The 68,736-nt window shown below is 46.0% G+C and overlaps 1 protein-coding gene across 4 annotated transcripts; it reads right to left on the minus strand.

Moving 5' to 3' along the window:
* Positions 1-14,731: 14,731 nt before the first annotated feature.
* Positions 14,732-60,417, minus strand: LOC140208497 (NACHT, LRR and PYD domains-containing protein 3-like). Of its 4 annotated transcripts, none has more exons than XM_072277195.1 (11): positions 60,265-60,417; positions 35,603-35,694; positions 33,720-33,886; positions 27,307-27,478; positions 27,144-27,209; positions 21,076-22,831; positions 20,377-20,463; positions 20,051-20,221; positions 19,725-19,895; positions 19,403-19,570; positions 14,732-18,254 (listed from the first exon to the last, which is right to left on the minus strand). In XM_072277195.1, coding segments are annotated over exons 2-11 (2,769 nt in total). In that variant the 5' UTR covers positions 35,613-35,694; positions 60,265-60,417; the 3' UTR covers positions 14,732-18,253. The 4 variants fall into 4 exon arrangements, with proteins under 4 accessions (XP_072133296.1, XP_072133294.1, XP_072133297.1 ...); XM_072277193.1 differs by having other exon boundaries at positions 14,732-19,239; positions 60,265-60,410; XM_072277194.1 differs by lacking the exon at positions 14,732-18,254 and adding an exon at positions 19,138-19,255.
* Between the last annotated feature and the right edge of the window lie 8,319 nt (positions 60,418-68,736).

Below are 68,736 nucleotides of genomic sequence, written 5' to 3' on the forward strand. Positions count from 1 at the left end.
TGTGAAAGAACCCAGCTGACTGTGCCCATGACAGTTAAATACCAATTTCAAGAGAACTTCTATTTAGCAAAAAGTATTTCCAATCAGCAAGTTCACCTGCTTTCTTGTTGTGAAGAAAACTGTCCTCTCTATTGAAAATAGTATTTATTACGTACAGCCTGCTGTGAACTCACTGCTAAACATTATGTAATTAATAAGTTGTGAATTGAATTGTTTTATCAAGAAAATGACAAGAATATTAACGGAATACTAAGTCTACTTGTATTTAGGCCACAAAGTGCATTTTGACAAGTACTTTATCGGGAGAAGGCTGGAGAATGAGGTTGAGTAGGAAATGGATCAACCATGATGAAATGCGCAATGGGCTGAAAGGCCTAATTCTCCTATGTCTTTAAAGTAGAAATATTCAAACGTTAATGCATGATGTTTGATCTTTAAAACATTATTTGTCTGGCAGAATACTATTTTAACAGTGGAGTTAATGTGATCTCAGACTCGTTTGTGACTACTAGGTGAATGCGCCACTTATTGAAGCTAAATTCCACAGTTTAGCAATCTGTCTCAAATGTTTGGGAATGGCCTTTTGTTCTCATTTAGAGACAAATGTTGTCCATTATTGGCGACCATTTGATGTAAGGCTGTTTCGTCTAAGAATAAGTTAGAGCTGGTTAGGTCTTAATTCTTTGGAGCGTAGAAGGTTGAGGGGGGACTTGATAGAGGTGCTTAAAATTATGAGTGGTATAGATAGAGTTGACGTGGATAGGCTTTTTCCATTGAGAGTGGGGGAGATTCAAACAAGAGGACATGAGTTGAGAGTTAAAGGGCAAAAGTTTAGGGGTAACACGAGGGGGAACTTCTTTACTCAGAGAGTGGTAGCTGTGTGGAACGAGCTTCCAGCAGAAGTGGTTGAGGCAGATTCGATGTTGTCGTTTAAATTTAAATTGGATTGATATATGGACGGGAAAGGAATGGAGGGTTATGGGCTGAGTGCAGGTCGCCGGGAGTGGGTGAGAGTAAGAATTCGGCACGGACTAGAAGGGCCGAGATGGCCTGTTTCCGTGCTGTAATTGTTATGTGGTTATACGGTGTGTGTGTGTGTGTGTGAGAGAGAGAGAGAGAGAGAGCTGCCTTTGGGAGACTTCCGCGTAGAGTCTTTCAGCACAGGAGCCATCGTCCCTCCACAAAGGTCGCCGTATACCAAGCGGTCTGTGTCACCCTCCTTTATAGCCAAACTGGAGCTGCTGAGTAAAAATGAAATAAAAGTCTGCAGGAGGAGACTGGGAGGGGTTTTCATGTGTCCCAGATCCAGATCACACTGAGGGGAAACCGGATCTATTTACAGATGAAACAGCAGGCGTGACAGTGCCAAGTGCAGAAAATGCTGGAAACATCGATTCCGGAATACTTGTGGAAAGAGAACCACAGTGAAAGTTTCAGGTGGGAAGATGGGAACAGTCGTGACCGCTTCCAGTACAACTGCGGGATGTTATAAATAGAGATCCTCATTGCTCACTTATTGTTCCCATTGCACATTTTGGTCGAATTACACAGGGGGATCTGAATGTGGTAATGCCAATGATATTGACGTGTTCCTGTTACATCCCCGCAGAATTTACACCTGAGACACTGCCGGTGATGTAAAGAGGTGGGACCTTGTCACTGGAGATTGATCCCCTGTATAAATCAGAGCCTGTTGCAGTACGTCAGCCCAGAGTGTCTTGCCGATCTGTGAAATTCAGAGCAATAGCGCTCACTGCCTCACTCAAATGGGATATCTAGTAATCTTACGGATAGAAGACATTTACTACCCCGTTATTTCAGCCGTTGGAATTCCCGGTAAGCCGCTGTCACACCTGCAAACTGGCAGGAACTGAGAGTTAATTCGGATGTTCTGAAGTGTTTCTCTCGCTACTTGTTTCCACAGACACCTGTCCAGACCCCGCATTTCAGTCATGGGCGGAAGGCGCTGACAGTATTAATCCCATTGCTTTCGTAGCTGGCAGCGTTCCATATTAGAGCCGAGATGCTTCCTGTGACTGAAAACCTCTCCGCTGTCTCGATGTCATGGAATAATTGTAAATTGCACAGGAGGACACCGGTCTGCACTGCATCCGCGGGAGCCAGCCGACCTGCTCTGTCCGTCAGTGAATTGCGTGACTGGGTGATGGAACAACCCGAATGGTTTATTTATTGTAGAAATGTGATCAGAGGGAACTGCCGGTATGGATTTCATTTCATTCCTGTGCTGCTCAGAGCCAGTGATGCTGGTATTTAATGCCCATCCCTTACTGCGGCCAAGGGGGCAGTTAGACAGCTGTCATCTCGGCGGTGTGGGACTTCACCCAGATGTAACCCATTTACAAAACTCGCAACAAGTTCTCTGCCGCTCCGATATTGCACATGTCAGTGGCTTCATATGTTCTTGGTCCGGTTTCCACCATTTGAAGCAGAAAAAAAAACACAAAGTCTAGTCTAATACTATTATAGTTTTGCTCTATTTCGCTGAGTCAGTAATTTCTCTGCTTCTTTCCCTCTCTCTGGTAGTTAACCTGGTGGCGATTGTTATCCTGTCCCGAGGAAAGTGCGGTATCTCCAAATGTATCACTCGCTACCTGCTGGGAATGGCAACGGCCGATCTCCTGGTCGTTATCTCTGACCCTCTGCTGAGGTGGACTGTCTTGATATACTTTAGGTCTTCCTTCCTCTATTGGACTCCCGTTTGTAGGGTTGTTCGTTGTCTGCTTTTAGCAAGCACCGGGGTCTCTGTCTGGCTGACAGTCGCGTTCACCTTTGACAGATTTGTGGCCATTTGTTGTGAAAAGCTGAAAACAAAATATTGCACCGAACGAACGGCGGCTGTGGTTATCGGGACAGTAAGTGTTCTGGGCTGTTCAGAAAGTATCCCTTTCTACTTTACATTAGAGCCTTCGATGATAATTAAGGGAGTTTTCTATGGGTGTGTGACCAAAGAGAGCTTCTATATGTCCCCCTCGTGGTCCGCACTTCAGATGATTCATCGCATTTTAATACCTTGTCTGCCGTTTATTCTGATTTTATTGCTCAATGCTCTGACAGTTAGACGGATTGTTTCCGCCAATAAAATCCGGAAGGGGCTCCGGGGCCGCAGCAACGGAAAGAAAGACAAGGACCCGGAGATGGAGAACCGAAGGAAATCGGTCGTTTTGCTATTCAGTATAACCAGTAGTTTTATATTTCTGTGGTTAACGCGGCTGGTTTTTGATATCTACGTACAGATTGCAAACATCCCTCGCTACTCTGACACTGATCCGATTTATATCGCAGACTCCGCGGCGACGATGCCGCAGATCCTCAGCTCCAGCACCAACACGTGTATTTACGCCGTGACTCAGAGCAAGTTCAGAGAGGAGCTGAAGAACGCGGTGAAATACCCACTGAAACTGTTAACTAAATTCCTTAAATCATAGAGCGACTTGCTGGTTTCTGCAGGGGATTTGAGTCAAACACCATGTTTCCACCATAAGCTGTCCACTTGCCGATATGTAGGACCATGGGTAACAACTGAGCGCTCTGAAATACTCGTGCATTTTGTGGTGATATATGTCACTCGCTGTTTACCCTGTACACGTGAAATGTGTCCTTCATCAGATATGTAATAAGTAAGGATCACCGCAGCTGTAATTCACCCCGATGGAAGGTCTATCGTCAGGTCCCGCCAGTTTTATTTTAATCATCTCCATTACATCTGACAGCGTTTTACTCTGGGCTGGGCCATTTAGGAAGAATCCGCTCCCTTTTGTCCATTCTGTCCGTCGTTTCTGATTCATCCTGTTTAGTGATGCTGGCGGTGTTTTGCTCCCAATATCTCTCACGTTGTCATCGCTTACTCCTTCTACGCCGGTGAGGGAAACGTTATCAGACTGTAACATAGCGGAGTCATGTGTGCGCGCGCGTGCGTGCGTGTGTGTGCGTGTGTGTGTGTGTGTGTGTGTGTGTGTGCGTGTGTGTGCGTGTGCGTGCGTGTGTGCGCGTGTGTGTGTTTCTTTCCTTTTCCGACTCCGTTTCCATCTCCGGACTGGTCCGCTTTGTCCTTTCATTTCTGCCTCTTTACCTCCGTTCACATCCTAAAGTCCCGTGAAAATCTGTTTCCTCTGTTCTCTGCTCCCGTCTGTCCACACGTCCGGTCACGCTCTGAACAAAATTTAATCTTATTGGAAACTAGTGAGTTTCACGTGAGGGAAACATGATCGCGTTGAAAGGTAGCGTGTGTTTTTTTCTCTTCTTTTTTTCAACTGCATCTCCATCCCGACCTGCTCCCACGTTGTCCCTGCATATCTCCGGCTTCATCTCTGTTCACATCCCAAGGCCTCGTCACAGTCTGCTTCTTTCCTTCCCCGGCCGTTCTCTGTTTCTCTCTGACTACACCTTCTGTCCGCTACTGAACAAAATAAATCTCATTGCAGGAACATATATTTATATTGATAATAAACGTACACTGAAATTTAATGAACTTCCAGAGCAAGAGGAAGAAGTTATTTGTGCTTTTTTTTCTCTTTCTCTCTCGAACTAACAGGAAGGCTTATCAATGTTTGAAAAATAAAAGAGTGACACTGGAAATCCGAATTAAAATTACTTTAAAAGATGTTGTACCACTTTCTGACGGAACGTTACCCACTCTGTTGTATTTCCAGTTCCGTGATGCTGATGTCTTCCCTGCCACCGATCAGCGTTATACAACACCGGTGATCCTCCTCGCCCGGGGCTGACGGAAGTAAGAGTTGTCACGGCCAATATCTTTTCGAGCGCACGATAGATCAATGCACTTCGCGTCAGTTATTACCGACTCAAAGCTTATCATAAATAATATTTCCAATGATATGTAAGGATTATGTCCCAACTCCGGCTTCATTCTAGTCTCGGCCAATTTAACTCCCAATCAGATTGAGTGGCTTAAAGACTACAACATAATTGCCTGGCAAGATTAAATGTTAAGACCAGAGCATTCCGGAGCTGGTAATGAACTGGGGTCAGTTTTGTCTCTTGTCTGCAGCGCAGGTTCTTATGTTGTTGACTGTTGTCCGAGTCTAATCGCAAATATGAGAACATGTGCACAAGCTGGAAAGCAAAATAATACCCACACAATCCTAAGGAACTCAGCAAGCCAGGTAGAATTTATGCGAAAGAGTAAACAGTCAATGTTTCGGGCCTACACACTTCATCAGGAAGGTCCAATTTAATAGGATTGGACGTTTCTACCATGGTTATATGTATAAGATGATGAGGGGAGTTGATCGTGTGGAGAACCAGAGGCTTTTTTCCCGGGGATGAAATGGTTAACACGTGAGGTGTACTTTTAATGGGCTTGGAAATAGGTACGGACGGAATGTCAGAGTTAAGTTTGCACAGAGAGAGTGTTGGGTGCGTGGAATGCACTGCCGGCGGCGGTGATGGAAGCGAATACAATAGCCTCTTAGATAGGTACATGGTACTCGAAAAACTAAAGGTCTATGCGCCAGGGAAATACAAGGCAGTTTCTGGAGTAGGTCATATGGTGAGCACAACATTTTGGGCCGAAGGGCCTGTAATGCGCTGTAGTTTTCTATGTTGTATGTTATCTAATTGTCGTGTCGGTGACCGGTGTTAGACAGCCAATCATGTCTCTTACAGCTGCTGGTAATTGTGCAGAACACCATGCAGTGTGTTGTCTGCGGCCCCGAGTCGTTCTGTTAAATTGCCATTAGTAAACCCTTGACGTGCTATCTTGATAATCGCCCTTAAGTATTGCAAAAAACAGTCATTCATTATCATGACCTGGTGATATAAGAGAATTACAGGGACTACAGGTTGGTAGTAACATTTCATGACAGGTTTCATACTTTCCATTGCCTCCAGTCACAAATCATACTGAAGTATAGAGGGTAGAATAGCATAAATCTTTGAGTGGTGGGGCGGAATGTACAAGTTCCTCGTGATTTTTGGGAATCGCCCACAAGGAGGGAGGTACCTGCGAAAGCAACACGTGTACGACATATTCAGGCAAAGTAGGGGGAACAAACGGGTCAAACTTTGTTTTAACGATGAAGAGGGAAATACTATACATCCAACCTGAGCGGAATGGAATGAAGTTGTAGAGAAGCATTAGTACTGAACAGATTTATGCACTGTGTTCGGTTTAGCTCCTGAAAAGTCTGCAGCACGGGTTCGAGCGGTTCAGAAGTTGCAGGGATTTTGATGGCTCTAGTGTCATGAGGGATTGAGTTCGGCAATTTAAATCGCTCATTCTGTTCTGCATTCAAAAATACTTCTGCCACGACGCCCTCTGGGCCGTAATAGATGCGTCCGGTTAAGGAAAGAGTTTCTGCTCTGTTACACACGGAAAGGGGCTTTTGGTGATTGCTCGGCTGAGATGTTTCAGTGTATCGGGCGGTGCAGTGTAAATGTATCAGGGGTTGGCATGTCAGAATAAGCTGCCGTTGATAATAAGCATCGTCAGGCAGTTTAAGAGTGTGCGCACCATTTGTATGGTAGCGCGGAGCTGTCCTGCAAGACTATTCCAGCAGAAGATTGCCATCTGTCAGGGAAACGGAAAATACATAGACACATCGAAAACCTACAGCACGATACAGGCCCTTCGGCCCATAAATCGGTGCCGAACATCTCCTTACTTTAGAAATTACCTAGCGTTACCCTTAGCCCTCTATTTGTCTGAGCTCGTGTACCTTTCCAGGAGTCTCTTAAGATACCCTATTGTATCTGCCTCCACCACCAAGGTTTGGGCCCATTCCACGCACTCACCACTCTCTGCATAAAAAATAACTTACCCCTGACAACTACTCTGTACCTACTTCCAAGCACCTTAAAACTGTGCCCTTTCGTGCTGGCAATGTTAGCCCTGGGAAAAAGCCTCTGACTATCCACACGATCAAGGCCTCTTATCATCTTATATACCTCTGTCAGGTCATCTCTCATCCTCCGTCGCTTCAAGGAGAAAAGGCCGGGTTCACTCAACCTATTCTCATAAGGCATGCTCCCTGATCCAGGCAATCCTAGCAAACTCCTCTGCACCCTTTCTATGGTTTCCACATCCTTCCTGTAGTGAGGCAACCAGAACTGAGCACAGTTCTCCAAGTGGGGTCTAACCAGGGTTCTCTCTAGCTGCAATATTAACACCCGGCTTTTAAACTCAGTCCCACGATTGATGAAGGCCAATGTACTGTATGCTTTCTTAACCACAGAGTCAACCTACACAGCAGCTTTGAGTGTCCCATGGACTCGGACCCCAAGATCCCTCTGATCCTCCACACTGCCAAGAGTCTTATCATTAATACAGTCAGAAACGGGAAATACAGTCAGTTATGTTTCCTCTTAGTTTTTGCCTGCACCTGGTAACCTCGCGGAAATAACTATGCTGCCGTGATGCCGCACAATTGCAGCCTTACAGGGTCCCCTTTCACCCCGATCCATTGATAACGTTATCTCCGTCGTTATCGTTTTTCCCTTTACATATCCCTAAGAAGGTTTGGAGTGAGGGAGATCGTGGATGCGGGTTGGAAGGAGTGGGCTCAGTGGGAGGAGTCACCGAGACGGAAAGGTTTGGGTGATTTGGCAACACATTACAATGGAGGATCTGCAACCTGCGTGTTTGAAAGCCTCTAGCCCCTCACGGTACATTTTTTTTTCTGGATTTTGACTCTACTTCCCCACACAAAATCATCACAGAATTTTTCCCGCGCCCACAGTTTCTCTCTTCCGTCTCTCTGCCAAACCCCGGTCTCTTTCTCATCGCAGTCTCTCTTTACACCCCCATCTCGCTCTCCCCAGACTCGTTCTCCCCCTTCCCGCCGTACACAGTGCCCTGTCTCTCCTCACTCTGACTCTTTCCACTCTCGCTCTCTCCCTGTCTCTACTCCGTTCCAGTCTGTCTTCCCCACCCACCCGTCTCTCCCCAGTACTCTCTTAGCCCTCCCCCAACTCCGGCCTCTCTACCCATCCGAAATCTCTCATCACCCCGTCCTCTCTCTCTCCACCCAAGATCCTTCTATCCCGATCACTCTGTCCCCGTTGCTCTCTCCTACCTCACTGGCCTCTCTCCCGTCTCGCTTCTCCACTCTCCCCTCTAGTCTCTATCTCTGAGATTCTTCCTCTACCCATTCTTTCTATCCCCAAATCTGCCTCTCGCTTTTACCCAGTCTCTCTCTTCCTCCCCCAGCCTCCCTTCCCGACCACTCTCTCACCTGTCTCTCGCTCTCTCCCTGGTTTCTTTCTCCCCCAGTACGGCTCCATGGCATGCCTTTCCTCCTATCTTTCTCTCCCCTCCGTCTCTCTCTCTGTCTTCTCTCGCCCTCTCCCTTTCCCGTCATCTTCTCGCCTGTCTCGCTCCCTTCCCATCTCCTTTCCTGTCTCTTTCGTCCCTTGTCATTATCCCTAGCCCAGTCTCTCTTAACACTGTCACGGACCCCGTGACGGGGATAAAGAACCAGCAGAGATGGAAACCACTTTGAAATCTCGTATTGCTAAAAACTACTAATATTTATTAGTAACTACGCAATACAGTAATATCAATGTAGATAAATCACACAGGTTAGCAAAGATTACATATAAAAGTAAGTGTGGAATATTTGTGTATGAAAACCAAGCTTCTTTAAGTCTAGGGGTAAAAAGATACAGTCTTACGACGTTCGGTAAAGTTCAGTACAGTTCGTGGTATTTAGTTGAGTAGTGATGGAGAGAGAGACAGAGAGAGAGAAAGAGTCAGAGAGAGAGTGACAGAGAGAGAGAGAGAGACAGAGAGAGAGAGAGAAAGAGAGAGAGACAGAGAGAAAGAGAGAGACAGAGAGAGAGAGACAGAGAGATAGACAGAGAGAGAGAGAGACAGGGGGAGAGAGAGAGCGTGAGTTGAGTCTTCAGGTGAGCTGATGCCGTCGATCTTCTCGTCGTCCTCCGAAATCCTTCACAAGTCACCGACTGTGACTTTAACAGGGGCACTGGTTTTCTGTGGTGGGGCTATCACCCAGGCGAGGGTGGCCACATAGACAACTCCCCACCAGTCAACCCCTTCTTCACCGATGGAATAGCAATTTGGATCGATCCGCTTGATCGATCCTCCAAAACCCACTTTCTCTGCGGCCAACAATGCTCATTCAGTGTCCAGATCATGTGTCCAGAGGTCTGTATTATCTGACCTCTCATTTATTTCACCAGGCTGAGCATCACCTGTCATTGAAAGAGTCCCTCCCGCCTTTGTAAAGGAGTGCAAGCAGGCAGCATGTCCTTGAAAGTAACATCAACAACCAGCCTTCGGTCACCATAGCAACCTTCGAGCTGCTCGGTGCTGTCTCCAACTCCAAACTCAGTAAAAATCCAAAGTTACTTCCAATGCCTTAAAGTGACAGTCCAACCATTAATCTTCGTCTCTCTCTCTTTTCAAAAGCAACATATTGGTGGTGAATAACTCTGTCTCTCGCTCCTTTCCAAACAAACCATCAATGATAAATGTCTCTCTCCAAACAGTTAATAGGGCAGTCCTGGATCCCCTCCCGCTCCCCTTCCTCAAGGGAAAAAAATGTCGAAGACGATTTTTTTGTTTAAATGTCCATCACAGGGTTTTAAACAATACAGGGAAAAAAAAACAGCAGATGACAAAGCAAAAATGTGTACAGTTTTCAACTTAACATCGGGATAAGCAATCAGCTATGATGTTATCAGTACCTTTTACATGTTTTATTACCAAATCAAATTCCTGCAATACTAGATTCCAATTTAACAACCTCCTATTTTATCTTTCATTTTATTTAAAAATATCAGCGGATTGTGATCTGTGTAAATCAAAAGAGGTCTTTTGGCAGGGCAAGTATAAACTTCAAAATGTTGTAAGGCCAGAATAAGTGCCAATAACTCCTTTTCAACAGTTGAATAATTTTTCTGGTGTACATTAAATTTCTTTGAGAAATAAGCTATTGGGTGTTCAATATCATCCGCACCCTTCTGTAACAGTACTGCCCCAGCAGCTTCATCACTAACATCTGTGGCGATTGAGAATGGCTTCGAGAAATCCGGCGCTTTGAGCACAGGTTGATAACACAGGATGGTTTGCAAATGTTCAAACGCCTCCTGGCAAAGATCACTCCATGAAAACCTTTCACTCTTCCCTAAGAGCTTTGTTACGGGGAGAGCAATGCCAGCAAAGTTCTTACAGAATTTTCGATAACACCCAACCATCCCTAAAAACCTTCTCAAAGCTTTCCTGCTAGTTGGAACAGAAACTTCAGCAATGGGTTGAAGCTTGGCCTGTACGGGAGCCAGCTGGCCTTGGCCCACCGGATACCCCAGATATGTGACCATGGCATGGCCAAACTCACTTTTAGCCAGGCTCACCGTAAGATTGGCCTTGGAAAGTCTATCAAACAGTTGCTCTACTGCTGCATTATGTTCTTCCCATGTGTCACTCCAGACCACCAGGTCATCAATATCGGCCTCTGTGTTTTCTAACCCTTTAATCACCGAATTGGTCATTCTCCGAAATGTCCCTGGTGCATTTTTCATCTCGAAGGGCAAAACATTGTATTCATACAGCCCTGAGGGTGTAACAAACGCTGAGATCTCTCTGGCCCTGTCGGTCAATGGAACACACCAGTATCCCTTCAACAGATCAATCTTCGTGAGGTACTTAGCCTTTCCCACTTTATCAACACAGTCATCCACTCTGGGGATAGGATAAGCATCCGTCTTGGTTATGGCATTAATTTTCTGGTAGTCAGTACAGAATCTCATGGTACCGTCCGGCTTAGGTACAAGGACGCATGGTGACACCCAGTCTGAGGTAGATGGCCTAATAATACCGGTTGCTAGCATGTACCCGATCTCTTTTTCAACTTCTCTATTTTTTCCTGAAGTTCATTCTGTAAGGATGCTGTTTAATGGGCTGAGCTGAATTCAGAATGACATCATGCACTGCCCCGATGGATCGTCTTGCTTTGTCAGGAAATAAATCTTTATGTTTCTTAATGAGCTCCTGCAATTGCTCTCTTTGTGCAGGCCCCAAATGGCCAACGAAGGGTCTCAGCCTGAAATATCGACTGTACCTCTTCCTAGAGATGCTGCCTGGCCTGCTGCGTTCTCCAGCAACTTTGATATGCGTTGCTTGAATTTCCAGCATCTGCAGAATTCCTGTAGGTTGTGTGTGACCAACCTTATCAGTAAGGTTCTTTAAGATAAGGGAATTTGTAAGTCTCGTGGACACGATACTCAGTTTAGTGAAATGATTTTTCTCCTCTTTATCAAATTCCTCAGCCCCCCCCTTGTTTTCGTGGTCATACCTACTGGTACCACCTCAGACTCATGATACGGTTTCAACATATTAACATGAACAAACTGCGTGGCCTTCCTCCTGTCAGGAATTTCAATATCGTAATTCAAAGAATCAATTTTCTTCACTATGCAGTATGGCCCATGGAATTTTGCTTGGAGGGGGTTGGACACAAGAAGCAGTAGTACTTTGTTACTGACTCTTACTCACTCTTCCTTCAGTTAGTCCTGACGAAGGGTCTCGGCCTGAAACGTCGACTGCACCTCTGCCTAGAGATGCTGCCTGGCCCGCTGCATTCACCAGCAACTTTGATGTGTGTTGCCAGTACTTTGTTTCCCACTTCAAACACTTGCTCCCTCGCTCTCTTATCAAACCACTGATTCATTTTAATTTGGGAGTGCTGCAGATTCTTCCTGGCAAGGTCGCAGGCCTTGTTAAGCCTTTTTTCGGAATTTTAAAACATAGTCTAACACGCCGACACACACGTCTGGGTTAGACCATTGCTCTCTGAGCAGGGGCAAAGGTCCTTTGGGCCTATGGCCGAAAATGAGTTCAAACGGGCTGAACCCCAGGGACTCTTGAATAGTGTCCCTCACAGCAAAAAGTTGTAAGTGTATCCCCTCATCCCAGCCCTTCTCATTCTCATGGCAGTAGGTCTTAATCATAGTTTTTAAAGTGGAATGAAACCTCTCCAGAGCCCCTTGAGACTCCGGGTGATAGGCAGATGACAATCTGTTGAGCTCCCAGCTCAGGCACTACTTGCTGGAACATTTTTGAATTGAAGTTGCTGCCCTGGTCGGATTGAATTTCTTTGGGTAAACCTACCAGTGCAAAAAACTTGCTGAGTGCTTTTACCACAGTCTTGACCAGGATGTTTCTGAGAGGCACAGCTTTCGGAAACCTAGATGCAGCACACATTATTGTTAACAAATACTGGTGACCAGCTGCAGTCTTTGGCAAAGGGCCTGCACAATCCACTATGACCCGGGAAAAGGTTCACCAAAAGCAGGGATTGGCCGAAGTGGGGCTTTTGGAATGGCCTGGTTAGGTTTTCCCACCACCTGACACGTATGACACCCTCTACAGTAATTGACAATATCCTTCCTCACGTTAGGCCAATAAAACTCCCTCATGATCCTGTGCACCGTCTTTTTTACTCCAAAATGTTCCCCTAAAGACATCTTACGGGCCAGGTTTAAAAATTCAACCCTGCAAACCTTTGGAACCACCACCTGGTGCACAATAGCCCAATCCTCAATGGCAGGCACAGTGGCTGGTCTCCACGTCCTCATCAACACCCCATCCTTAAGATAATACCCCATTGTTTCTTTCTGAATTTCCTCCTCAGGGAGAGCTGTCTCTTTTAAATCCACAATTTCTAGATCTCTATTTTGCTCCTCTATGAACTCCTTCCTTGACAAGGACAGGTCTTTCCTCTCCTCCTTGCTTTCCTCAGCCTTACTACCCCTAAATCCTGTTGGTATAAGGACGGTAGGAAAGTCTCGGATAAATCAATATTAGCAGCAGCAGCCTTTCTGTGCCACTGCGCATGCGGGATACACATCAGCGTCTCTGGGCGGGTCCTCAGCAGCAGCAGGCTTACTTGTGAGCTGAACTGCTGGATAAATATCCCCACCTGCAAAGTCATTACCGAGTAAGATATCAACATGGTCTATCCGTAGTTCAGATTGGACCCCTTTTCTGACTGGTTTCGTTACCAAGTCACATTTCAAGATTATCTTATGCAAAGGCACGACCTCTGTTCCTTTTCCAAGGCCCTTAAAGATGTTTACTTTCCCAGTGTCTGTCTCAGCACCGAATTCCAAAACATTATTTTATATCAGTGACTGGAAAGCTCCAGTACCTCTCCATATTCTAACTGGGACTGGGTTTGACCCCTCCTTCACAGACACAAACCCTTCTTAAATAAATCTCTCGAGTCCCTCTTATATTTTAACCGTCTGAACGCCGGCAGTTGGGGTTTTCTCTTTCTCCTTTCCTTTTCCCCTTTTCGCAGCAAAACAATTTGACGCCACATGGCCAGGTTTTCCACAAGAGTAACACTTAAAACTGGGAAATTTTCTCCCCGACTGCTTCCCTTCCTCCTTAGTTTTATCACTAATCCCCGGTTTACTCTCTGGTTTAGCCTGTGGATTATCTCTACTCCCTTGTGGGTTAATCTCAGTGGGGAAAAACTTAACTTTATGAGTTAGAGCATATTCGGCTGCTAACTTAGCATTTTCTGACAGTGTCGCTGCCCCTTTTCCATCTAAGTGCGTTCTTATCTCCGCCGAGACGCAGTTTTTAAACTCTTCAATCAATATTAAATTCTTCAAGTTACCAGTATTCTCATTTTCCTCTTTTGAAGCACACCACCGATGAAAGTATACGCGTTTCTCATGGGCAAACTCCAGATACGTTTGGTTCCAGGATTTTCTCAAACCTCGAATCCTTTGGCTGTAGGCCTCCGGGGCTAACTCATAAGCCTTAAACACAGCATCCTTCACTTTATCATAATCTTTTGCGTCTTCAAGAGACAGGGCTGCATATGCTTGCTGGGCCTTTCCCTTTACCACACTGTGTAGTAACACCGCCCACTGCTCCCGCGGCCACTCCCGATTACGGGTCACCTTCTCGAAATGTAGGAAATACCTATCAATTTCTGCTTCATCAAATGGAGGCACTAACCTAACTTCCCGACTGACACTAAACTTCTCCTCACGGTTCACCACCTGAGCGTTCTGTTGCCATCCCTCCCTTTCAAACGCTCTCTGTTTCTCTGCCTCTCTCATCTACAATTTCAACCTCTCTAACTTTAACTGTTCCAGGTGTACCTCCACCTCCTCATTCACTACAGGAAACCTCCTTAACTTCCCCTCTTCAAGTGTCTGTATAGAGACATAATATTCAGCTATTTTCCTTTGAATTTCTGCTTTCATCATACCTCTCTTTACATTCACTTCTTTAGCAAGGTCCCGCAACTCATATTTTCTAGCCTTCTTCACGGAAACGGGGTCTGGCGGTTCCAGAAATCCCGAAACTTCCATTTCTGCTGTTTTTCCACACAACCAAATCAAAATTCCAAATCAAAAGGGATTTTTCCCAATCAATTCAAACCAGCCTCCCGACCGATTTGTTCATATCGCGGACATAGGCCCCAATTTTGTCACGTACCCCATGACAGGAATAAAGTACCAGCAGAAATAGAAACCACTTTGGAGTCTAGTATTGCTAGAAACTAATAATATTTATTAATAACTACACAATACAGAAAACTAAGTGAACATAAATCAAACAGGGTAGCAATAAGTAGATGTAAGTAAGTGTGGAATATATATACGTGTGAAAAACCAAGCTTCTTTAGGTCTAGGGGTAAAAAGATACAGTCTTACGATATTGAGTAAAGTTCAGTTCAGTTCGTGGAATTTAGTTGAATGGCGATGGAGATGGCGATGGAGAGAGAGAGAGAGAGAGAGAGAGAGAGAGAGAGAGAGAGAGTTGAGTCTTGAGGTGAGCTGTTGCCGTCGATTTTCTTGCTGTCCTCCGAAATCCTTCACAAGTCACTGACTGTGAACTAACAACAAAGAGGACCGTACTTCGGTGTGGTTGAGCTGTCTACCCAGGCCAGGGTCGGATACATAGACAACTCCCCACCGGTCTTGCCTTTGAATCTTCACTGGCAGAGCACTTGGATCGATCTGCCTGATCGGTCCTCCAAAAACCCACTTTCTCTGTGGGCACCACAAAGCTCATTTAGTGTCCCGATCATGTGTCTGAGGTTTGTATTATCTGACCTCCTATTTATTTCCCTGTGCTAAGCATCACCTGTCATTCAAAGAGTCCCTCCTACCTTTGTCTGTGAGGACATGTAAGCAAGCAACAAGTCCTTGGAATTAACATCAATAATGTCCTGTCGAGCACCTTCGAGCTGTTCAGTATTATCTCCAAAGTTAGCTCCCGTGACAGTCCAACCATCACTCTTTGTCTCTCTCTCTCTCTCTCTCTTCAAAACAAACCATCAATGATAAATGACTCTCCTGTAACTCTTCAAACAGTTAATGTGGACACTCCTGGATCCCTTCACACCATAAACCTCCCTCACCTCCTACCATCTTCAGGAAGGTGTGCAGAAGTTCCTGAAGTCCGATAATATCCACCTCCTCCGCCAGGAGAAGGAACATAGTCCGTTTTGCAAAGTCGTCAACATCCACACGACCCTCGACTTTCCTTGTAACTAATAAACCCATCGGCGTCCATGTCAAATTCCGTAAACGCCGCCCTGAGTTCTGTCAAACACGGAATTCGGGCGTCCCCGCCAGTTTCCAGGTTCACAGACCCGTTGAAAATGAACTGGAAGGAGCCCCATTGGGAGGCAGATAGTGGGCGTGAATAGGAAGGGGTGGGTCCCATTGGGTGTGAACGGGAAGGGGTGGGTCCCATTGGGAGTGAACGGCAAGGACTGGGTCCATTGGGTGTGCGGAAGATGGGAAGGAATGAGAAGGGGTGGGGTCCATTTGGAGTTCAGGCGATGGGGATGAATAGGCAAGGGTGGAGTTTGATTGGGAGCGTGCCCCGTGTGAGCGGACTGGAAGGGACCGCGTCCTCCTAGGAGTGCGGATGGTGGGAGAGGACGGGAAGGGGTGGGGTCCCGGTTTTGCAAAATTTTCCTCATCTTCGATTTCATCCTCAGCTACTTCTGGACCCTAGAAATCAAATGTGATTGTTAACTGCAGGGGTTCTAATATCGACCTGTACTCCCCTGCCCGTGTGTGCCCCCTCACACCTTTGCCCACTCCGTGCACCCCTTCGTTACACTACTTCTCTTCCTGCCCCTCTGACCTTCTCTACAGAGATTCCTCTGGTGTGTGTGTGGGGGGGGGAGGGGGCCGTGGTCCCTGTGCTACGAGCTGAGAGTGTCCTCACTAATCCGTTTCAACTTGAGAATTTAGCTGATATATTTCACTCTACAGAGACCTTTTCTCCATGTCTGGGCAGGAGATGGCAAGATTGGACAGTGCAGAGGAAGCTTCACTCTGTGCCAGACCCCGGGAGTGTGTGATGGGACGTGAAGAGGGAGATTCACTCTGTGTCTGACCCCGGGAGTGTGTGATGGGACGGTGTGGAGGGAGATTCACTCTGTGTCTGACCCCGGGAGTGTGTGATGGGACGGTGTGGGGGGAGATTCACTCTGTGTCTGACCCCGGGAGTGTGTGATGGGACAGTGTGGGGGGAGATTCACTCTGTGTCTGACCCCGGGAGTGTGTGATGGGACGGTGGGGAGGGAGATTCACTCTGTGTCTGACCCCGGGAGTGTGTGATGGGACGGTGCGGAGGGAGATTCACTCTGTGTCTGACCCCGGGAGTGTGTGATGGGACGGTGGGGAGGGAGATTCACTCTGTGTCTGACCCCGGGAGTGTGTGACGGGACGGTGCGGGGGGAGATTCACTCTGTGTCTGACCCCGGGAGTGTGTGATGGGACGGTGGGGAGGGAGATTCACTCTGTGTCTGACCCCGGGAGTGTGTGATGGGACGGTGGGCAGGGAGATTCACTCTGTGTCTGACCCCGGGAGTGTGTGACGGGACGGTGTGGAGGGAGCTTCACTCCCTGTCTGACCCCGAGAGTGTGTGATGGGACGGTGCGGAGGGAGATTCACTCTGTGTCTGACCCCGAGAGGGCGAGACTGGACGGTGTGGAGGAAGATTCACTCTGTGTCTGACCCCGGGGGTGTGTGATGGGACGGTGTGGAGGGAGCTTCACTCTGTGTCTGACCCCGGGAGTCTGTGATGGGACGGTGTGGAGGCAGATTCACTCTGTGTTTGACCCCGGGAGTGTGTGATGGGACGGTGCGGAGGGAGATTCACTCTGTGTCTGACCCCGGGGGTGTGTGATGGGACGGTGTGGAGGGAGCTTCACTCTGTGTCTGACCCCGGGAGTCTGTGATGGGACGGTGTGGAGGCAGATTCACTCTGTGTTTGACCCCGGGAGTGTGTGATGGGACGGTGCGGAGGGAGATTCACTCTGTGTCTGACCCCGGGAGTTTGTGATGGGATGGAGTGGAGGGAGATTCATTTTGTGTCCGACCCCGGGAGTGTGTGATGGGACAGTCAGGGCCACAGACAGTCCTTGCAGGTGAGGCGACATTTCACCTGTGAGTCGACTGGGGTGATATACTGCGTCCGGTGCTCCCGATGCGGCCTTCTATATATCGGCGAGACCCGACGCAGCCTGGGAAACCGTTTCGCTGAACACCCACACTCTGTCGCCAGAGAAAGCAGGATCTCCCAGTGGCCACACATTTTAATTCCACGTCCCCTTCCCATTCTTGTATGTCTGTCCACGGCCTCCTCTCCTGTCAAGATGAAGCCATACTCAGGTTGGAAGAACATCTTATGTTCTGAGTGGGTAGCCTCCAAACTGATGGCATGAACATTGACTTCTCAAACCCGTTAATGCCCCACCACCCCTTTCTACACCATCCCTTGTTTATTTATTTATTTATAATCTTTTATGTTTTTTTCTTTTGTTTCCCCTCTCTTTTTTCTCCCTCTGTCCCTCTCACTATAACTCCTTGCCTCTCCTCTCCCCCTTTCTTTCTCGCTTGGCCTCCCATCCCACGATCCTCTCCCTTCTCCAGCCTTGTATCCATTTTGACAAACATCTTTCCGGCTCTCAGCTCCATCCCTCCCCCTCCTGTCTTCTCCAATCATTTTGAATCTCCCCCTCCCCCTCTCAAATCTCTTCATTCAGTTAGTCCTGACGAAGGGTCTCGGCCCGAAACGTCAACCGTACCTTTTCCTATAGGTGCTGCCGGACCTGCTGAGTTCCACCAGCATTTTGTGTGTGTGGCTTGAATTTCCAGCATCTGCAGATTTCCCCGTGTTTGCATTTTCTGATCTCCTTTGTCGTTTTTTTTTCTGCGAGAGCAAGGAGAGTGCGCAGGGAGGTGGAGGTCAGGGTAGTGTAAGTATCTGGGGAATGAGGAAGCAGTGGTCAGCCTGGATGGGGATGGGGAGTGAAGAGATCCTGGGGACCAGACACTATTTTACTGACATCCCTGAGCTTGGAGCTGAGAGGCTGCTGTACCAGTGTGAGGAGCTCAGACCCATTCTTGCAGTACACCGGGTGCGGGGGGCAGCAGGAACCCCAGGTCACTGTTTCTCCTCTAGTGAGACTCGAGTCCAACACCAAGACAGGCAGTTACAGCGGTTTATTGATTTCATCAGGACAAATGTAAATTAAACAATGTGTGAGCTGCTGACGTGCGAAAATAAATAAGCTGCTCCCGATTCACTCACAGTCACACACAGTTAACTGTCCGGTGACAATGAGAGACTGGTTGAATAATCAGTCCCGTTTCTCACCGTCACTCTGCATCGGGGAACCGATGATTACAAAATCACACTTTAGGGTCGTGTCCGAGATCGCTGCAGATCCAGGGTCACTGCCGAGGTATTTGTCAATTTAACATCATTATATCAGCCAGACAGCCGAATGCACCGTCCTCAGCAAAGGGAGCAAAAGGATTCTCTCCCGGGATAATCCCACCCCGGGACACCGGTGTCCCAGACTGAGCCCCGGCCACCGGTCTCTTCCTGTCTGTGTAATTCCCCGGGGTCTCACGTGGGGGAGTCTCGAACACGCACATCCGGCGGAAGCTGTGCCGTTGGACAACAGGCGGAAATACGTCACTGAGGGACCGCTTCCGAAGTCACAGAGCGCTGAACGGGAGTCAGCTCCGTCAGAAACGTTGGGAATTAAAGCCGGCGCGCGGCCATTAAAGGTAAGGGCAGGAGTTAAAGGGGAGGGCGGGGAATCGGCCAAAATGACCCCATCCCGCGGGCGGGGATGTTCACACATTCAGATGTTCCAACAGTCACTGTCAGTCCGGGTCTGGGTTCCTGCAGAGATCTCAGTTCCTTCTCCCCAGTCTCACTGAACTCATTGTTCCCCAGCCTGAAACAGCAGGGAAATAAAGACGAAATAAACAGATTATATAACAGTATCGGTAACAGGGGACTGGGGTTAATGTTTCAACAGCACTCGCAGACAAATATCACCAGAAAACCCGCGGATTCGCTGATATTTTATCACATTGAACATTAACACAAATACTCACCAGATCCACTCCAGACTCGGGAGGGTCAGTATGAGGCGGCGGAGAGCGGGGACAGATCGGTCTGTCAGCGAATTTAATCCCAGCTCCAGCTCCGTCAGTGATGAGTTTGTACTGAGAGCGGAGACGAGATCCTCGGCACCAGAATCTGTGAGACCGACACTGTCCAGCCTGGAGATGAGAGAGAGTGAGGGTGAAGTACACAGAGAGACAGGAGACGGTACAAATCCCCAGTGTTTATCAGTAACTCAATTACTGATCACATTATGTTCAGTGTCAGACACCCAGTGACTGTAAACACAATCTCCCACAGTCTGGTACTTACCACAGTTTCTGTATTTTACACTCCGGGTTCCTCAGAGCCGCAGACACCAGTTTCACTCCTGAATCTCCCAGTTTATTAAAACCCAGGTCCAGTTCCGTCAGTGATGGGTTTATACTGAGAGCGGAGACGAGATCCTCGGCACCAGAGTCTTTAAGGCAAACACCGCCCAGCCTGGAGATGAGAGAGAGTGAGGGTGAAGGACACAGAGAGACAGGAGACGGTACAAATCCCCAGTGTTTATCAGTAACACAATTACTGATCACATTAATGTTCAGTGTCAGACATCCAGTGACTGTAAACACAATCTCCCACAGTCTGGTACTTACCACAGTTTCTGTATTTTACACTCCGGGTTCCTTAGAGCCGCAGACACCAGTTTCACTCCTGAATCTCCAAGTTTATTAAAACCCAGGTTCAGCTCCGTCAGTGATGGGTTTGTACTGAGAGCGCAGGCGAGATCCTCGGCACCAGAATCTGTGAGACCGACTTTGTCCAGACTGTAGGTGAGAGAGAGTGAGGGTGAGGGACACAGAGAGACAGGAGATGGTACAAATCCCCAGTATTTATAAGTAACACATTTAATGATCACAATAATGTTCAGTGTCAGACACCCAGTGACTGTAAACACAATCTCCCACAGTCTGGTACTTACCCCAGTGTCTGTATTTTACAGTCCAGGTTCCTCAGAGCCGCAGACACCATTTTCACTCCTGAATCTCCCAGTTTATTCTCCCCAAGTCTAAGCACAAACAGACAAATTGATGAACAAAGTGATTCAAACGGCGGATATTTCCACAGATTGTACGGGAGGGGTGTGTCTGAACTGAGGCCCACAATCGGGAGTGGAGATGCGCCCATGGGTTCTGGGTATCTGGTAGTCAGCACAGTCACACAGGTGGACTGATGGTGATAGTCACACACGGGGAAGGGCAGGGGAGGACAATCTCACAATGGTATTTATTTCCTTCTCACTGGGACAGTCTGCTGACGGTCTCTTGTCCCTCACTGGGAAGGGGGTGTGAATCTCTGACCCACCTGCTGCAGTCAGTGTTGGTAACAGTGAGAAGGAACATTGTCAATGGACGTGTCACAGGCAGCGAGAAACACGGCCATTCCTGTGATTTACTACCATTAAACCAATGGCCGTTGTTCACTGATCTGATGAAGTCTCCAACATCCCTTCACAAGGAACCACAGAACCCTCCTGTCCTTGGGGAATTACTGACTGATCCCCGGGCATTTGTCACAATTCATCACAATCTGATTTTGCTAGTTTTAACCAAATCCCTTAACATTGAAGCAACACAATGGAACATTTTCACAGCTCACAGTGAAAGATAAATCAAGTTACCTCAACTCCTGGCACTTGTGCAGCCCGGGTCCCAGCCGCTGGATTCCTTCACACTGAATGTGGCAGTTCTCCAGGTCGAGCTGTTTTATTGTATCACAGAGTCCGATGGCATGAGACAGGACCGCGCAGTCAATCGGGGTCAGTGTCATTCCACTGAATGAAAGTGTTTCCACAGATCCCAGTGCGGCCTGAGCCAGTCCACGATTCTGAGACTCAAACAGGTAGTGCAATGTGTTCAGGAGGCTCCTTTTACCAGCTTCACTCCTTGTGTTTCCACTCTGGCGTTTAACCTCCTCCTTCACCCAGTCAATCACCCGGCAGGTTGTTTGATGAGGAAATGGACCCAGAAACTCCTCCAGGCCACGAGTTGTAATTGGAGAGGAGAGACCAGCAACAAAACGGAGAAATACCCCAAATCGCCCATCTGTCGTGTTGTGGGCTTCAGTGAGGAATTTCAGGATATCCCCGGGATGTGGATTCAGGAATTGTGCGACTGCAGCTACAAACTCTTGGATGGTGAGGTGTGGGAATGTGTACACCACGCTCTGGGCAGAATCCTCTCTCTCCAAAAGCTCCATCAGGAACCCGGACAGGAACTGGGAAGGCTGCAGATTGTAGTTGATTAAATCTCCATCTGTAAACACAATCTTCTTCGCGGACACTCCTCTGAAGGCCATCTGACCAACCCTGAGTAACACATCACGGGGGTTCCCAATCTCACGGCCGTGGTTTTTCAGGATGTTGTAAATATAGTAGGAGTACAGTTGGGTGATGGTCTTGGGAACTCGCTGTGGGTCCCTGACTCTTTGTGTGAAGAAGGGGCCCAGTGCCAGAGCGAGGATCCAGCAGTAGGAGGGGTTGTAGCTCATGGTGTATAGGATCTCGTTCTCCTTCACGTGTTTGAAAACAGCTTCTGCCACCGTCTGATCTTCAAAATGCCTGAAGAAATATTCCTTCCGTTCCTCACCAACAAATCCCAGGATTTCAGCCCGGACACCGATGTCTGCCTTTTCCAATAAATGTAACGCAGTGGGGCGAGTGGTCACCAGCACTGAACACCCTGGGAGCAGCTTGCCCTGGATTAAACTGTACACAATGTCAGACACCTCACACCACCACTCGGGATCTGGGCACTGGTGCTTGGGTTCTGTATCTCTCTGACCGTCAGCAAAGTCGACGTTGTGTTTGAATTCATCCAATCCATCGAATATAAACAGTAATCCCTCCCGGTTCTTCCAGACCTCTCTCAGGGAATTCCCAAAGTAAGGATACTGATCCAGAATCAGTTCCTTCAGGTTTATTCTGCAGTTAATGGAGTTTAAATCTCGGAATTTGAAACTGAAGACAAACTGGAATTGTTGGTATATTTTCCCCGTGGCCCAGTCATAAACAATCTTTTGTACCATTGTTGTTTTCCCGATCCCCGGGACTCCGGCCACTGCTGCGGACATGCCTGTTTTGTTTCCAAAGACAGATCTTTTAAATTTTTGCAGAAAACTCCTCGTAAATAATTGATCAGTGCGGATTTTTTCCAGCTGTCCGCGGAGATGTTTTTCTCTCCACTCCTCGTGGTCTCTGCCTCTTGCCAGCAGCTCATGTTCCACCAGTCTCCGATCTCGAACAGTAGAAATGACCGTGAGCTCAGCGTATCGATCAACCAGCTGGAAAACCTTCACCTTCTCCCTCATCAGGATCGTGTTCACTCTCAGTGTTTCAGTTTGTGCCCGCAGGGTCTCCTTGTGTTTCTGCTGAACATCTTTGGATGGACAGAAATAGGTTGTCAATGCCCAATCTGATGAACATGGAGCACACAACAGTTTTTCTTCAATAAAAATAAAAAAACTTGTTAAAGGCATTGTTTGGGTAAAATTGGGAGGTCAGAGCTAAGAGTGTCTGAGAATGAACGATGGCCCAGAAACATTTCTGATCTGATTCAGTTTCACTGTGAAAGGCTCCCCTCTCCCCTCTGTTCGTAGTTTGCAGATTCCCCGGTGTTCCAGCGAGCACCAAGTGCACACATGATTCTGGAGAGGAGAGTGTTGTGTGGAGCGGCTGGTTTCACCGCTTTCACTGCTCAGCTTCTGCTGAACTGGGCAACACTGCAGACGGTAACAGTGGGGGGAGGGGGGCATCTACTTGCTCTACTGACTTTTACCTTTCTCACAATGGACCCCATGTTCTTGACAGTCCTTTAGGATTACGCTGTCAGTACTGAGCCACAGAAAAGGAACACTATTTCTGTTTCCTTCTCCAGGCTGTACCAGTCTCAATGTAACACACCCCGCACTAGTCTACTGTCTCTTATTCTCTGAGGAGCTGGTACATGACCTCAGGCAATTCCCCGATGATGTGCGGAAGAGCAGGAAGCTGAAGAGGATGGCAGCGATAATAGGGAACTCTATAGTCAGGGGGACAGGGAGGCGATTCTGTGGACAGAAAATGGAAACACCGATGGTCTTCGCCTCTCAGGTGCCTTTGTCCGAAATGTTTCTGGACGCGTCCACAGTATCCTGAGAAAGGATGTTGAGCAGCCAGAGGTCGGGGCAAACGTTCGTACCGACGACATAGGAAGAGAAAAGGGAGGAGGTCTGGAAAACAGAACATAGGGAGTTAGGTAAAAAGCTGAGAAGCAGGACCTCAAATGTAGTCATCTCAGGATTGCTGCCTGTGCCACCTGACAGTGGAAATAAGAGTAGAATGAGGTGGCAGAGAAATTGTGGTTGAAGATTTGGAGCAGGGGGCAGTGATTCAGATTTCTGGATAATTGGGACCACTTCTGGGGCAGGTAAGACCTGTAGAAAAGGGATGGGCTGCACGTGAATCCGATGAGGACCAATATTCTTACGGGCAGATTTACTGGAGCTGTTGGGAGTGTTTTAAGCTAAAATGTCAGGGGGATTGGAACTCGGACGATAGAGTTGTGGATGAACCAGCAGGTTTACAAGTAGACGATGGGTGTAACATGAATGTAAGGAAGGACAAGCCAATGACTGGGTTCAAATCTGGACAGAGCAAAGTGTTCAATTGGACCACATAGACTAAATTCAAAAGGACGCAGATGCAGGACTGAACGCATTGTATTTAAATGCGCACAGCGTTCGGAATAGGCTGGACGAACGCTTGGCGCAATCAGAGATTGGTCGGTATGATGTTGCGGGCATCACTGAGTCGTGGCTGAAAGAAGACCACAGTTGGGAGCTTAACGGTACAGGATGTACATCTTGTCGAAAGGACAGGCAGGAAGGCATAGGCGGTGGTATTGTAGCTGTGTTGGTTCGAGATAGAATCACATCTTTAGAAAAGTGATGGCATAGGGTCAGAGAATGTTGAATCTTTGTGGGTGGACATAAGAATCCGCAACGGTTAAAAAAAAAAGATTTATGGGAATCCTTTATTGCCCTGCAAATAGTAGCGAAGGTGTGGGGTTGAGATTGCAAAGGGAGCTGGAAAAGGCATGTAATAAATGTGATGACGCAATTGTAATGGGGGACTTCAATATGCTCGCGGAATAAGAAAATCAAACAAACTTCAGGAGTTGGATCGCAAGAGAGGGACTTTACTGAATTCCGATGAGTTAGCGTTTTAGAGCAGTTTGTGCTTAGCAATACTCAGGGAAGGGCTATCTTTGATTGGGTGTTGTGCAATAACCCTGATCCTGTGAGGGAGCTTAATGTAAAAGAACCCTTAAGAGGTAGTGATCATCATTTGAATGAATGAATGAATTGATTCTGCAGTTTGAGAGGGAGAAGCATAACTTACAGTATCAGTATCGCAATGGAATAAAGGGAATTACAGAGGCACGAGAGAGAAGCTTACCCAGGTAGATTGGAGAAGGATACCAGTGGAGATGACGGCAGAGCTGAGATGGCTGAAGCTTCCGGGAACAGGTCACAAGTTGCAGGATAGATATGGGCTACGGAGGCAGAAGTTCTCAAGTGGCACGTATAGGCCACCATAGTTGACAAAGGAATTTAAAGACTACATAAGAGCCAAGGAAAGGGCATACAAGACAACAAACGTGAGGGAAAGTTGGATGAATAGAAAACTTTTAAAATCCAACAAAAGGCAACTAAAAAAGCTATAAGAAGGGGAAAGATGAAATATGAGGGCAGAAAAGCCAATAATATAAAGCAGGATAATAAACACTAAACACTTTTTTCAGTTATATAAACAGTAAGAAGGAAGTGAGAGTTGATACTGGAACACTGGAAAATGATGTTGGTGACATAGTAATGGTGGACAAACAAATGGCAGAATAACTTAATGTGTACTTTACATATATCTTCACTGTGCAAGACGCTAGCAGCGTGAAGTGGTCTGCGAGTGACAGGCAGTAGGAGTGAGTGCCATTCTATTACAAATTAAAAAGTTCTCGGCATACTGAAAGCTCTTAAGGTGCAAAGTCACCTGTGCCAGATGGACTACATCCCACAGTCATGAGAGAGGATGCTGAAGAGTTGACGGATGCATTGGTCATGAACTTTGAAGAATCACTTGATTCGGGCATGGTCCTGGAGGACTGGAAGATTGCAATTGTACCTCTACTCTTTAAGAAGGGAAGAGGGCAAAAGAAAGAAAATTATAGGCCAGTTAGCCAAACCTCGGTGATTGGGAAAGAGTTGGAGTCTCCTATTAAGGTTGAGATTTCAAGGTACTTGGAGACTAATGACAAAGTAAGTTAGCGTGGGTTTTGTTAGAATTCATCGAGGAAGTCAGAAGTAGGGTGGACAAAGGAGTCAGTGGATGGCATTTACTTGGATTTTCAGAAGGCATTTGATAGGGTGCTGCACATGAGTCTGCTTAACCAGATAAAAATCTGTGGTGTCACAGGAAAGATACTGGCATGTGTCGCGGAATTACTGACAGGCAGCGAGTGGGAATAAAAGGGGCCTTTTCTGGTCGGCTGCCAGTGACTGGTGCTGTTCCGCAGGGATCAGTATTGGGACCACTGGCTTTCAGATTGTTTGTCAATGATGTAGACGACGGAATGAAAGTTTGAGGATGATACAGAGATAGGTGCAGGGGTAGGTAGTGCGATTGCAACAGGACTGAGACAAATTGGAAGAATGGGCAAAAAGTGGCAGATGGAATAGAGTGTTGTAAATGTTCGATGCTGCATCTAATATAAATGCTGAGCCTTTACAAGACGGTATTCAGGCCGCAGTTGGAGTATTGTCAACAGTTTTGTGCCTCATACCTCTGAAAAGATGTGTTGTCATTAGAGAGGGTCCAGAGGAGATTCAAGAGGATGATTCTGGGAATGAAGGGGTTAACATATGAGGTGTGTTTTGGCAACTTTGGGCCTATACTCACTGGAATTTTGAGGAATACGAGGGAATGTGTTTGAAACCTACCAAATGTTGAAAGGACCAGACAGGGTGGATATCCAGAACCAGAGGGCACAGCCTCAAAATTGAGGGGCGATGCTTTAAAACAGGTAAGGAGGATTTCGTTTTAGCTAGAGAGTACTGAATCTGTGGAATGCTCTGTCACAGACTGCAGTGGAGGCCGAGTCCATGGGTATATTTAAGGCAGAAGTTCCTGATCGGTCAGGGCATCAAAGGATATGGCGAGAGGGCAGGTGTATGGGGCTGACTGGGATCTGGGATTAGCCATGATGGAATGGCGGAGCAGACTGATGGGCTGAATGGCCTAATTCTGCTGCTACGTCTTGTGGGCTTTGGAGGAATAACAACAACTCTCGGCTTCGCTTTGGATCGGAGGTATGGGATTTCCCTTGCTGAAGTTGGATGTTCCAATGGGAATGGTTTGCCTTCAGTTTTGTCAGATCCCAGGATATTCGGCCCTACAGAAAGGGGAACGCCGTGGTTTCATCTCTGACTGACTGGAATGTCTGTTTATCAAACTCGTAGAGGCCTCTGGGTGCACAGCCTGAGACCCGGAAGGTGTCGGGTGTTGTGACAAATGAAAATCGCTTTCTGTCCTTCAGCCACAGCAACAAAAACCTGTCTACCCGACTCTGGCAGTCTCTAAACCGGCCTCTAAATACAGGTATTCAGACGGTCAGAGTGAAATAAAGACTTTGAGATTTCCGTTCCATCTCTTACCCTTCAGATGCGCCGGCATTTCAGATAAACCCCGCTCAGTGTCCATGTAGGCGAACTGGCCGTCACCTGTTCAACAGATTAACCTGCATGAAGTCTGTTCTGTGTAATACTGTAAATTCATCAGCATTTACATCTGTAACACACAGTGTATTGTTCACCGTACCACGTTCCCGTATTTCATTCAATATTCTGCTCAGCTTCGGTAAATGGTGGTGTAGTTTCACAAAGGATTCCCACATCACCCTCCGGGCACCGGAGCCCTTCTCCATCACCAGATCCAGGAGGAGTTTGGAAGCGCCCGCTCGGTTTCCCTTCTCCGCCAGCTCAGTCACGCTCTGTAATGAACAATGGGGAATATATTGAGGAGCGGAGGGATGGGTGCAAATCTACCCTGAACATGGACTGACCCAGTGCATTCTGCTCGCCGCAAATCACTAACAGCCATTGAAGTGTTCATAGTGGGGGAAAGAATTTAAAAGGAGTGAGCGGGGTCAGTCATGTCCTTCTCAACGCCACAGATTGTCGGGAAACATCCGCTTGGCAAGTTTTAAGTGGAGTAGACACAGTGTGAGTGAGCCAGGGATAGAGTGGGGAGTTGAGGCTTTGTGTCAGAGAAGGTTCAGTGAGGCGAGGTGGAGGCTTTAGGTAGATTTTGGATAGTATTTTCCCTTCCTTTTCACGGTTAGAACAGTGAGAATACCAGGCAGGATAGTGGAATGCTCTTCATACTGCGTGTAGCAAGGCAGGGAGACCGCCAGTGTCCCAGATAACTACACCTTCAGGAATTGCATCCAGCTGCAGCTTCTTACAGACTGTGATCAGGAATTGGAACTGGAGCTGGTTGAACCCAGGATCATTCAAGAGGATGAGAGGTTGACTGACAGGCTATACAGGGATGGAGCTATACCTAAGGCGCAGGACACAGGTAACTGAGAGGCAGCCACTGCAGGAAACTCCTCTGTAACAGGTATACAGATTTCTGTTTCGGGGTATGACCTAGCAGAGGAAAGCCACGGTCATTAAGCCTCTGATACCGAGTTTGGTTTTGTGACTCAGAACGAGTGAGAAGCGTGAGCTGAACTAACAGGGGGAATTCCGCGGTTAGGAAAACAGACTGGAGATTCTGTTGACGAGAACAATATTTCTGGATGGTGTGTCAGGGATATCTCGGTTCGAGTCTGAAACTTTCTTAAGGGCAGTGTGAGCAGCCAGAGGTCATGGTCCACGTTGGTACCAATGACAAGAGTAGTAAGTGTGATGAGGTCCTGCAAAGTGAGTTCATGGAGTTAGATGCTAAACTGAAGTGCAGGAACTCCAGGGTTGTGTTCTTAAGATTGCTACCCGTGCCCCATGCTGGGGAGGACTGAAATAGGACGATAATACAGTTTAACGTCTGGCTGATGAGATGGTGCATGACCGAGGGCTTCAGATGTTTGGATGTTTGGGCTCTCTTCCAAGGAAGTTGTGGCCTGGACACCCGTGATCGTTTTACACCCGAACTGGAGGCAGACTGATACCCCTGTGGGAAGGGTTGTTAGCGCTGCATGGAGAGAGGGGAGGTGTCAAACTTGAGTTGCAGGGGGTGAGGAACTAGCATGGATGGTGGAGTGGTTGTGTGGGAAAGATGTTGTTAAGCCAACATACAAAGTCAGGAAACTAAAGGATGAGAATCGTTTTTCCCAAAATACGTATTATTTCAATGCAAGGAGTACTGTATGAAAGACAGATCGGCCTAGCATGTGGATCAGCACATTGAATTACAGCATTGTAACCATTGTTGTGATTTGGTTGGAGGAGGTGCAGGATTAACAGCTCAGCATTCCAGTGTTCCGTTGCATTAGACACGATTCGATAGAGTGGGAGGGATTACAGAGGGACGGGTGGCATAACTAGTCAGAGAAAATGTCACTGCATTGCTCAGACAGGACAAACTGGATAGCTGGTCCAATGAGACTACATAGGTGAAACTACGGATTAAGAAAGGGATGACCATGTTAGTTGGATTATATTATAGAGCACCCAATAATCAATGGGATTTAGAAGAACAAACGTGCAGGGAGTTCACAGAAACAAGAAACATAAGATTCTGATGGTAGACAATTGACTTTCCATTTATTGACTGACTCACTGGGTTAAAGGGCTGGATGGGATAGTGCAGGTCAAACGTGTCCAGGGAAGTTTCTGTAATCAATATACTCAGGTCACAACTGGAGAGAGCGCATTCTGGAATTACTATTAGGGAACAAGACAGGGCAAGCGGCAGAGGTGTGTGCAGGAGAACACTTTGGATCTGGTGATCATAATGCCATTAGTTTAAATATCATTATGGAAAAGGATAGGTCTGGTCCTCGGGTTAAGATTCTAATTTGGAGAAAGGCCAATTTTAATGGTACCAGAAAGGATCTGATGAAAGTGGATTGGGACTGGTTGTCTTCTGGTACAGATGTGCTTGGTAAGTGTGAACCCTCCAAAACTGATATTTTGAGAGTACAGAGTTCAAATGCATAAATGACCACAAGTACAGAGTTTGAAAGTTCCTGACAGAATAAAAGGCAGGGGTACCTTCGTTTAGAGAACATTGTTTTTTTAGAGATATCAAGGCCCTGAGCACATCACAAGTATAGGCTCGAAGGATCAAATGAGGTACTTGATGAGTACAAGAAATGCAAGAGTTACTAAAGTAGGAAATCAAGAGGGTGAAAGTACGGCATGAGTTTGCTCTAGCAGACAAGGGAAAACAGATCCCCAAATCCTTCATGAAATATATTTGGAACAAAAATATACCAACGGACTAAATTGGTCCTCTTGAAGTTCAGAGTGGGCATTTGTGCATGAAGCCGAAGTAGGTGGGGGAGATTTAAAATTGATTTTTTGCAATTATATTTACTCAGGAGACATACCAGCGTCTTTAGAGTGAGGCAAAACAGCAGTGAGATCATGGACTCTATACAGATTACAGAGGAGGAGGTGGTTTCTGTCTTGAGTCAGATTAGGGGGGGTAAATCCCCAAGGTTTTCCTTCGTAATTGTCTGAGGTGAGTGCAGAGATTGCAGGTGCTCCAGTAAAGATATTTAGAACGTCAGATGTGGAAGTATTGGAGGGTAGATAATGTTGTTCTGGTGTTTGAAAAGGCTGTAAGAAAAAGCCAGGGAATTACAGGTTGATGAGCCTAACACCAGTGATGGTAAAGTTATTGGCAGGTATTCTGAGGGACTGGATATGAGTATTTGGATGGGTAAGGATTCATTAGGGATAGTCAACACTGATTTGTACCTGGTATATCCTGTCTAACCAGTCTTATGGTTTCTCGATGACGTTACCAAACGAGTAATGAAGGCAAGTGAGTGTATGTTGTATACATGGACTTCAGCGAGGCCTTTGACAAGGTCCTTCATGGCAGCCTGGTCAATAAGATTAAATTGCTTGGCATTCATGACATGGTAGTAAGTTAGTTTAGATATTGGATTCGTGTAGAAATTTGCTTGACTTACTGGCGGTCTTAGACCAGTGGTGTGCTTCAGGGATCTGTACTGGACCTGGTGTTGTATGTCATATACTGTATATAAATGCTCTGGATGACAATGTGGTACACAGAGTCAGCAAATCTGTGGATGACATCAACGTATTAATGGCGAGGAAGTTTATCAGAGCTTGCAGCGGGACCTGGAACAGCTGGAAAGAAGTGGAATGGAGTTCGGCAGATAGAATTTAATGAAGACAAGTGTGAAGTGTGCACTATTTGAGGCCAAGCCACGATAACATTAAGACATTGACTGGTTGGGCATTGAGCGGTGCGGTAAAAACAAGGTATCAGGGAATACCGATCCAAAATTTCTTAAAAGTTTTGTCAAAGGTAGATGTCCTGCTAAAAACTTTAGAATATGGGATTTCATAAATCAAAGTATTGAAGACAGAAGTTGGAATACTATGTCAAATTTGATCTTGCAGGGACTAATTGGGAGCAATGGGAGCACCTACCTCTCGGAACGATATCAATGTGATTGAACGAGTGCAGAAAAACAATACAAGGTTTTGTCAGGACTTGAGGGCCTGAGATATAGGGAAAGTTTGAATAGGTTAGGACTGTCATAGAGTGTAGGAGGACCAGAAGAGATGTGATAGAGGGAAAAAAGTTTATAAATTGTACAGATAAAGTAGATGCAAACAGGCATCTGTTACTGAGGTTGGGTGAGACCGGAATTAGAGGTCATGGATCAAGGAGGAAAGATGAAAGAAAATTTGAGGGAGAACTTCTTCCTCTGAAGCTGGTGAGAGTCCGGAACGAGCTGCCGTCGGAAGTGGTATATTTGCATTCGATTTGAACATTTAAAAACAAGTTGGATAAGTACATGAATGAGAGGGGTATGGATGCATCTAATCGGTGTGCAGATCAATGCGACTTGACATATAATAGGTCAGTGTGGACTTGATGGGCCGAAGAGCCTGTTGTTGTACTGTAGAGTTCGATGACTATGGCTAAGTCAAACTATGACAAGCTGTCTCATGTGGAATGTTAGGGATAGGAATAACGTGTGGCTCTTCACTAAAATTCAGTCTGGTAAGCATATAACTATATAACAATTACAGCAAGGAAACAGGTCATCTCGTACCTTCTAGTCCGTGCCGAACTCTTACTCTCACCTAGTCCCACCGACCTGCACTCAGTCCATTATCCTCCATTCTTTTCCTCTCCGAATAGCTATCCAATTTAACTTTAAATGACAACCACTTCTGCTGGAAGCTCGTTCCACACAGCTACCACTCTCTGAGTAAAGAAGTTCCCCCTCCTGTTACTCCTAAACTTTTGCCCTTTAACTCTCAACTCATGTCCTCTTGTTTGACTCTCCTCCACTCTCAATGGAAAAAAAGCCTATCCACGTCAACTCTATCTATCGCCCTCATAATTTTAAATACCTCTATCACGTCCCCCCTCAACCTTCTACGCTCCAAAGAATAAAGACCCAACTTGTTCAACCTTTCTCTGTAACCTAGGAGATGAAATCCAGGCAACATTCTAGTACTCTTTCAATTTTGTTGAGATAATTCGGTGACCAGAACTGTACACAATACTCCAAATTTGGCCTTACCAATGCCTTGTACAATTTCAACATTACATCCCGACTCCTATACTCAATGCTCTGATTTACAAAGGCCAGCATACCAAAAGTTTTCTTCACCACCCTATCAACATGAGATTCCAACTTCAGGAAACTATGCACCATTATTCATAGATCCCTCTGTTCTACTGCATTCTTCAATGCCCTATCATTTACCATGTATGTCCTATTTTGATTAGTCCTACCAAAATGTAGCATCTCACATTTATCAGCATTAAACTCCATCTGCCAGCTTTCAGCCCACTCTTCTAACTGGCCCAAATCTCTCTGCAAGCTTTGAAAACCTACTTCATTATCTACTGCTCCACCAATCTTAGTATCATCTGCATACTTACTGATCCAATTTACCACCCCATCATCCAGATCATTAATATATATGACAAACAACATTGGGCCTAGTACAGGTCCCTGAGGCACACCGCTGGACACCGGCCTCCAATCTGACAAATAGCTATCCACCACTGCTCTCTGGCATCTCCCATCTAGCCACTGCTGAATCTATTTTACTACTTAGATATTAATACCTGCCGATTGAACCTTCCTAACTAACCTTCCGTGTGGAACTTTGTCAAAGGCCTAACTGAAGTCCATATAGACAATATCCACCGCTTTACCCCATCAACTTTCCTAGCAACCTCTTCAAAAAATTCAGTAAGATTTGTCAAACATGACCTTCCACGCACAAATCCATGTTGACTGTCCCTAATCATACCCTGTCTATCCAGATAATTATATATACGAAGCTATAGGTGAATGCGCCCCAGTAACATGAGGACCATTAGAAAGGAGTTTCTTGGTAATTCTGTGTTAGCTGCAGTTCTTGGACTATTTTCAATCGTATTATTTTGCAGTTCCCAGTGTTAACAGTATATGCTGTAGCAATTAGAGACTCCAAATGGAACAGTGACAAGAAACAGAAGGTAACTGAACCATAAGGCATGTTGGGATATTGATCGAAAGCAAGAGCGTCAGTTGTTGAAAAGAGAGACGATATTCAGCACTGCCTGTTCAATTGACGATGGGGTTGAAGGTTGACTCGAGAATGATCTGAGAAATAAATCAGTATATATTAGATTTGTGGGAAGCCCGCGGGTAATGAAAAGATTCTGGTGAATGGCCATTAAGGTCGAGCATTGGGAACATGATGTGATGTCAGACTGAATGGTGTAAAGTGGTTCTCTGTCTACTTGCAATGTCCGTCAAGTATCACAGCACTAAAATCAGCTCTCAATCATTGTCTGTATCCTAACCTGTCTAAAAGTGAATGTGTTCAGAAAATTGGACAGAGGCTTATATTGGTAAATGAAGGTTCAGTGTTTCTGAAAACCAAAATTCTTTTCCTGATGCTCACCACAAGCATTGCAGGATTTTAATATCCCAGAGGTGCCGTTGCGCCCGTTCTGTCGGTCCGTGATTGATTCAGTAGAATCTACAGTTAGTCTATATCCCTCCCACTTACGTGATAGTCTCGCCCGGTGAAGTGATCCTCGGCCATTAACATGAAGCCGACTCCCTCCACACCCTCCTCAATCGCCTGCTCCAGTCGCTCCATGTAGAATCTCGTCAACAGGAACAGTTGGTGATCCTCACAATTTGACAGGAAGGTGGAGATTGCGGAGTTCAGATCTGTAGTCAGTCACAGAGCATAAAATAGTAGAGTGTACCATGTGTATGCGGACACGATGCCAATTTAAACCAATCCCATCTTCAGGAACATGGTCAATATCCCTCCGTTCCCGGCCTACTCATGAGTTCAAACGCCTCTCAGATGCTGCTGAGTATCTGTTTCCAGTCCCTCCCTCGGCTGCTCATTCCAGACACCGATCACTCTCTGTGGAAAACATGCGTCCTAAATCTCCTTTAAACTTTACCCCCTCACCTTAAACCTATTCACTCCAGTGCTTGATATTTGCACTGAGTCACAGACTATCGAAGTGTGCTGTGCCTCTCGTAAATTTATGAAATTCTCTGAGATAAGGCCTCAGACTCCGACACTCCAAAAAAGCAATCCAGGTTTGTTCGACCTCTCCTGGCAGCCAATATCCTGTAATCTGGGTAACTGATTATATTCTGTAATCGTGATGAAACTCGTCTGCACCCTCGCCAGACCCTCCACATTATTCTCATGATATGGCTACCATATTTGTGCACATTACCGAGACTGTCTCTTAACCAAAGTTTATCCAGTTACAGAACAACTTTAAAAAATACATACTCACACCTCAACCCGTCCTTAGCACGCTGCCAGTTATGTTGTCACTTTCAGGAAGCTATGCACATCCATCACAAGACCGGTCCATACATCAGCCTTCCTAATCGCCCCAGCATTCACTGCACACTTCGTTCGGGAACTTGACCTCCCAAGGTTCAAATCCTCGCATTTGCCCGAACTATCTGTACTTGGTGTCTCTCCGTTCATATTTCTAATTGGATGCTGAACATTTTGACAACAGTCCCAATTTACACAACTCCGCCGAGTCTGTAAATCAACGAATCAGTCCGCCTATGTGTTTCTATATATAGAATTATTTTGAGTAATAAGTTACTTACATCACATATGACGCATAGCGAGCCAGTGATCCTTGCGGAGACTACTGGTCACAGACCTTCGCCCAGAAGAATGCTCCTCCAGTCCTTCTCTATTTTATGTGTCCAAGACAACACTGAACTCAATGTACAAAGTCTCCGCTGAAGATTCCTCAACCCAGAACGTCTATTGTTCATTTCCCTCTATAGGTGCTGCCTGACCTGTGAGCTCCTCCATCATTGCGTGCGTTGCCCTCTCTACTTACCCTCTTGATTTACTTTAACCTTATTCACCAAGGACATTCATTGCCTCGGTAGCCTCTCCCAGATTCCCTGTTTAAAATTTCTCCTGTTCATTGCCCCCCGCACCCAGCCTGTTCTCCCACAATATAACATTCTTTAACTCGACAACAGAAAACAGACACCGGGAAACTTCCCTCATCTCCTTTGAGCAACAACCTGAAAATCCGGGAAGAATTCAGCATTGCCCTTCCTAAAGAAACATCTGTTTCTCTCACCGGCTGTCTGCTGCCTGGACTGTTACATTGCCCGCTGTTGTATTCCTCTCTGAGTTTCACCCACACCGACTGTATTTTCAGGAGCTCCTTCCCCTTCACTCAGGTGAAGATTTGCACAGAGTGATTCCCCACGCTGGGCCTGGTGAATTGTTCCAGTGCTCAAGGTCGCTTTACCAGTAGGATCAATGATGACAGTTTTTCTGCGCCCATTTAGCGCCTACGTTTATTCCTCTGAACATTTGACTACGCGTGTACCATGATGACAGAGTTTTAATGACAAAGAGTCCAGTGAACATACCTGTGTACATTCTGACTCTGACTGACGTTGGTTGATTGTCGGCTGCTTGTCTGCCGTCCGGGTGGAAGAAAGCACCACCTGCTGGCGATGATCTGAATTACACAAATAAAACAGAGTGAGTCAGTTACTCTGCCCTTCAAATTTAAAACACTTTGTGAGGTCGCTGCTCAGTCTCCTACATTCCAGGGAGTAAAGTCATAGAGTGGCCATCCTCCCTCCAGCACTGAGGACTGGGACAGCACACTCGCAAGTCTTCTCTGTACTCTTTCCACTTTAACCAAGTCTTTTCAAACATATAGCGGCTAGAACTATACTTCATACTGCAAACACAGTCTCACCAATGAATTATACAACGGCCCCATAGTGGTAACACAAGTCGTTACAGTTCGAACGACCCAGTTGCAATTCCCGCCGCTGCCAATCAGAGTTTGCAGGTTCTCGCCGTGATCGCATGGGTTTCCTCCAGGTGATCGGGCTACCCCAACCCCCAACCGTCTTAATGGTTAGTTGGTCATTGTAAATTGCCCTGTAAGAAGACTAGGATCAAATTGGGGGACTAAATGAGCAGCGTGTCTCACTGTATCTCAATAAACAAAATAAATTAAATAATGTCCTAACTCCTGCACTCAGCACCCTAACTGTTGAAGGACGGCGTGGTAAACATCTCTTCACCACCCCGTGTCACCGCCTTGAGCGAACTGTGCACTTAGACTCCTCGGTCCCTCTGTCCTACGACAATCTCAGACCATTAGCTGCAATATTGCAATATTCAGAATGAAACTGAAGAGTGCCAGGAAAACCAACGTACCAGCAAAGTTTGATGGTGATAGCATCCCTCAAAAATAAGCAGTGGAGGTGAAGAACAGATTCATGGATTAAAGCCGGTAGAGGGAAAACCAGAAGAGCTATGGAGAGAAGCAAGGAGCATTTCACAAGAGGTGCCAACAAAAAGTATTGCAAACAAAAAAAAGATCAGGAAAGCAAAATAGATTCCTGTGGAAGCTGAGCAGCGAAAAGAAGAGAAGTGAAGGACAATGGAGATTGAAACAAACACCTCCAAATAAACACAACGTTCAATAAGATAGAAAGGAGAAGTAAGGAAACATACTTAAAGGAGCAATGCAAAGAAGCTGAAGAATCCAACAGAATTGGAAAAAGAAAAACAAGAGATCTATTCAAGACGATTAGAGAAATCAAAGGAACATTTCATGCAAAAATAACTATAGTAAAAGACAAAGAAGCCCTTACAGCAGAAGACATCAAAAAGAGATGGCAGAAATATACTGAAGAATTGTACAGGAAATATCCCAACAGGAAGACACCTGCCGTGACTCCCTCGACGATATAGGGCCGGACATTCTGGAAAGTGAAGTCGAATGGGCGATAGAAAACGTTGCTAATAATAAGGCTACAGGATGTGACAGGAGTCCAGTTGAATTGTTTAAAACTTTCAAAGGTGATGATGTAAAAGTGTTGCATGCAATTTGCCAGCAGATCTGGAAAACCTAGCAGTGGCCTTTAGACTGTAAAAAAGAAAACGGTTTATATCCCAATTCCCAAGGACCAGCAGGCTCCGGGACAGCTTCTTCTACCAGGCCATCAGACTAATTAATTCACGCTGATTTGAGTATACTCTATATTGTATGGACTGTTCAATTTACTACAAATTATTATAAATTAATTTGATTGCACGTTGCACATTTCGACCGAGACATAATGTAAAGATTTTTAATCCTCAAGTATGTGAAGGATGTAAGAAATCAATTCTATCTAGTTCAATTCAATTCAAACTTGCTAATCGTGCCATACATACAAATCAATGGCATGAATAATGAATTTTAGAGGTCTCGACACTGACACACACATCCCACTCGTCACAGGCCTCCATTCGCTAAAACCAGCTTCAATCATCTCCCTCTGCTTCCTGTTCTCGAGCCCAGTGTGAATCCACCTCGCCAGCTCCCCGTGAATCCAACGTGACCGAACCTTCCAGATCAGCTGCCATGTGGGATCTTGCTACGGACTTTACCAAAGTTCAGAAGAACAACATCACTGGCCTAATTCACCAAACTCCCTAGTTAACTCTTAAATAATCTCCAAAAATACTTGATAGATATGTTGTCCTGTTGGGCAGTGGAGACGGTGATTTCCCCATAACCCATGTCCAACCGCCCGAGACTTCAGGTTCACTGCGGACTGAGAAAATTCCGATCCCGGCTGTCGAATTACCAACCTGGACTGAAGCCCGTATACTGCCAGTTCCATATCATCAGAGTCACCAGCCCAATATTATCACCCATACAAAGACGCTTTGATGCCGGCGATTTGCTGTGGGTGTTCCTGCCATTTCCGATTCACAAACTAAGGTGGAACTGGAACCTCATGACCCTCTGCCGGGGCCGGGGCTCCGGCTGGTTCCCCGGTCTGTATGGAGGATGCGGATACACTTCAACCTGTCCCCAGCAGCTAAACCAAACACATTTGATTACAATCTTCTTGCTGTGTGGGATCTCGCCCGGCATAGCTGGCTGCCATGTTTCCTGCAGTGTAGCAGGAATAAAATGTAAAATTATAAAGTAGAAAATGCTGGGAACTCAGTAGATCAGACTACATCTCTGAAAGGACAAATGGTGGGAGACCCAGTTTCAGAAATGAGACTGTGCAAGGTGCTGCCGATCTGCTGAGCGTTTCCAGTATTTTCTCCTCCTTACTTTAAATTTCCTGCAACTGTAGTATTCTCTCCCTCTTCATTTTAATGCACAGATAGTAACTGATTGTAAAATATCAGCAACACCCTAAACTTTAAATGCCACCCCATCCCAACCCATTTGTTAGTTCCTCAGTTCATCCTGACCCTGGTGTAATACATCCCATACAGTCAATGCTCACAGCATCCTTTCCTCCCACTGTCACTCTGTTACATTTGCTCCTGAGGCCACTGTCTCTACGCTGAGAGCCGGTGACCACAGAGCGATAAAAAGTACAACACTTGCTGCAGCTCTGACGGGCTGTTACCCTGGAAACGGATGACGTGGCTCACTGCAAAAAAAAAAACAGAAAAAGAAAATAATAAACCCAACATCAGATTCTATGAGTTCCATTCTGTCAAAGATTAACACGGCATCCAGTTTGTAACAGTGAATCTAAAATTGAAATGGCTGCTTTTACCCTGCCATGTGCTGTGTTGAATTAAACCTCTGGTAGTCCTAACTATCAAAAAAAAAATCCTGGAAAAGATGCCAAAAAAAACTTCACAATGATGGCAAAGTTTGAAAGAGAGATTCCTGAAATGTATCATTGCGGCAATGGGATACAGGCTGGACAGATGTTGAACAAGATGGTAGATATTTATCATTGATGTGGTAGGGTACAGGCTGGACAGAGATTGAACAAGAAGGTTGATATTTTTTCACTCAGGTTGTAGGACACAGGCTGGACAGAGGTGGAACAAAATGGTTGATATATATCACTGAGGTGGTGGGATACAGGCTGGAGAGAGGTTGAACAAGATTGTTGATAAATGTCACTGAGGTGATGGGATGCAGGCTGGGCAGAGATTGAACAAGACGGTCGATATATATCATTGAGGTTGTAGGATACAGGCTGGACAGCGGTTGAACAAGATGTTTGATATATGCCACTGAGGTGATGGGATGCAGGCTGGACAGAAGTTGAACCAGTTGGGCAGGGGGTGAGTAGATAGAGCCGGATGGGAGAAGGGTATCATGGCCGATCTCTGATGGTCCTCCAGCAATACGCAGATCCTGAAATAATAGTACGCACTAGTAGATAACAGATTCCAATATAACAAAGCCAGAACAAACAATAAGAACTTTGGTGTATGCCCTTTTCTACTTCACACACTTTATCAATTCACCGCAGAAAGTATCCCATCCCGGTACTTCACATCTTCACACGGCTACTGCTCTTCCTTTAACGGAATGAAATAGCGGAGAACTGTGGACACAGCTGAGCACATCACAGAAACCAACCTCCCCTCCATGGACTCAGTCTACACTTCCCACCGCCTCAGTAAAGCAGCCAACATAATGAAAGATCACCACAACCTCGAACATTCTCACTTCTCACCCTCCCACTGGGGCGAAGATAAAATAAAACAGAAACATACCACCCAGGCTCAGGGATGGTGTCCATTCGGCTGTGATAAGCGAACTGAATGTTCCCCAGCGGGATGAGATGGAGCTCACAGTCTAAATCGATCTGACCTTGCACCACATATCTACCGGCACTGCACTTTCTCTGTAACCAGAATGAGTTGTCACACTCTGGTATCGTTTTACCTCAATGTACTGCTGTAATGTATTGATCTGTGTGGTTAATACCGAAGAAACGATTTTCACTGTACCTCTGTACATGTAAAACAAAATAAAGATTCCCCATTTTATTCATGTGGGAATATTAGACAGCCCGGGTTGCTCCTTCGGAAATTCTGGAGGGAATGTACACAATTCCGAGAAACCCGGATAAATGAACAAGACATAATTCTCTCATTACTAGGGACACTTATCGGAAAACACTGTCAGCATTTTGGCAAGATGTAGTCATGGAAACAAGATGGAAATAAACTTCCCAGTCCCCCGAGAGGACGTGAGAGATCTGGATCTCACTGTCCTGTCTGAACGGGGAAAGATGAAACTACTCATACACGTGATTCAGTGTCCCGAGGGTGCGATTTCTCTGTTTAACCCTCGTGTCTGCAAGAACACAACAGACCGAACGGCCGCTTCCGGTGGGCTGGAGTTATGTAAAACTACTATCGACACCAGGCATCGATCATGGTGAAGTTTGGATCCGATTCCGGGCCGGGTGACGGAGGTAAAATCTGAACAAAGCCTACATAATTGTTACGGTAATTACCATATTTAAACGCGAGAAAGCTTGCAAACGCTGGAAATCCAAACAATACACACAAAATGCTGGAGGAACTCAGCATAACAGGCAGTATCTATGGAAAAGAGTAAACAGTCAACATTTTGGGCCACGAGCCTTTTTTCATTCCTGAGGAGGAGGGGAAGTGATCTGAATAAAAAGGTCGGGGAGGGGAACGAGGCGAGCTGGAAGGTGATCGGTGAGGTCAAGTGATGGACAGGTCAAGGGCTGGAGAATAAAGAATAGGAGATTTGGCAATGGGAGAAAGGGAAAGAGGGGACCCAGGGGGAAGTAATAGGCTGGTGAGCAGAAATGAAAGTTCAGAGTGGGGAATAGAGAAGTGGGTGGGGGGTATTTGTTTACTGGAAGGATAATTCAGTCGGGTTGGAGGGAACCCAGACTGAATATAAGGTGCTGCTCCTCCACCCCGAGGACGGTCTCATCTCGGCACAAGAGGAGGCCATCGATCGAGACGTCGGAATGGGAATCAGAATTAAAATGTTTGGCCACTGCGAAGTCCCCCTTGTGGCAGATGATACAGAGATGCTCAACAAAACGGTCTCCCAATTTGTGGCGGGTCTCACCAATGTAAATGAGTCCGCATCGGGAGCACGGGACACAATAGGTGACCCCAGCAGATTCGCAGGTGAAGTGTTGCCTCACCTGGAAGGACTGTTTTGTGTCTGAATGGAGGTGAGGGAGGGGGTGTCCAGGTAGGTGTAGCACTCAGGCCGCTTGCAGGAATCAGTGACTGGAGAGAGATTAGAGAGGAGGGATGAATGAACAAGGGAATTGTTGAGAGAGTGGTCCCTGTTGAAAGAAGGAGGCGGGGTGCGAGCGAGGAAGGTAAAGATATGTTTAGTTGTAATATCTCTGTGGAGAACAGTACCAGTTCCGTAATCCTGGAGTCGCATTCTAGGATTATAGCCCAAGCAACAACACTCCCAGGACTCTTTCCTGCTGGTAGTATTCAGCAGTGTCTCGTCTAATCCCAGTTCTGAAACTCACACTCCCCTCCATCCCATAACAGAACTGGAATCTGATGATGCTTTAACCGGGCGGGGAACCCGGGCCGTGGGTCAGCAGCGCCTGGCAATATATCTTAACTTGTCTCCAGCAGGTACGTTGAGCACATATGTTTATTATCTTATTGCGGAGCGCGACCTGGATCAGTGCAATTCGCCGCCACATCTCCCATGGTGAAACAATAAGAAAATTCCTTTAATATAAAAATGAAAATAAATCACTGGAAACTCAGTACAGGTTGTTGTGTTTTTGATGCACAAACATTACTGACTGCAAGTTGTTTGTGGCATCCTGAAGAGATTTGCATAAATGCAATCCCTACATTCATTTGTTATCTCTTTATTGCAATATAAACTCCAGACAGTGAATGCTCAAGGCATCCTTGCATCCACTCGGACTCCTGAGGTCACTGTCTCTCCGCTGAGGGGCGGTGACCAGAGAGTGATAAAAATGTTCAACACCCCTTGCAGTTCTGGTGGGTGTTGCCCTGGTGATGGGGGAAGTGGTTCAGCAGAACTAACTGAAAATAGGAAATAAGGAACAACTCACATGCTCCAAGTTTCATTATGACAAAGATGAATACTGAGCTCTCAGTCATTTTGTAATGGGGAAGCTGAAATTCCAGTGGCTGTTTTAACCCTATCTCGAGGTGCATCCAGTAAATCTGTTGGTATTTCCACCTCTACAAAACTTCCAGCAGTACAGAAGCTAGTTCCAAAATCAAAACACATTGTAGGATGCGGCCTATCTGCTCCACATGGCAACTATGGGATATTTACAAAAGATATCACAGAATACATTGTGGTGATAACCATAAAGTTTACTTCTTTGTTCCATCAAGTGGTTAAAATTCCATCACATTCTTGTGTCTGCAAATAGCTTATATCTATGATCAACCCCAGACATTGATACAGGTTCAATTCAGATGCTGCTATTGGACAGAATGATGGAAAGGAAGGTACCCAGATACAATTGAATAGATTGAGATTGTGACATCAGTTACAAGACTCCCTTACTGTTGAATACATCTTGTCCCTATCCACTCTATCTAGACCTCAGGATTTCATTGAGGTTCCTGTTCCGAGAGTCACCACCCCTCCATTGAGAACAGGCCCAGAAACACCAAGTGCTCCTCATACATAAAACTTTTCATTCCAGAATCACTCTTGTGAACTTTGTAAACAACAACTGTAATGGGCACTTTTCCACGGATACAGACAATTTGGTGGCGGAATAATTTATTGAGCCAAATATTTCTCACTGCCGAATTAACTGTTAGAAAAGATCAGCGTGGTATCTAGACAAGGAACCGAAGGGGATGGAGTGGATATTCAATGACTTTTGTATGTCTGTATTTACTTGGGAGAGAGATACAGAGAATATAGAAATCCAGAAAAGTTAGTCTTTTTGTAGATTATATACGGATTACAGAACAGATTACAGAGGTGAACGCTGTGCCAGTTCCCATCCCAGGCTTATAGCCCAAGCACCAACACTCCCAAGACGTCTAATCCCAGTTCTAAACTTAACACTCCTCTCCATCCCATAATAGACCTAGAAGCTGATGATGCTTTAACTGGGCGGGGAACCCGGACCATGGGTCACCAGTGGGTGGGAACATATTTTAACTTGTCTTCAGCAGGTGAGTTGAGCACATATGTTTATTGTCCTATTGCGGAGCGGGACTTGGATCAATGCAATTCGCCGCCACATCTCCCATAGTGAAACAATAAGAAAATGCTTTTAATATAAAATTGAAAATAAATCACTGGAAACTCAGTACAGGTTTTTGTCATTGTGAATCACAAATATTGCTGACTGCAAGATGTTTGTGACATTCTGAAGATATTTGCATAAATGCAATCCCTGCATTAATTCTTTATCTCTTTATTGCAATAGAAACATCATATATTCCGTACAGTGAATGCTCAAGGCATCCAGACATCCACCCCGGTTTCTGAGGTCACTGAGGGGCGGTGACCAGAGAGTGATAAAAATGCTCAACACTCCTTGCAGCTCTGGCGGGTGTTACCCTGGTGATGGGGGAAGTGGATCAGCAGAACTAACTGAAAATAGGAAATAAGGAACAACTCACATGCTCTGAGTTTCATGATGACAAAGATGAATACTGAACCCTCAGCCATTTTGTAATGGGGAAGCTAAAATTTCAGTGGCTGTTTTAACCCTATCTCGAGGCGTATCCAGTAAATCTGTTGGTATTTCCATCCCTACAGAACTTCCTGCAGTGCAGAAGCTGTTCCAAAATCAAAACATGTTATTTGATGCGACCTATCCGGTCCAAATGGCAACTATGGGATATTTAAAAAAAAATATCACAGAATAGATTGTGGTGATAACCATAAAGTTTACTTCTTTGTTTGATTAAGTGGTTAAAGTTCCATCATATTCTTGTGTCTGCAAATAGCTTATATCTATGATCAACCCCAGGCATTGATACAGGTTCAATTCAGATACTGCTACTGGACAGAATGATGGAAGGGAAGGTACACAGATACAATTGAATAGATTGAAATTGTGACCTTAGTTACTAGACTCCCCTACTGTTGAATACTGTTGACCCTATTCACTCTATCTAGACCTCAGGATTTCATTGAGGTTCCTGTTCCGAGAGTCACCACCCCTCCATTGAGAACAGGCCCAGAGACACCAATTGCTCCTCATACATAAAGGTTTTCATTCCAGAATCACTTTTCTCAACTTTGTAAATAACAACTGTAATGGGCACATTTCCATGGATACAGACAATTTGGTGGCGGAATAGTTTATTGAGCCAAATGTATTGTTTCTTACTGCCCAATTAACTGTCAAAAAAGATTAGCGTGCTATCTAGCCAAGGAACCGAATGGGATAGGGTAGATCTTCAATGTTTTTGTTTGCCTGTATTTACTTCGGAGACAGATACAGAGACTATAGAAATCTGGAAATGTTAGCCTTGTTATGGATTGTATACAGATTACAGAACAAGTGCTTGCTGAATTAGAATGGATAAATCCCCAGGGCCTGACAAGGTGTTCCCTCAGACCCTGTGGGAGGTCAGTGCAGAAACTGCTCGAAATCTGGCAGAGACATGTAAAATGCACAGAGCTGTGGGTGATATGCCAGAAGATGGGAGGAGAGCTGGTTTTCCACAATTGTGTTAGAAAGGCTCGAAGGGATACAATATGCACGCGATCCTGACATCAGTCTTGGGTATGTCCTTGGAAGGTATTTTACGAAATGGAATTGATAGTATTTCGAAAGACTGGGCTTATTGATCAGACTGGCAGGTCATGTCTAATCAAATTATTCTGCATGGAAGGCTGGTCCAAAAGGGAAAGGTGCGTAGGGTCAAGTAGAAGACAGAGATTGCAGATGGTTGTCTCTCTGAATATAGGCTGAGACTCGCCAGGTGCTGCAGGGAAAGCGACTGGGTGCTTGGCACTGATAGTAATGATAGAGAATACCGATGAAAATATGGCAAACGAGAGCAGCAAATAAGTGGATTATACCGAGATGGGATGTAATAGACAGTGAAGAAATTGTCTGTAAAATAATAATACATTTCCCAGTTTAGTTGTGTGGAGATAATGGACAAGCTGGGCCAAAAATAATTTTAAAAAGGTGCAAGGAGACTTGGGAGAGTTTGTGTAGTTTCCTACATATTAATATACAGGCTGAGCCGGTGGTGAAGAAAGCAAATGCGATCTCTGCATTCATTTCAAGAGGACTGTAATATAAAAGGAATGATGAACTCTTGAGAATTTATGAAGTCCTGATTATGCAACATATAGAATCATAGAAAACATACAGCACAGTACAGGCCCTTTGGCCCACCAAGCTCTGCCGAACATATACCTTGGAACTACCTCGGCTTTGCCCAAAGCCCTCTATTTTTCTAAGCTCCATGTAGCCATCCAGGAATCTCTTAAAAGACCCTATCGTTTCTGCGACCACCACCGCTGCCGGCAGCCCATTCCACGTACTCACCACTCTCTACGTAAAAACCTTACCCGTGACATCTCCTCTGTATGTGCTTCCAAGCACCTTGAAATAAGCCCTCTCGTGCGAGCCCTTTCAGCCCTGGGGAAAAGCCTCTGACTATCCACACGATCAATGCCTCTCATTATCTTATACACCTCTATCAGGTCACCGCTCAACCGCTGTCGCTCCAAGGAGAAAAGGCCGAGTTCACTCCACCTATTCTCACAAAGTGTGCTCCCAAATCCAGGCAACATCCCTGTAATTCTCTTCTGCATCCTTTCTATGATATCCACGTCCTTCCCATAGTAAGGCGACTAAAATTGAACACAGTACTTCAAGTGGGGTCTGACAAGGGTCCAGTATATCTGCAACATTACCTCTCGGCTCTTAAACTCAATCCCGTGATTGATGTAGACCAATGCATGGTATGCCTTCTTAACCACAGAGTCAACCTGCGTCGGAGTTTTGAGTGACCTATGGACTCCAGACCCCAAGATCACTCTGATCCTCCACACTGCCGGAGTCTTAACATTAATGCAATATTCTTCCATTATATTTGACGTACCAAAATGAACCACCTCACACTTATTGGGTTGAACTATATCTGCCACTTCTCAGCCCAGTTTTGCATCCTATCACTGTCCCGCTCTAACCTCTGACAGTCCTCCACACTATCCACAACACCACCAACCTTTGTGTCATCAGCAAATTTATCATCCCTCCACTTCCTCATGCAGGTCATTCATTAAAATCGCACAGAGTAGGTGTCCCAGAACAGATCCCTGAGGCACATCACAGGTCACCGGCCTTCATGTAGAATATGACCGTCTACAATCACCCTTTGCCTTCTGTGGACAAACCAGTTCTGGATCCACAAAGCAATGTCCCCGTGGTTCTCATGTCTCGTTACTTTCTCAATAAGCCTTGCATGGGGTACCTCATCAAATGCCTTGCTAAAATCCATGTACAATACATCTGCTGCTCTACCTTAATCAATGTGTTTAGTCACACCCTCAGGAAATTCAATCAGGCTCCGAAGGCACGATCTGCCTTTGACAAAGCCATGCTGACTATTCTTAAACATATTATGCCTCTCCAAATGTTCATAAATCCTGCCTCTCAGGATCTTCTCCATCAACTTACCAACCACTGAGGTAAGACTCACTGTTGTATAATTTCCTGGTCTATCTCTACTCCCTTTCTTGAATAAAGGAACAACATCCGCAACCCTCCAACCTCCGGAACCTCTCCCGTCTTCGTTGATGATGCAAAGACCATTTCAAGAGGCTGAGCAATCCATTCCCTCGCTTCAAACAGTAGCCTGGGATACATCCCGTCCGGACCCGGTGACTTATCCAAGTTGATGCTTTCTAAAAGCTCCAGCACATCCCCTTTCTTAATATCTATATTCTCAGGCTTTTCAGTCCACTGCAAGTCATACGTATAATCTCCAAGATCTTTTTCCACAGTGAATACTGAAGCAAAGTATTCATTAATTACCTCTGCTATTTCCTCCGGTTCCATACACACATTTCTATTGTCACAATTGATTGGTCCTATTCTCTCACATCTTATCCTCTTGCTCTTCACATACTTGTAGAATGCCTTGGGGTTTTTCTTAATCCTGTCTGCCAAGGCCTTCTCATAGCCCTTCTAGCTCTTCGAATTTCATTCTTCAGCTCATACCTGCTAGCCTTATAATCTTCCATATTCATATCATGACCAAGTTTATGGAACCTTTCGTAAGCTCTTCTTTTCTTCTTGACTCGATTTACAACAGCCTTTGTACACTACGCACCTTGTCCCCTACCATTCTTTCCATGTCTCATTGGAATGTACCTACTCAGAACCCCACGCAAATATCCCCTGAACATTTGCCACATTTCTTCCGTACATTTCACTGAGAACATCTGTTTCCAATTTATGCTTCCAAGTTTTGCCTGATAGCCTCGTTTTTCCCCTTACTCCAATTAAACTTTTCTCTAACATTATCTGTTCCCAACCCTCTCCAATGCTGTGGTAAAGGAGATAGAACTGTGATCACTATCTCCAAAATGCTCTCCCACTGAGACACCCGACACCAGACCATTTCCCAATTCCAGATCAAGTACAGCCCCTCCTCGTGTAGGCTTATCTACATACTGTGTCAAGAAACCCTCCTGGACACACAGATCAAACTCTACCCCATCTAAACCCCTCACTCTAGGGAGATGCCAATCAATATTTGGGAAATTAAAATCTCCCACAACAACCCTGTTATTATTTTTGCTTTCCAGAATCTGCCTCCCTATCTGCTCCTCCATTTCCCTGTTATTATTGGGTGGTCTATAAAAACACCCAGTAGAGTTATTGTCCCCTTCCTGTTCCTAAGTTCCTCCCACAGAGACTCCGTAGACAACCCTTCATGACTTCGTCCTTTTCTGCAGCCGTGACCCTCTCTCTGATCTGCAGTTCCACGCCCCCACCTCTTTTGTCTCCCTCCCTATCCTTTCTGAAACATGTAAATTCACGCCCTTGAGGTAGCCATCCCTGCCCCTGCACCATCCACGTCTCTGTAATAGCCATAACATCATAGCTCCAAATGTTAATCCATGTACTAAGCTCATCCGCTTTATTCATGATACTCCTCGCATTAAAATAGACACAACTCAAACCATCGGACTGAGCGTGTCCCTTGTCTATCACCTGCCTATCCTCCCTATCTCACTGTCTCCAAGCTTTTTCTATTGTGCGCCAACCTCCCTTTCCTCCGTCACTTAGAGTATTGTGCGCAGGTTTGGGCCCCTAACATGAGAAAGGATGCGTTAGAAATAGAGAGGGTTAAAAGGAGGTTCAGGAAAATGTTTCAACATTTGATTCCAAAGAGCAAGATCCCGTGATGTTATGTTCTATCTCCCTTCGTCCATACGATGTCGGAGGAGAATTAGGCCATTTGGCCTTTCGAGTCTGCTCCGCACTTTCTTCATTGCTGATCCAATTTTCCTGACATTCCCAATCTCCTGCCTTCTCAGCACATAGTTTCATACCCTGACCAATAAAGAACCTAATAACCTCCGTCTTAAATATACACAAAGATTTGGCCTCCACAGCTACCTGTGGCAAAGAAAGAAACTTCCACAGATTCAATGTTCCCTCGCAAAATACATTCCTGCTCACCCCGTTCTGAAAGGACGCCCCTCTATTCTGAGGGAGTGTTATCTGCTCGTAGACTATCCCAGCAGAGGAACCATCATTTCCACATCGACTCTACCAAGTCTTTTCACCATTCGATCGGTTTCAGTCAGGTCACTCTTCATTCTTCTGAATTCCAGTGAATACTGGCCCAGAGGTATCAAACGCTGTTCATATGACAAGCCTTTCAGTCGTGGAGTCAGTTCCGTGAACAATCTTTGAACCCTATACAGCTTCTGCACAATCCTTTCGAAGTTAAGAGGCCTAAACCTGTTCACAATGCTCCAAGTGCGGCCTCACCAGTGCTTTATCAAGTTTCAACAATCGATCCTTGGTTTTATATTCTGTTCTTTTTCAGATGGATGCTAATATCGCGTTTGCCTTTCTCACGATAGGCTCAACCTGCAAATTAATCTTTAGGGATTCTTGCACTAGGACCCCCATGTCTGTTTGCACTTCAGTTTTCTTTTGTATTTTGAAAGTAACTAACCTTTTCATTTCGTCTACCAAAGTGCATGAACATACACTTCTCAACACTGTATTCCATTTCTCTGCCCAGTTTCCTAATCTGTGGCCATTCTAATTCCTCAAAACCACATCCCCCTCCACCTATCCTCATTCCGTCTGCAAACTTTGCAACAAAGCCATCAATTCCATCGTCCAAATCATTGACAAACGACGGAAAAGAATCTGTTCCAACACAGACCCCTGTGGAATATCACTGGTACCCGGGAGCAATCTGGAAAAGGTTCCTTTTATTCCCACGCTTTGTCCCTTTACAATCAACCACGGCTTTATACAGGTCAGAATTTTTCTTGTAATACCATGAATCGTAGCTTGTTAAGCAACCTTATGTGTGGCAGCGTTACAAAGACCTTCTGAAAATCCAAATACACAGCATCAACCGGTTCTCCTTTGTCTATCATGCTTGTTATTTCCTCACGGAACTCCGTCAGATTTGTCCGGCAAGATCATGACCTATTTTATGACGGGTCTCCCAGTCCTTTGAGACCACATCCTTAATAATCGACTGCAATATCTTCCCAAATACTGAGCTCAGACAAGTTGGCATATTGGCACCCTTCTGCCCCATTCCTTTCTTGAAGAGTGAAGTGACATCTGCAATTTTCCACTCTTCCGGAACCATTTCAAAAGCTAGTGATTCTTGAAATAAATTTATTAATGTCTCTCGATGTCTTCAGCCACCGCTTTTAGAATTCTGGGGTACACGCCATCTCGTCCAGGTGATATATCTAACCTCAGACCTTTCAGTTTCCCAAGAGACCTCTCTCTAGTTATGGTAATTTCACACACGTCATGCCCCCTGACACCTGGAACTTCCAGTTTACTGCTAGTGTCTTCCTCCATGAAGACTGGTGTAAAATACTTATTCAGTTCGTCCGCCATGACGTGTCCCCCTTTACTACCTCTCCAGTATCGTTTTCCAGCGTTGTGATATCAATTCGTGTCTCTGTTTCACAGTTTATGTATCTGAATAAACGTTTAGTAACCTCTTTAATATTATTAGCTTTTTTACTTTAGTATTCCTCCTTTACCTTCTTAACAACTTTTGTTGCCTTCTGTTTGTTTTTATAGCCTTACCGACCCTTTAACTTCCCACAAATTGATGCTCTGCTGTAAGTGATCAATTCCAAACAATTCGGTCCAATTCCTCTCTCAGGCCTCTGTAATTCCATTTACACCACTGTAATATGGATACTTCTGAGTTTAGCTTCTCCTTCTCGAGTTTCTATTTGACTCCCACTAGCTGACAGACAGGGGACAGTGTGAGGGACTTTCCAAACTTGGATTGAACACTAAACCCCGGACCCACGTTTACTGCTGCAAACACGGAACAGCCCATTAACTCACAGCCACTCACTGTGGTGGAGGGAATGGCAACTCATTCTCTTCTTTGCTTCTAAATGAGCCACAGACCCAAACATCTGAGCAGAGAACATAAATACTAATTCATCACCTGATACGCCCGGGCAGCTTGATCGATGGGTCCATTATATATGTGTCTACACTTGTGTGGTATCCCAGGACCCGTCCTCACGGGATCCCAACCCACCCCCAAGAGATTCGCACATCTTCCCCACGTCTCACACAGGATGGTGTAATCAGAGATTCCCCGCAACCCGTACCCATCTGTCCGAAACTTCTGCTACCTTGCGGAAGGTGGAATCTCCAGCACCATCAGTAGAAGCAATAAACTCGGGCGAAGCTTGGAAGGGACAGATAAGGTAGAAGTAGGAAAGTTGTTTCCATTGGTAGGTGAAACTAGAACTAGGGACATTGTCTCAAGATTCAGGGGAAGATTCAGAACGAAGATGCGGAGAAACTGTTTTTTTTTCCCACAGAGTGGTGAATCTGTGGAATTCTCCGCCAGGGAAGCAGTTGAGGCTTCTTCACTAAATATGTATAATATACAGTTAGATAGATTTAGCATTGTAAGAATTAAGGGTTATGGGGAAAAGGCAGGTAGATGGAGTTGAGTTTACGGACAAATCAGCCACAATTTTATTGAATAGCGGGGTAGGCCGGATGGGCCGGATGGCCTACTACTGCTCCTATTTCTTATGTTTTTATGTTTTAAACTCAAACACTGCAAATTCCATATTCTTGGCATCCCCATCCCAGGATTACAACCATGGCCTAGCACTCCCAGAATTCTTTGTTACAGGCAATGTGCTGCAGTGTCTCAGCTGTTCCCGGTTGACAAACTAACACTCCTGAAAAACTCATGTCTGAACTGGACCCTGAACAACCTTTGCCCGGACGGAGATTGTGGTTGAACTCCAGGCCTTGGGTCACAACGTGGACGTGGATACGTTTCAACTTGTCTCCACAGCTGAATTGAACATACGTGTTGATTATTCTATTGGTAAGTGAGATCTAGACCAGGTTAGTTAGCCGCCACATTTCCCGTTGTGGAACAGGAAGAACATGTTTTAACAGTTAATAGTAAATATAGCCCTGGAAGCTCAGTAGAGCAGATTTGTCTTTTCTTTTGATTCACAGCTATTGACCGATTGCAGGATGTTTGTGACATCCTGAAAAGATTTGACCAAATGCAATCTCAATATTCATTAGTCATCTCTGTATTTCAACACAGACATCGTATATTCCATACAGAAAATTCTCAAAGCTTCCTCGAATCCACACTGAATCCTGAGGCCATTGTCTCTCCGTTAAAGGGCTCTGACTACAGAGTGATAAAAATCTTCAACACTCCTTGCAGTTCTGGTGGGCTGTTACCCTGGTGATTGAGGAAGAGGCCCACCAGAAGTAAACGAAAAAGGAAGTAACATTCAACCTCATATGCTCTGAATTTCCTTATGACCACAACGAACACTGAACACTCTGCTATTTTGTAATGGTGAAACTAAAATGCCAGTTGTTGTTTTAACCCTGTCGAGGTGCATCCAGTAAATCTGCTGTTAACTGCAGCTCCACAGAACTTTCAGCAGTGCAGAAGCTGGTCCAAAATAAAGCACTTTGTTGAATATGACCAGTCTGCTTCAAACGTCGGTAATGTATTATTCTGAAAAGGCATTACATTGTGGTGATATTTATGAGGTCTCTGTCTTTGCTTAGTTAAGCGACTCAAAATGCTGTCAAATTTCTGTACCTTCAAATAACATAAAACTGCAGTTGACAATACAGCCAGGTTCGGACCCTGCTACTGGATAAAATGTTGGAGGAGTAGATTTACAGATAAAACTGAATGGCTTGTGGGGTTATCCTCTCAGTTCCTACACTCCACTGCTGATGAAAACTTTTTCATCCGTCCACCCCATTGAGATTTCAGTATCTGCTATGTTTCAATGAGGTTCCTACTGCCAGCGCCCCATGCCTGCTTGAGAACAGCCCCAGAGACAGCAAAGGCACTACATACATAAAGCTTTTAATTCCACAAATCATTCTTGTAAACTTTGTAAACAACCAGAGTAATAAGCACATTTCCACGAATAACAAACTATTTATTGGCCGTATAATTAAATGAGAAAATCTGTTGTTTCCTTACAAGATGGGGGAATTCTTGAAGGATTTATCTGAGTCTGCACGTACTTGGGAGAAAGATATAAAGACGATAGAAGTGAGGAAACATGAGTCAAGTCATAGATTGTATCCAGTTTACAGAACAGGTGCTTGCTCTCCTGAGGTGAATTTGCATAGGTAAATGTCTAGAGCATGACAACTTGTTCGCCATGTGCATTTGGAACGCTAGTGATGAAACTGCGCGAATGCTGGCAGAGATATATAAAATGCCCACAGGCACAGGAGATGGCCTTAATAAGAGGATTTGGGATGTTAACGTTAAAGTTGTAAAAGACACTGTGTATCCGAATTTGCAGAATTCTGTGGAGTTCCGATCAGTTACTTGAAAAAAAAAACTCAATAATCGTGAAAGAGTCCAGGGGAAATTACACAGATGTTGCTGCTAGTTAAGGAAATGATGGCATGGGTTGGTTGAACAGTTTAGAACTTGATTTCCTGGAGCACAGGAAAATGAGCGGAGATTCCAGCTGTGGTACCCGCCTTTTTAATATCATACAACACTACCATTAACGAGGGGTCCATGGAAACATCTCCCAGCAGAAGTGGTCGGTGCAGATCAGTATTTAAGAATAGTTATTTACATCTATATGGATGAAAGAGCTATGGAAGAGTATGGTATGGAGGCATGTGGATGGGACCATGCTGGGAATGGCACAGACGAATGGGCTGAAAGACGTCTTTCTGCGCTGTAAGAGAATGAATCTAAATTGAACGTTCTACACAAGTCCATTTCCAAGAAGAATTTAATCATTCCAGAGTATTATCATAAGAAGCTACAAATGCAAGAAACACCCAAAAGTTAAAGAACTGAAAATAACCGAAAAGAGAAATAACAAACTCAACATCACATGCTGTGAGTTTCATTATGGCAAGAATTATCACTGCAGCCAATTTGTAACGGTGAAACTAAAAATTGCAATGACTGCTTTTACCCTGCCTTGAGCTGCGTTCAATTAACCCTCCGGTAGCTCTAGTTAAAAAAAAAAGTTCCTGGAAGATTCTGTGAGGTAAAAGTGGCAAGAAAATACATCACAATGAAAGCAAATGTTAGAAGAAATATTACAGATATATATCATTGAGGTGATGGGATACAGTATGGACAGTGATTGAACAAGATGGTTGATATATATCATTGAGGTGATGGGATACAGTATGGACAGTGATTGAACAAGATGGTTGATATATATCATGGAGGTGGTGGGATACAGACTGGACAGAGGTTGAACAAGATGGTTGATATATATCATTGAGGTGATGGGATACAGACTGGACAGAGATTGAACAAGATGGTTGATATAGATCATTGAGGTGATGGGATACAGTATGGATAGTGATTGAACAAGATGGTTGATATATATCATTGAGGTGATGGGATACAGTATGGACAGTGATTGAACAAGATGGTTGATATATATCATTGAGGTGATGGGATACAGTATGGACAGTGATTGAACAAGATGGTTGATATATATCATTGAGATAGTGTGATACAGACTGGACAGAGATTGAACAAGATGGTTAATATAGATCATTGAGGTGATGGAATACAGTATGGATAGTGATTGAACAAGATGGTTGATATATATCATTGAGGTGATGGGATACAGTATGGACAGTGATTGAACAAGATGGTTGATATATATCATTGAGGTGATGGGATACAGTATGGACAGAGATTGAACAAGATGGTTGATATATATCATTGAGGTGATGGGATACATACTGGACAGTGATTGAACAAGATGGTTGATATATATCATGGAGGTGGTGGGATACAGACTGGACAGTGATTGAACAAGATGGTTGATATATATCATTGAGGTGATGGGATACAGTATGGATAGAGATTGAACAAGATGGTTGATATATATCATGGAGGTGGTGGGATACAGACTGGACAGAGATTGAACAAGATGGTTGATATATATCATTGAGATAGCGGGATACAGACTGGACAGAGGTTGAACAAGATGGTTGATATATATCATTGAGGTGGTGGGATACAGACTGGACAGAGATTGAACAAGATGGTTGATATATTTCATTGAGATAGTGTGATACAGACTGGACAGAGATTGAACAAGATGGGTGATATATATCATGGAGGTGGTGGGATACAGACTGGACAGAGATTGAACAAGATGGTTGATATATTTCATTGAGATAGTGTGATACAGACTGGACAGAGATTGAACAAGATGGGTGATATATATCATTGAGATAGTGGGATACAGACTGGACAGAGGTTGAACAAGATGGTTGATATATATCATTGAGGTGATGGGATACAGACTGGACAGAGATTGAACAAGATGGTTGATATATATCATTGAGATAGTGGGATACAGACTGGACAGAGATTGAACAAGATGGTTGATATATATCATTGAGATAGTGGGATACAGACTGGACAGTGATTGAACAAGATGGTTGATATAGATCATTGAGGTGATGGGATACAGTATGGACAGTGATTGAACAAGATGGTTGATATATATCATTGAGGTGATGGGATACAGTATGGACAGAGATTGAACAAGATGGTTGATATATATCATTGAGGTGATGGGATACAGACTGGACAGTGATTGAACAAGATGGTTGATATATATCATGGAGGTGGTGGGATACAGACTGGACAGTGATTGAACAAGATGGTTGATATATATCATTGAGGTGATGGGATACAGTATGGATAGAGATTGAACAAGATGGTTGATATATATCATGGAGGTGGTGGGATACAGACTGGACAGAGGTTGAACAAGATGGTTGATATATATCATTGAGGTGATGGGATACAGACTGGACAGAGATTGAACAAGATGGTTGATATAGATCATTGAGGTGATGGAATACAGTATGGATAGTGATTGAACAAGATGGTTGATATATATCATTGAGGTGATGGGATACAGTATGGACAGTGATTGAACAAGATGGTTGATATATATCATTGAGGTGATGGGATACAGTATGGACAGAGATTGAACAAGATGGTTGATATATATCATTGAGGTGATGGGATACATACTGGACAGTGATTGAACAAGATGGTTGATATATATCATGGAGGTGGTGGGATACAGACTGGACAGTGATTGAACAAGATGGTTGATATATATCATTGAGGTGATGGGATACAGTATGGACAGAGATTGAACAAGATGGTTGATATATATCATTGAGATAGCGGGATACAGACTGGACAGAGGTTGAACAAGATGGTTGATATATATCATTGAGGTGGTGGGATACAGACTGGACAGAGATTGAACAAGATGGTTGATATATTTCATTGAGATAGTGTGATACAGACTGGACAGAGATTGAACAAGATGGGTGATATATATCATGGAGGTGGTGGGATACAGACTGGACAGAGATTGAACAAGATGGTTGATATATTTCATTGAGATAGTGTGATACAGACTGGACAGAGATTGAACAAGATGGGTGATATATATCATTGAGATAGTGGGATACAGACTGGACAGAGGTTGAACAAGATGGTTGATATATATCATTGAGGTGATGGGATACAGACTGGACAGAGATTGAACAAGATGGTTGATATATATCATTGAGATAGTGGGATACAGACTGGACAGAGATTGAACAAGATGGTTGATATATATCATTGAGATAGTGGGATACAGACTGGACAGAGATTGAACAAGATGGTTGATATAGATCATTGAGGTGGTGGGATACAGACTGGACAGCGATTGAACAAGATGGTTGATATATATCATTGAGATAGTGGGATACAGACTGGACAGTGATTGAACAAGATGGTTGATATTAAGGTGGAGGGACAGTGGCTTGACAGATGTTGAACAAGTTGGGAGTGAATGAGAAGATGGAAACAAGGGGTAAAGGGATCAAGGGCAATCACTGTTATTCCTCCAGCAATACACGGATACTGAATTAATAGTTCATAGTAATGCATGAAAGATCCTAAAATGACGAAGATAGAAGAAATAATAGGAACTTTGGTTTATGACCTTTGCCCCTCACCAACTTTCATCAAGGTACCATAAGAGGATACTTCACGTCTTCATTTGGCTACTGCTCTGCCTATGGCTGCGAAGAACTGCAGAGAACTGTGGACAGAGCTGAGCATATCACAGAAACAAACCTCCCTGCATGGACTCTGTCTGTACTTCCCGCTGATTCAGCAAAGCAGCCAGCATAACCTCACAGCCCTGGACAATCTCGCTTCTCAGGGATTGGTGCAGCAAGTTAGATAGGGGTTCCAAAACCTTTTGTTTACGCCAAGGTCCCCCTCCATTAATCGAGTGGTCCTTTGTCGTCAGGTTGGGAGCCCCTGATAGAGGTATACCGTATTATAACGGTCTATATAGAGTGAATGCATGAAGGTATTTTCCCCTTAGTTTTGGTAAGGTCATGAATTTAGGGTGACAATTGAAATATTTAAGGGGAATCAGGTCAGAGCTACTTCATTCAGAAGGTGTTGCGAATGTGGAATCAGCTCCCAGCGGAACTGGTAGATGCAGGTTCATTTGCAGCATTTCAGCGCAGTTTGCGCGGGTACATCGATGAGAGAAGTATTGAGGGCTGTGATTTGGGTGCAAGTGGATGGCCCAAGCAGAAAACTTAACGGTCTAGATGGGCTGAGAGACCTGTTTCTGCGCTGTAGGGGAATAAATCACAACTGAGCATTCTACCGAAGTCCATTTCAAAACAATGTTTTCAAAAGCTACAAATGCAAGAAACATATTCAAGATAATGAACCGAAAATAACCCTAAATGGAAATAACAAATAATCTCACATGCTGCGAGGGTCGTTGGGACAAATAATAACGCTGCAGCAATTTTGTAAAAGTAAATCTCTAGAACAGTAATAGTTGCTTTTACACTGTAAGAGCATCGATTTAGGAGCAGATTTAGGCCATTTGGAACATCTAGTCTGCTCCTACCATTTACTCCCAGCTGATCAATTTTTCTTCAGCCCCAATCTTCTACCTTCCTCCATTTAATCCCTGGCCAATGAAGAATCCTTCGATCACTATTTCAAATATTCATATAAACGGCCCCCGCAGCTGCCTACGGCAAAGGGTGCCACAGATTCACCACTCTCTCGCTAAAGAGATTCCGGCTCATCCCCGTTCTAACAGGGCGTCCCTCCATTCTGAAGCTGTGACGTCAGGCCTTAGTCTACTCCGGCAGAGGAAGCGTCCTGTCCGCAGCCAATCTATCACTCGATATGTTTTTCCTTAGGTCACCCCTCAGTCTTCTGGGTTCCAGTGAATATTGGCCCAGAGTCATCAAACGCTCCGCATTTAACAAGCCGCTGAATCCTGGATCATTTTTGTGAACCTCCTTTGAACCACCTCCTGTTTCAGCACATCCAATATAAGATAAGCCGCCCAAAACTGTTCGTAATACTCCAAGTGAGGCCCCGCCAGTGCTTTATGAAGTCTCAACGTTATATTCTTGCTTTTATATTCAAGTCCTCTTGAAATGAGTGTTAACATTGCATTTGTCTTCCTCACCACAGACCCAATCTGCAAATTAACCTTTAGGGAATGCTGTACAAGGTCTTTCAAGTTCCCCTTTGCGTCTCAGTTATTTGTATTTTCTCTCCATTTAAAAAAAAAGGAAACCATTTCATTTCTTCTACCAGAGTGCATGACCATGCCCTTCCCGACACTATATTTCACTCGTCATGTCATTGCGAATTCTGCTAATCTTCTTAAGTCCTTCTGTAACCTCTCTACATCCTCAAAAATACCTGCCCCTCCACTTCTCTCCATATCGTCTGCAAACATTGCAACAATCTTCAATCCAATCATCCAGATCATTGACATACAAGCTAAAAAGAATCGGTCCTGTCTCAGACCCTTGCAAAACACAACTTGTCACCCGCAGCCAAAGAGTAAAGGCTCGCTTTATTCCCACTCCTTGTCTCCTGCCTATCAACTACTGCTTTACCCATGCTGGAATGTTTTCTGTCATACCCTGGGCTTGTAGCTTGTAGCTCTTACCCTACCAGGTGCGGCATTCAATTAAACCTCTGGTAGTTCCAGCTAACAAAAAACGATTCCTGGGAAGCTCAACGAGATAAACGGTGCAAGGTAAGAGAAAGGATAGAGGAGTCATTGCTGATATGACATTGAGGAAGGTAGTCACGGGCTGGATAGAATTTGCACAAGATGTGTATGAATGAGGAGATGAAACAACGTGTGTGAGGGATCAAGGACAATTACTGGTGGTCATTCAGCAATACACAGATACTAAATAGTAGCTCATAATACGATATAAAAACACGAAAATGACAAAACTACGTTTGTAGATCAAATAACAATAACTTTGGCTTATCCTTTTTACCCCTCCTCAAACCTTATTAACACCCCATAAAAAGTATCCCATCGGGATACATAACGACTTCATACGGCTACTGCTCTACACTTGACTACTAGACACTGTAGAAAGCTGTGGGCACAGCTGAGGACATGGCAGAAGCCAGACTCCCCTCTCTGAACTGTGCGTGCACTTCCTTTGGCATCGATAAAGCAGACAGCATTATCTAAGATCCTTATAACCCTGGGCATTCTCGCCTTTCACCCACATTGAAGACTTGAAAACATGGAAAACACATCGACCAGATCTCAGGGACCGCTTCCACGCTGCTGTTAGAAGCAAACTGAATTGATCCCACTACGACAAGGTAGTCTCCTGACTTCAGAATATAACTCCATTTGATCTTGCACAGTATGCCGAACTACACTGCACTTTCTCTGCAGCAAAAGTGCTTTATAATACCCTATTATTGCCTCGAAGAACTGTTGTAATGTGTTGATCTGAATGAATAGTATTTAAGACAGGATTTTGACTGTATCTCCGTACATGATAATAATAAACGGATTCTGAAGTGATGTTTAACTGAAGTTTACAAATTATTCAGAAACCCAGAAAAATGGAAAAGGCTTATTTCCCTTATTATTTGGGTTATAGATATTGGCTGCGATTCGGCATGTCGTGACAGTGGAAAGGATTCAACAACAAAAACAAAACGATGTCATCCCACAACGAAAGGTCGCGACAGACCTCGATCTCACTGTCTTGTCTGAACGGGTTAAAGGTGAAACGTATACGTGGAACAGTGTCCCGAAGGTGCAATTACTCTGCTTAAGCAACACTGACAGCAAAAACACAACAAGCCGAAGGTACGCTTCCTAAGCCCTGTAATTAAGTGAAAGAGTTATCGATCCATATGAACGTTGGATCCGATACCGAGGCGAGTAATGGAAGTAAAATTCCCGGAATATATCACAACGGATGGGTTTAATCCCGGCATCACCACCTCATTCCGCTGCTAGGACCAGAGCAATAGGGGTTGAGCGGCGGCTCACCTCATGCGGCTCGGTGTGAAAGTCCGACTTCGCGGGCCGACCCCGGTATGTTCTCACCAGCAAGCGTGGAGAGGCCGCCAGAACGGAGAAGTGAATGGGAATCACTACCCGATAACAGGCGAGCACGCTGAGACCAGTTTCAATACTCACCAATGAGAACTTGATGCCTTCACGGTCGGAGAATGGATCCTTTCCCGGATTCCCGACCCTTGGGGTAATGGTCCTCTCCCAATCCCGACCCCGCAGACGATCCGCCGCCGCCGACCTGCTTCCACACAGAACTGAAGGAAAGCCGGGACTGTAGTTGATACGTCACCAGAGCTGGGGGCGGGGCCTCGGAAACAAACCCGCAGAGTCTGCAGAGCTGCGGTAAAATGGGAGCGGGAAAAGGGCTCACGGGATGTACACATACATATAGGTTTATGACATTTTACAAGTATTTGCAATTTTCGCCGTCAGCTGTGATTCTACCAATAAAAGTACATAAGCACATGCGAATATATCAACAGATGTTGTGGCTATGTTTAGATACACATACACAGACATGACAGATTGTGCAGCATTCGACTGAACACACATCGTTCTGGTGTGCTTGGGTTAAGTCTCAGCGAGAAGAACGTTTGTACTGATCTGCATTGACTGTGTTCTCCCGCTAAGGAAACTAAGGATCTAGTTGCAGAGAGACGTGCAGAGCCCAAGTCTGAAGCTTGTTGATTCGTACTGAGAGGATGATGGTGTTAAACGCAATTTCTCTCAACAACAGCAACTTCGGATGTGCTTCTTTTTCTTTTTTTTTTGTTTTATGCGCGAGGTTATTTCGTTGCTCCCAAGTAGAATAAAAAGCCAGTGAAAGTGTACTGCTGAGATTCTAATATCTGTCCAGAAGTACTTAAATACGAATCATCGGGACTGCCGTGATTTTCACATTCCTGCAAGCATTCGCTATTTCCAGCAACTACTCTATTTGATCCTGTCTCCACTGCTCAGGGAAATTGCCAGCATGTCCTGCTTCTCTGTTCCAGCTAATTCTGTCCTTCTCAAATCTGTCTGCCCTTAAACATTCATGTTCCCATGTAACAAACCTGCAGAAAGCATGAGAGCGGATAGCGTGCAACAGGGAGGAGATGCGGAAGTGCGCACAGAAAATGCGCAGACTCCTCTGTGACACCAGGGCCACGCGGAGCACGTGACAAGGTACACACACCAGAACAGATTACCCGTGAACCCTACAGGTCAATAACTGCGTCGCCTCCATTTCTGGTAGGCTGAATGCACGTTTCAATGCACGATTTGACCAATTGAACAATGAAAGAAAAGCCTCCTTTTGTCCAGAGGAACAGGGACTCTGTCTGGCCGCAGCCGAGGTGAGGAGGACACTACCGAGGGAAATACAAAGCAAATCCGCAGAGTCGGACAATTTACCCAGTTAGTGGCCAATGGGCCATGTGGCCCAGGAAAGAGAAGACTTAACAGACAACTTTTATATCTCTCCGAAAGAGTCCACTGTCTCTTCAAGCTTCAAGGCAGCCGCCATGATTCCGGTGCCCAGGAGAACAACGATAACTGGGCTAAATGATAACGCCCAGTGGCTCTGAATTCAACAGTAATTCTGTGCTTTGAGCGGGTGGTAATGGGTCGTATAAAATATCGCGCGGTTACATGGGATCATTTCCAGTTCGCCTTCCGCTCAAACGGTTCCATTGATGCTGTCATGATCTTGCCCTTCTACCCAATTCGTCACACCGAGAAGACGATGCCTCGTACGCTAGGATGTTGTTCACATATCTCAGCTCGGCGTTAACACGATCATCCCTCAAAGGCTGGTGGGTGAACTACCCTCGCTGAGATTCAACACTCCTCTCTGTAACTGGAGCTTAAACTTCTTGACCGAAAGCCCCACCCAGTCCGTGTTGGCAGAAACATCACAAGCTCCATTACGCTGAGAGCTGATCACCCCTCTCCAAACCCACTCAGGGTTTTGTACTCAGACCGCTGCTCTCCAAATTGTTGAATGACGTCTGCACTGCCATATTCTACAGTGCTTGGTATCATCAGCAACAATGACGAAATATTACCAAGAAGCAACGAATGTAAGAAGCAATCAGTGCAAGAAGCAATGAGCGTGTTAAGCTGCACCGGGCTTAGTGAGTTTGTGCAGCCGAGAAACCGTTTCCAACGTGCGGGATAAATTGGGTAAATTACACAGCGTCCTGAACCTTCCACAGATTCCACAATATACAGATCAGAACACCGAAGTTCGTCCTTATCTGAACCTGGTTGGGACCAAAAGTGGAAAACTTGCCCCGTAAGGTCGGACAGGTCTTCGCACCAGAGGGGCTGCTCCTCCCTGAAACCCCGTACACCCCGGTTATGTAGCGCGTTACCTGCAACTATGGGCAGAGAAATGGCAGATGGATTTAAATTAGGTTAGGAGGTGAGGTATTGCACTTGGGAGTTCTAATATTAATTGAAGGCCTGCAGTAAACAGTTGTATCATTTACGAACAGGGGCATCTCGTGGTGCAAATGTATCGCTCTCTGAAATGACAATCCAAGTAAATGAGGAGCCAAACAAGGCATAAGGCGTTTTTCTGGTCAGATGTCGAGTTGTTGACCTTAAACGGCGGACTGCAGTTGCAGATGGACATGGAGGCCCTGACGAGGGAGCAGAGGAGTTTCATCAATATGCTGTCCGAGCGGTTTGCTGTATTTTGTTACCTCTGTCAAGCCCTTCGAGGGCTTATTTTGCAGATTGTGTCAAGGTGGTGTTTCGCTGGTCTAGTGCCCTCACTTTCGAGGTGAGGGTAGCCAGTCGGTGCTCTGCTTCTGATACCTGTTGTAACTAATTTTCAACAGCATGTCCAATAAGGCCGTATCCTTGCTCGTCTCCTGATCAGAAAACCGATTATTATTTAACACAGTGGAGACTATACCCTGATATTGATATTACTGCACTTTAACTCACGGGAAGGCAACTTACGGGCAATATGTTGGCCGGTTCTCCCAATCCATGACTGCTGTCCGTCCACTCCACTACGTTAAACTCAGTCTTCCCTTCGGTTACGTCATGCTATTTCTGGAACATTGTGGTCAACCCTGCCGACTAGACCAATGCGTGACGAAAATATTTTAAAATTCGTCCCTTGTGCATTTTTGTTTCAGCAGCAAAGGTACCGCAAAGCAGGCACGGTACACGTAGTACAGGTTAAAAGATATTGCTTCAGCGGATTCATATTATGAATAAGCTAAAAAATAACGATACATATAAAAAAGAGACAAAACAATATTCCCAACCAATCACTGTGCAAACACGAAAAATCTGCAGATGCTGGAATATCAAGCAACACACATCAAAGTTGCTGGTGAACGCAGCAGGCCAGGCAGCATCTCTAGGAAGAGGTACAGTCGAAACATATGTGTCGCAATCACTGTGCAACTCTATACAACACAGTGCTGCATAGAAACGCAGATGCCAACGGTATTTTTTCCTCTCTCTCCATGTCCTTGTCTCTATCTTCAAATCTTATGTTGTAACCCAGCATAAGAGACCTTGCCCAACGACAGAAGAAAAAAAAATGCCCGATTTATACCTTTCAAGATCTCAGTACTTTTCCAGACAAATATCATCTTCTATTCTCTAGGCTGTAGACTTCTAATTACCCGAAGTTCTTACACATTCCGATAGACCAGTTCCGTTGCAGCTCTCAAAAAATTCCCTTGACAAAACCGTTTTGTCTTACAACTTTCCATTTTCTGTTACGTATTTTCTGTGACCTGATCCAGGTGTGTAAGGTGATGAGAGACATTGATCATATTGATAACCAGAATCTTTTTCTCTGGGCTGAAATGGCTAATACGAGGGGAGGGCATAGTTTTAAGATCCCATCCCCCCTCCCCCTTATCCCATCCCCCCTCCCCCCTTATCGCATCCCCCTCTCATCCCATCCCCCCCTTCATCCCATCCCCCCTCCCTCCCCTCTCTCATCCCTCCACCTCTCTCTCCCCCCTCTCAGGTTTTATCCCTCTCTGTCCCTCCTCCCTTCATTCACACTCTCTCATTCCTCTCCATTTTCACCTTTCTCCCCCTCTCCCTTCCAATTTCTCTCTCTCTCTCTCTCTCTCTCCCTTGTTCCCATCCGCTCTTCCTTTCGTTTTCCTGCCTTCCTCTCGCCGCTCTCCTCCTTTCCAGTCTCTCTCTCTCTCTCCGTCCATCCCCCCCCCGTCCGTTATCTCTCTCTGTCCCATCACTGTCCCTCCCCACCCCCTTCTCTCTGTCGTTCTCAGTCTATCTCTCTCTCTCTCTCTCTCTCTCTCTCTCTGCGACAGACCATCGCCTGCCTGGTCGCGAATGTGATCTGCGCTCTCGCCTGCACTCCCGCCGTCATCCTGTACTCGCTGACCGTCCGGGTCTTCCCCTGCATCGGGTACTGCTACACCGGGTGCCGGATGGTGAGTGTTCCGCCCCCCGCCCCGCACACCCAATACACTGGCGAACCAGCCCTCAACACCCCCTCAACCCCCGGAGATCTCCACTCGGCCTTCCCCTCTCCCGCGACGCTTTCCTCCCTCCCGGTAGCGCTCCCTCCCTCCACGCCAAGCTCCCTCAGAACCCCCCCTCCCCTCGGTTGTAGCGTCCCCTCCCCCGGCAGCTCCTTCCACAGACGGGCCACCCTCTGGGTGAAACAGTTTCCCCTCGGAGTCCCCTATTAAATCTCTAAAACCTGCGCCCTCTGGTTCTCGATTCCCCGACCCTGGGGAAATGTCTGTGTTCGTTCACCCTGTCTGTGCCCCTGGTGGTTTTACACACCCCTGTCAGGTCACCCCGACACTCCCGGGAATAAATTCCCAACCCGCCCGACCTCTCTCCGTAACTCAGTCCCTCCAGTCCCGGCGACATCCCCGTAAATCCCCAGGATCTCCGGTCTCCTGTTCCCGGTGTCCGATCCGACGATGGCGGGGATGCCGAACGCCGCCTTCACCGCCCCGTCTCCCCGTCACCCCACTTTCAAGGAACCGTCACCCGAAACCTGGTGTGTTCCATCACCACTGTCACCCCCTCTCCGTCACCCAAAACCTGTCACCCCTGTCACCCCCTCTCCGTCTCCCCACTTTCAGGGAACCGTCACCCGAAACCTGATGTGTTCCGTGAAGAGAAAGCTACATTCCCGAGACAGGAGTTACCAGAGATTTCTCTCCACTCCCCCCAACACTTGTAAACACATCTCCCTCTCCCACACTCCCCCTCTCTCCCCACCCAACGCGCTCCTTCCCTCTCCCCCGACTTTACCCCCATACCCAAACAACTCTTCCCCTCCTCCTTCTTACCGGCCATCTCTCCCTCTTCACTCCCCCCCTCACTATCTCTTCCCCTCTCACCCCTCCCTCGGAACTACCCCTCTTCTCTCTCACACTCTCAACTCTCCCACACTCTATCTCTCCTCTCTGCTCAACTTTGTCTTTCACCCCCCTTTCCCCCTTTCCGTCTCTCACCCCCTCTCTCCCCTCTGCCTCGTTCACCCCTCTCTGTCCCTCATCCCCTCTCCGTCTCTCCCCCCTCTGTTCTCCACCTTTCTCTCCCTCCCTGTCCGACCTCTCTCATCATCTCCAGCCTCTCACATTTCCCTCCCACCTCTCTCTACCCTCTGACTTCCACCACTCTCTCCCCCCCGTCTGACTCTCCCTTTATCAACTATTCTCTGCCGCCTCTCCTCTTTCTCCCCATCTCTCTCCCACCCACCCCCTCTCTTCCTCACCCATCGCCCCCCAGTCTCTTCCTCCCCGTCTGGGTCTCCCACCTCCGCCTACCCCAAACTCCCGCTCCCGACCCTACCCTCTCTCCCCCCTCTTCTGTCTCTCTCTTCCCCGGCCCGAGCCCTTCTCTCTCCCTCTCTCACCCCATGTCTCCCTCTCTCCGTCTGGCAGAGGTCTGTGAGCGGGGTGACGGTGATTTTGCTGGTGAACTGCCTGGTCTCCCTGGTGATGTCCGTCCTCACGGCCATCGTCAACTGCAGGAACCTCGAGTGCTGCGCCGTGCGGCCTCCGGTGGTGAGTGGGATCTTCCTGTGCACCTGGGGGGGGTGGGCGGCGGGGGATGGGACGTGGGTGGGAGAGATGGGGGGAGATGGAAAGAGGGTGGGGAGAGATGGGAGGGAGCAAGAGAGAGAGATGGGGGCAGAAAGGGAATGAAAGGGGTGGGGAGAGGAGGATAGGGAGGGGGAGAGGAGGATAGGGATGGGGAGAGAGAGGTGGGAGGAAGAGATGGAGGGACAGAGGGTGTGGAGAGAGGGACGGAGGGAGAGAGAGGCTGTGGGAGTGGGTAGTGGATCCTGTCTCCTCTCCTCACCTTCTCTTTCTCCCGTCCCCTCCTCAATCTGATCCCTCCCTCTCCCCCACCCACAGAGAATGGTGGTGATCCACGCTAACCAGCTCGCACCGCCGGACCTCGCCTCCATCTTCTCCAGCGAACCGGCGCCCACCCCGGCCTCTGACGGGCCCCAGTGACGACACGTTCCCCGCTCCACGGGACAGCCCAAAGGATTCGGGCCGAGCGGCCTGAAAGGAAAATCAAGGCCGGATTTTGGAGACGGAGTTGGGGGTGGGGGTTGGTGGGTAACATTCCCGTGGTCACATTCCTCCCCGTGGGAACCCCCCAGTTCAAGCTCCCTTGTTACGAGTCGCCCTGTCCCACCCGCGGCATCCGGTCACTCCTGACACACTCCGCTCTCTGTCCCCTCTATCACCGCCCCTCTCACCCTGGCTGGTGGCCATTTTGTGATGGTTATCATTGAAACCGCTCTCCCAGCATCGTAGAAATAGTCACACCCTTTTCCTCACCTCCCACTCACTTCCCTCCCTGTTTATTCAATCTCAACTCCTCATCGCCCTCTCTTTCAGTTACCCTGTGAGTCTCTCCACTACTCACTCCATCACTCCTGACACCCTCCCCTCTCCGTCCCCTTGTCCTTTCTCCTGCCATCCAACACATTCTGGGTGGTGAACGTTGTCCGATGGGAAATTTCGCTCCCTCACCCGATCCCTTCCCTCTCTCGTTGAGTGAGTCTCTCCCCTCTCCCTCCGTTCAGACACTCAACTCTCCGTCCCATCAGCCCAGATCGCGTCTCGACCTCTCGCTCCCCATTTCCCCTGTCCGCGCTCTCCTTCTTGCCGTCCGTCTTATTTGCGAAGGATCGAAATCACCCACCCTTCCCCCACACGCCCCATCCTGTTCCTGCCCACCCTCTCCTTTCAGACCCCTCTTTCCTGGTCCTGCAACTTCCCCTCCCTTCCCGTCCCATCAGATCCCCTCCCACCTCGTCCCATTACTTTCCCTCCTTCCTGGTCAGATCACTCCCGCTCCCTTCCTGTCGTTTCGCTCCTCCTCACCCCGACTCTATCTTATCCACGTCACCACCAGTTTGTGACAGGAACTTTCGCCTCCCCTTTTCGTCCCCTATTGAGTCAATGACTTCGCCACGGTCACCGTCTCATCAGTCCACTCCTCGTCCCGTCACTCCTCTTCCTCCCAAACCCCTCACCCCTCCTCCCCAAAACCCACATGTATATGTGTATGTGTGAATATCTGAGATATATACATTAGTTTATTCAATGACAAAATTATTAGAATTAAAACATACATGAAATACCCAAGACTATATAAAACACAAATTAAAATACTGTTATTATAATCAATAAGACACTCGATCCCGGGATTGTATCCACGGGCACCGCATGTTCCTTCGCCATAGATTCTGTGTGCGACTGTGACCATTGTAAGTCAGTGTCTCACTCCATCCCTGGCGGCCACATTAACCAAGGAACACACACAAAAATTCTGGTGAACACAGCAGGCCAGGCAGCATCTCTAGGAAGAGGTACAGTCGACGTTTCGGGTCGAGACCCTTCGTCAGGACTAATTTAAAGAAGAGATAGTCAGAGATTGGAAAGTGGGAGGGGGAGGGGGAGGGATGGGGCCAAGAGCTGGACAGTTAATTGGCAAACGGTATACAGAGTTGGAGAGGGGGGGGGGGGGTCATGGGACAGGAGGCCTAGGGAAAAAGAAAGGGGAGGTGAACCCACTATAGTGAGAGGGACAGAGGGAGAAAAAAGGGAGAGAAAAAATGGGGAAAAATAATAATGATAATAAATAATAAATAAGGGATGGGGTACAAAGCAGAGGTGGGGCATTAACTGAAGTTAGAGAAGTCAATGTTCATGCCATCAGGTTGGAGGCTACCCAGACGGAATATAAGGTGTTGTTCCTCCAATCTGAGTGTGGCTTCATCTTTACAGTAGAGGAGGCCGTGGAAAGACATGTCAGAATGGGAATGGGACGTGGAATTAAATTGTGTGGCCACTGGGAGATCCTGCTTTCTCTGGTGGACAGGGCTTAGTTGTTCAGCAAAGCGGTCTCCCAGTCTGTGTCGGGTCTCGCCAATATATAGAAGGCCACATCGGGAGCACCGGACGCAGTATATCACCCCAGCCGACTCACAGGTGAAGTCTCGCCTCACCTGGAAGGACTGTCTGGGGCCCTGAATGGTGGTGAGGGAGGAAGTGTAAGGGCATGTGTAGCACTTGTTCCGCTTACAAGGATTAGTGCTGGGTGGGAGATAGGTGGGAAGGG

Source organism: Mobula birostris, chromosome 13 (genome assembly GCF_030028105.1).
Source record: "Mobula birostris isolate sMobBir1 chromosome 13, sMobBir1.hap1, whole genome shotgun sequence".
Lineage (NCBI taxonomy): Eukaryota > Metazoa > Chordata > Chondrichthyes > Myliobatiformes > Myliobatidae > Mobula > Mobula birostris.

What these genes read in the sequence shown, in the direction of transcription:
- LOC140208497 (XM_072277193.1), bottom strand. An exon ending in GAATGAAATACGGGAACGTG is followed by an intron (nt 27,210 to 27,306) that starts GTACGGTGAACA and finishes TCTGTTGAACAG; the next exon opens with GTGACGGCCAGTTCGCCTAC. An exon ending in TGTAAAATACAGAAACTGTG is followed by an intron (nt 19,571 to 19,724) that starts GTAAGTACCAGA and finishes TCTCATCTCCAG; the next exon opens with GCTGGACAGTGTCGGTCTCA.